The sequence below is a fragment of the Pseudocercospora fijiensis genome (assembly GCF_000340215.1).
Source record: "Pseudocercospora fijiensis CIRAD86 unplaced genomic scaffold MYCFIscaffold_3, whole genome shotgun sequence".
NCBI classification, from domain to species: domain Eukaryota; kingdom Fungi; phylum Ascomycota; class Dothideomycetes; order Mycosphaerellales; family Mycosphaerellaceae; genus Pseudocercospora; species Pseudocercospora fijiensis.
Genome location: NW_006921534.1, coordinates 4,457,215 through 4,528,476, shown reverse-complemented (window position 1 = coordinate 4,528,476; position 71,262 = coordinate 4,457,215). Strand labels below are relative to the sequence as shown.

The 71,262-nt window shown below is 44.6% G+C and overlaps 9 protein-coding genes across 9 annotated transcripts; 6 read left to right on the top strand and 3 right to left on the bottom strand.

The window, feature by feature from the left end:
- Positions 1 to 22,676: 22,676 nt before the first annotated feature.
- Positions 22,677 to 25,158, top strand: MYCFIDRAFT_57326 (uncharacterized protein; the record flags this gene model as incomplete). Its single annotated transcript, XM_007926112.1, has 2 exons — positions 22,677 to 22,871; positions 22,925 to 25,158. 2 exons carry the CDS (start codon positions 22,677 to 22,679, stop codon positions 24,278 to 24,280), a joined length of 1,551 nt encoding a protein of 516 aa, XP_007924303.1. The 3' UTR covers positions 24,281 to 25,158.
- A 333-nt stretch (positions 25,159 to 25,491) lies between these two features.
- MYCFIDRAFT_210951 (uncharacterized protein) lies at positions 25,492 to 26,802 on the top strand. Its single transcript, XM_007927135.1, has 2 exons — positions 25,492 to 26,202; positions 26,252 to 26,802. Exons 1-2 carry the CDS (start codon positions 25,756 to 25,758, stop codon positions 26,738 to 26,740), a joined length of 936 nt encoding a protein of 311 aa, XP_007925326.1. The 5' UTR covers positions 25,492 to 25,755; the 3' UTR covers positions 26,741 to 26,802.
- Positions 26,803 to 27,172: 370 nt separating this feature from the next.
- On the top strand, positions 27,173 to 29,863 carry MYCFIDRAFT_135140 (uncharacterized protein; the record flags this gene model as incomplete). Its single annotated transcript, XM_007927134.1, has 1 exon — positions 27,173 to 29,863. The coding sequence occupies one exon, from the start codon at positions 27,173 to 27,175 to the stop codon at positions 29,861 to 29,863; it is 2,691 nt and encodes an 896-aa protein (XP_007925325.1).
- Positions 29,864 to 32,597: 2,734 nt separating this feature from the next.
- Positions 32,598 to 33,668, top strand: MYCFIDRAFT_33704 (uncharacterized protein; the record flags this gene model as incomplete). Its single annotated transcript, XM_007926001.1, has 1 exon — positions 32,598 to 33,668. One exon carries the CDS (start codon positions 32,598 to 32,600, stop codon positions 33,666 to 33,668), a length of 1,071 nt encoding a protein of 356 aa, XP_007924192.1.
- A 178-nt stretch (positions 33,669 to 33,846) lies between these two features.
- On the bottom strand, positions 33,847 to 35,269 carry MYCFIDRAFT_173644 (uncharacterized protein; the record flags this gene model as incomplete). Its single annotated transcript, XM_007927133.1, has 7 exons — positions 33,847 to 33,923; positions 33,960 to 34,117; positions 34,146 to 34,250; positions 34,283 to 34,711; positions 34,747 to 34,865; positions 34,890 to 34,988; positions 35,012 to 35,269. 7 exons carry the CDS (start codon positions 35,267 to 35,269, stop codon positions 33,847 to 33,849), a joined length of 1,245 nt encoding a protein of 414 aa, XP_007925324.1.
- Positions 35,270 to 35,303: 34 nt separating this feature from the next.
- On the top strand, positions 35,304 to 39,756 carry MYCFIDRAFT_173643 (uncharacterized protein; the record flags this gene model as incomplete). The annotated part of the gene is made up of 14 exons (XM_007927132.1): positions 35,304 to 35,672; positions 35,711 to 35,869; positions 35,900 to 36,061; positions 36,090 to 36,131; positions 36,164 to 36,578; positions 36,612 to 36,674; positions 36,705 to 37,571; positions 37,640 to 37,774; positions 37,876 to 38,112; positions 38,141 to 39,287; positions 39,323 to 39,366; positions 39,398 to 39,484; positions 39,562 to 39,638; positions 39,673 to 39,756. The coding sequence occupies 14 exons, from the start codon at positions 35,304 to 35,306 to the stop codon at positions 39,754 to 39,756; spliced, it is 3,888 nt and encodes a 1,295-aa protein (XP_007925323.1).
- Positions 39,757 to 41,699: 1,943 nt separating this feature from the next.
- MYCFIDRAFT_152920 (uncharacterized protein) lies at positions 41,700 to 43,554 on the bottom strand. The gene has a single exon (XM_007927131.1). It carries the CDS (start codon positions 43,511 to 43,513, stop codon positions 41,738 to 41,740), a length of 1,776 nt encoding a protein of 591 aa, XP_007925322.1. The 5' UTR covers positions 43,514 to 43,554; the 3' UTR covers positions 41,700 to 41,737.
- An 11,137-nt stretch (positions 43,555 to 54,691) lies between these two features.
- Positions 54,692 to 55,955, top strand: MYCFIDRAFT_195684 (uncharacterized protein; the record flags this gene model as incomplete). Its single annotated transcript, XM_007927130.1, has 3 exons — positions 54,692 to 54,714; positions 55,094 to 55,154; positions 55,215 to 55,955. The coding sequence occupies 3 exons, from the start codon at positions 54,692 to 54,694 to the stop codon at positions 55,953 to 55,955; spliced, it is 825 nt and encodes a 274-aa protein (XP_007925321.1).
- Positions 55,956 to 56,482: 527 nt separating this feature from the next.
- Positions 56,483 to 59,414, bottom strand: MYCFIDRAFT_33335 (uncharacterized protein; the record flags this gene model as incomplete). The annotated part of the gene is made up of 5 exons (XM_007926000.1): positions 56,483 to 57,688; positions 57,753 to 57,865; positions 58,064 to 58,163; positions 58,275 to 59,165; positions 59,364 to 59,414. 5 exons carry the CDS (start codon positions 59,412 to 59,414, stop codon positions 56,483 to 56,485), a joined length of 2,361 nt encoding a protein of 786 aa, XP_007924191.1.
- Positions 59,415 to 71,262: the final 11,848 nt, after the last annotated feature.

Genomic DNA, 71,262 nt, shown 5'->3' with positions numbered 1-71,262 from the left:
TTCTATTATAATAGTACTTCCGATCTAAGTTTTCGGGCTAACTCTCTCTGAAAATGTAGAATAGATTCCTACAAGAATTGTTCCTATATAGGTATAAAGAGACATATTAAAAATGCGACAAATACATATTAGATTGAGTAACTATAGCTAGAAAGTATACTACGAATATAGGTGCTACCTATAGCTTGAAATATACGTAGAGGCTTCCCGTTCGCTTTCAATAGTAGTATAAAAGCAAATTCGTAATAGAAGGTTTGGATCTTTTCGAAGTCGGTATCTGCAATCGTATACTTACTACGAGATTGCAGATTAAGGCCTAATCTAGAGAAGTGATATCCGATATACTATACCTATAGAGCGCGGTACCGGGAGGGATAGACGGGTCGCTAATTCATGTCTTCGCCGAGGAGCGTTATATTATCTATAGAGGGTACGAAGAGCCTCGTAGTATAAATGCGTCGCTCGTACTATCGAGAATGTTCCGTAGGTGCATTAATTATAGCGACACTATCGCCCCTAGCCCGGTTATAGTACATCTTTTGCTTAGAGCGGTAAGCTTATATAGATGCAATTAATGCCCGAGCGGATGCCCGAGCGGCTGCGCCGAATAATAGTTAAGCGGACTAATGTCCGCCGATAGTAATACGATTACGGCTAGGAGCGATACGCAAGCTCGTTAGCACATCTAGTATATTGCCAATTATAGTAGATGTTCTATAAGCAGTTTAAAAGGGTTTTACTATAGGCTTTCGTATTAGCCTCCGCGGCGGAGGTTGTAGGACTCTAAAGATATAAGGGTTAGTTATAGACTGCTCTAAGTTTTTTATTAACGGAAGAATATAGGTAGCTCTATAGAGAGAGGAAGTATACGGGCCGCGATTATTCTCGTTATACGGCTAGGATAGGGATAACAGACTTACGTCGTAAAGCTAATCCTAGATAGCCCTATCCTATTTATGCTTCTTTATAGGAGGTGTCTACAATTCGCCCTAAATCTCTATATCGCGTTTCGTAGCTCGTGCCTTTGTATAAGAATACTGCTGCTTTAGGCGTAGAATGTAAGACTAGTTATCATTTCGAACTCTTATATTAGCTTAAAGTCTGCCGCTAACTTGCTCGGCGTTTATGTCGGCGATGCGTAGTCTCTAGAATAATAGGGGCGGCTGCAATTTTGGACTATCCCGCAAATCTAGGACGACTTCTAGTGCCGGTAATAGAGGAGGCTTTAGGTCCTTTGTCTAGCGACCTCGTAGTATTAGGGCGGTTACATCGGAACTAAGATATAACTCTATATTAGGTCGAGATAGAGAGACGGGCTCCGTATCGTCTAGCGATCGCTTCGGCTACTAACCGTAAGCAGATACTAGAGAAGATCCGTTACGAGGACTAGAGGTAAATAATAGGTGTCGAGGGATTTTATCTCGTACCCTAGATATTAGGAGGTAAGCAGCTAACGTACTGCCTTAACGAGTATTAAAGTCTAGAGCAGCATTAAAGCCTAGAAGAGCTAGCAAATCTTAACTAGCATCAAAGTCTTAACTAGTATTAAAGTCTAGAGGAGCATTAAAGTCTAGAGGAGCTAGCAAATCTTAACAAGCATTAAAGTCTTAACTAGTATTAAAGTCTAGAGGAGTATTAAAGTCTAGAGGAGCTAGCAAATCTTAACGAGCATTAAAGTCTTAACGAGCTGCTAAACGTCGAGGAGGCTACGAATATCGAGGAGCTAGCAAATCTTAACGAGCATTAAAGTCTTAACGAGCTGCTAAACGTCGAGGAGGCTGCTAATGTCGAGGAGCTAGTAAATCTTAACGAGCATCAAAGTCTTAACTAGCTACTAAACGTCGAGGAAGCTACGAATGTCGAGGAGCTAATAAGTCTTAAGGAGCAGTAACGTCTTAGGAGTGTTCTAAATTTTAGTAGCGCTTCGACTACTAGAGAGAAAGCTGCTCTTTTCTCGCCGGTCTTAGCGCCTACTCTGTTCTAGACAGTTTCGGCGCCTACTGTTTTGTCGACGGCCTCGGCTCCTACTCTTCCTCTTCCTCTTCTTCGGTATCGAAGCCGTACTATTCTAGGTATTCGTCTACTACCGTATTACTAACATTCTTATAAATAGGTGCGCTAAAGCTTGTACTCTGTAACTAGGTAGGCTAGGTAGGTTCTAACTCTTAAGCTCGTTGCTTTAGTTCGGTAGATAGAGGTAGCGTATTGCCCTATACGTCGATAGCAGGCCTAGTCTTCCGTATGTTAGTAAGCGGGTATACTAACTACTAAGTGCTACTAACCTTCTTTCCGCTAGTACGTATGCTTCCCGCCTGCGACGTACGTAACTTTATAGTAGCTTTCGAAAGTAACTGCTCTAAAGCCTTAATGTAACTATTAGTGTCTTTAAACTAACCGGCCTTATTTTAGTTATTTCGGTAACTTGCAACCTCGCGTTAGTTGCGTTCTAGGATTGGAACGTTAAGGTTAAACAACTGTTGCTCGAGGTTGTATACCTATTGCTTTAGGCGGTCGGCCTTTGCCCTTTTGCGCTCCTTTGTCCGTCGATTGAGTGCAGCTTAGTCTCCTACTATTACGAGCAGTCGTTAGGGGTAATGCGTAGGGTAGTATTGAAGATCTGCAATAGCTATAGATAGTAATGCTTAGCGTCTCTATTGTACGGGGTTAGTCGGCGGGTTATCCCGACTAGGAAATTTAATCCTAGGTAGCACGCATGCGCTTTACTATTCTTATCGCGCATTTGCGCGCTAATTATCTAGTTAGCACGCAACCCCTTTATATACAGTTTAGATTATACTATTTTAGAGCCTAGATATTAGTAGTAACCTCCTATTTTCTCTTAATTTAGGAGTTTTATAGCGATAGTAGTAATAAAGTTAATATTATAATATTTATAAGAATAAAATATACTTCTAGGCGGCTACGCGTACCTAGAAGTACGGGCGAAGCTTTCGCCTTATACTTAGCTAATTAGAAGCTATAGTCGTTATTATGCTAGTTACTTTTACTAGCGTACTTTCTATAGAAATAGGCTTAATTAACTAAATCTAAATAAAGGCTTTACTTATATCTCGTATCTCTACGTACGCCTTACTATCTACTATCTATACCTATATCGGCGTCGCTATTACTTTGCTCGAAACTAAACTAATTTAAAGGTACTTTATCTTTAGAACTCGATAACTATTATATATCTATATTATAAGGGTTAATTATTATTCTAAGTCTATCTATACTTAGAGAAGTATATACTATAGGAGCTTATAGTAGGAGCCCGACGCCTATGCCTATACTTGCCTTCGTAATAATAACCCTTTACTAGCTATCCCTACTACCTCCTTTACTAGATACTCCTAGATTTACTTATCTATCTCTATAATCTATCTGCTACTTTGCCTTAGACCGCCGCTCTTCTAATCTATAAAAGATCTACTAGTAATACGCTATTACGAAGGCAAGTATAGGCATAGTTCCCTAGGTTCCTACTATAAGCTCCTATAGCACACACTTCTCTAAGCGTAGATAGACTTAGAATAATTATTAACCTTTATAATATAGATATATAACAAAATAGTAGCTTCGCTTCGAGTACTAGCGTAAAAAGCGTACTAACCGTCTCTAAACAGACTATCCGAACTACGGTTTACTACTTCTCTCTCCTAAGGCGAAAGTCCTCCGCGCCGAGGGAGAAGCCTACTAAACTACTCTAATACTACTTTCCGTACTATTAAACGCCGTAGTCGAACTATAAAGAAAGAGATAGTACTTAGTATATAAAGTATCCGTAGACCCGCGGTGCAGGTCAGGATAGCCGAGCGAAGCCGGAGGCGAGCGGCGGATAACAATCTAGTAGAAGTCTTCTAGCCGTAACGCACGGTTAGCCTTAGCGTACGCTGTTTCCCTAGTTAACTCGCTAACTTCGCGATACTATAACTTTACAGATAAAGCGAGCATAAACTTGAAACTCAATATAGTAAAAGCCTATATAGTAAAGATAGTATATAATAAATATTATTTATAAGTAGTCTCTATATCTTATATAACATAGCTCTAAAGTTAGCAGAATTTAAAAAGTCTCTTATATCTTTAATAAATAGACCAAAATAGAGGATATTACAATAAAATTTAGATATAATATAGATTAAGTAATATATCCTAAAGAAATTTATTCAAAAAATATAATCTATATATAATTTCTATAGTAAAACCAATTTTAAGTATATTAATAATTTTACCTATAATTACTAATTATTCTAGTAGAAATAATATAAAGCATACTTAATATATCTTGTATATACTATTAAATACTATTAAAACTTTAATTTTTATTTATAAAGATATAGTAAGGAAGAAATATAGTTTTATCTTATTTTAAAATCTAGTATTATTTATTGTAGGATTCTAGTAAATAATATTAAGAAATTTAAGCTTATATAGCTTATTAGAACTTCATTAAATAGTAATATATAGTAGTAATAAGTGTTTCTCTAGATAGTTATTAAATAATTAGAGTTATATTAATTATTAAAATTTAGCTCAAATAACCATATTTCAGTATATATAAAGATAGAATTTACTATTACTAGTGTCTAATAGAGTAATATATATCTAAATATAGTATATATAAAGTTTTGAAGAAAAGTATAGTAGACTTATAGAGATATCTAGCTTTAAATTAAAATTAATAAAACTTATAAAATCTAGCTATTGTTTTATAACTACTAGTACTAGAATAATACTTTCTTTTATATTTTTCTACTTTATATGTTCCTATAAACTAATATTAAGTATAAATGAACAGCTATATTACTACCTATTAACTACTATCTTTAAGTAAGTAATATTTAGAAAATTTAGAAAATATCTATAATCTAGCTTAGATATTAATTTTATTTTTTATTTTTTTAATGTTTATTATTCTTTAGGGTTAAAACTTATACTATATAAATTTTGAAACTAATATAGTATAGCGTTGTAAAGTTATACGAAAATCAAAGCGGATAGAAAGCGTGCGCTAAGGCTGACCGTACGTTATAGCTGGAAGACTTCTATTTCGGGCCTGAGGTTGCGGTTACGTAGGGGGGACATCTTTTCTACTAATAAGAGGGCTGGAATGCTTTTGTATAGGCGCATCTTTAAATTCAACCCCTACGCTAGCAGACAGCAACACGCCTTCTACTGCGTAGAAGGCCACCTGCCTATACCCGACACGACAACACCTTGAACCTGCTAAGACTGATTGTTATCCGCCGCTCGCCTACTGTTTTTAGACCTCCGTTTCCGTGTCCTCGTCGCAAGCTCCTCGAACACTCTAACTTCGGCCTAAAAACATCCGGCTTCGCTCGGAAAATATACGAGATCTACTAGCCGAATTACTCCGAAAATCGACGATAGACCTAGCCTAGCGCCGTCGCGCGCCTTACGCTCCCTCTATTAATACCCTTACTCGCTAAGGGAAGGATCGCTACCTTTAGGTTAGTAAGAGCTAGTCGGCTAAGCCTCCTAACTTCGCTCCCTAATACTATAATAAGTAGAAGGTTCCAACTACTTATACGGTAGGCGCTACGCTCGTACCTATAGTAGATATCGTAACGGCTTAATAAATAAAAGCTCGATCGACGACCTAATAAGGGAGCCTATAGTATCGAAGGCCTAAGAATCTCCGAACGACCCGCCGCCTATAGCTTAGGAGGATTATACTCTTCCCGAATTAAAGGAAGATAGGTACTACTTAGTCTATATAGCCTATACGCTACTTGCTTTCTTAAAATTAAGATAGTACCTAAGTAAGTTATTTAAAGGAGATCTTAGATATAGAGTTATTACTATTATAGAGCAGTACGAAGACCTAGAAGAAGCTAAACCTCTACGCCGCCTAAGGTTATAGTCTCGTATTCTAGATACGAATAAAGAAGCAACTCCTAAGCCGCAAACGCGCGTAGAAATTATTAGTTCGTAGGTTAACGACAACTCCCTATCGCTTTCCGCTATACGATAAGTATATCGCCTAACTTCGTACTAGACAGCTAGCCCGCATTTCGTATAGTAGCTAGCGGAACACCTTAAGTCTACTAAAGAGGATTTAGCCGCTAGCGAGAATTAGCCGCGTCGCCGCAAGGCTTACATCCCTCTACAACTAGAGAAGTAGAGCGTTCGTCGCTTAATTAAAGAGGAGAATTTAGGTTAATTTAAGCCTAATAGACGTAGGGAACCGTTTAAAATCAATCTACTAATAGGTAACGTTTTTAAGAATTTCGGCTCTTTTCGTAAAGACGATCTACCTCCTAAACCTCGCGAGAGCTCCTTAGTATCTAGTAGCTCGATACTTAGCTTACTACCGGAGTCGTAGTAAGAAGACGATATATTAGGAAAGCAAGCTTCCGGATCCGCTATAGTAGCTAATAGTACTGCTAGCGCCGAATAGTAAGATAAACTTAGATAGATAAAGTCTTAGGTAGCTTAGTAGTTAGCTAATTAGCGTATAAAGGCCGACAACGATAGAGCCTTAGACCGTATACGCCTACGGTAGATACTTAAAGATTAGCGCGAGGCTTATAAGCTCGAGATATAGGCTTAAATCTAATAGGCGTTTAAGGAAGGCCGTAGAGAGGCTATAAGAGCTAAGAATAAGAATAGAGATAAGGGTACGGAAGGTAGTAGAGTACTACCTCTAATAGCCTTAGAATTACGCTATACTATCGATACGAGTACTATATCTAAATTGTTCCTTACCGACGAGCAACGTCGGAATAGGAGGAATAATAAGTCTACTATACGCCTAAATAACGGCGCTATAACTAATAATAATACTACTACTAATACTAGAAACAGCAATACCTTAGCTAGCGTCGATAACGGAAATGCTAATACTAGATACGATAAGCTAGAGGCATTAGTAGGAAAGCTAGTAGACGCTATATAGTCTAATAACGCTACCGCCCTACGATAGAATAATAACTATATAGAAGCGCCGGAATAGTAGCGATATAGAAATCCTCGCGCGATACGTAGTAGAACTAGTCTAGGCCTATCGAGAGCTAAATAGCTAGCTAATTAGAACCGGAATGCTCGAGCTAGTATCGCTCCTAAGATCGGCTTAGAGCGCTACGCCTACGGCGCTCTACCTACTCGAGATCGGGCTAGCTTTATAGACCTAAGGTCCGAGCCTACCGAGGCCTACGCTCCTCTATATACTCCGGTATATTCTAGTCCTCCTTATACTCTAGTTACTAACTTTAGTTAAGAGGTTGTACTATATAAATTCAAGCCTAAGTAAGTTAGGTATTTTAATAAAGACCTTCCGGAGAGTAAGGGCAAGGGCCCGGTAGTATATATTAGGAACACTACCTATTATCGCGATGTTTTTACATTTATTACGCGCCTCGATATAGCTATTTAAGTAGGCGAATGTCCCGTAGCAACCCTACGTCTATTACTCTATAGATGTCTTTAGGGCTCTACCTTAGCCTAGTACCTTTACGGCCTTACTAAGGATCGCTATACGCTCTTTTAGACTAGCCCGGGTATTAAGCGGTAGAAAGAAGCCTTACGTAAGCAGTTCCGATTAGACCCCTTAGTCGCGGCGCGCGAATTAGAATCGGAACAATATCGTATTAAGGAAGTCGCTACCCGTAAGAGCGTAAGCGAATTCGTTATTAACGTTATACGCCTAGCGTAGTAGAGCGGTATAGAATCGCTCGTAGGACAAATTAACTACGCGTTCCGAAAGATTACGCTAGAACTACGTAGCGATCTTAATACCCCTACGCTACTATAGACGTATTAGATACTTATATAACTTATCGATATAATATAAGCCTATTATACGATATAGGTAGAGTTATATCCTCTAGGTAGTACTACTACTAGCTACTATAATAGTAAGTCTAACTTCCGGCGTAGCGATTTAGTATAGGGTAGGTTCGTAGATCCTAGATTCGCGTCTAGGTCTCGTTTTAATACTAGACGCTCGTCCTTCCTTAGAAATAATAACCCCTATAATCGGTAGTAGCCTAACCTATACTAATAGCGTCGTTAGCCTAGATCTTAAGTCTATAGCCGCTAGAGACCCTAAGGAGTAAACGTAAGCGTAAACGAGAAGATAGCTAATGCCTATAGTCTCCTATAGTATCCGAATCCTTAGAAATAGTAGACGAGTTTCGGAAATATAAGAGGTTAAGGAATTCCTATAAATTCTTTAGCTACCGGTAAACCTACCTTCTTCTACGGTTCGGTAGACCTAGGGTAGGAAGCCGAATATTATAAAACCGAGTACGGCGACGTTAGCTAAATCGACGGTAGAGAGGAGACTAGGGATTAGTTTAAAGCTAGCGGAGATATTACCGAAGTCGATATAAAGGAAGAGTAAATTTTTCCTCCTACTAATCTATAGTCGACCCTAGTATACTACGCCTAGCTATAGGTTCGTAGACCTAAGATAACTACGTAGTCTTCCTATAACAAGACGCGGCTAGAGGGTTGTTAAACGCGTTATAATATATATAGAGAGGTTTTCCGATTAGCTAACGAATTCTTTAATACCTACCTCGATTATATGTATCCTAAAGATACTACTAGTAAGCGTACGAACGTTCTTTACGAACTAGCTTTAGGAAACCCCTCTAGCTAGAAGTAAAACTAGTTACTACTAGCTAGCCTAAGACCCTAAGTCTACCGGAAATCCTAGAATCCTTAACGATATTAGGAAGCTTCGAACGCCTAAAGTCGCTAGGTTGCTTACTACCGGATAAGTATATAATTCTAAGCCTAATAGTAGCGACTATAATAGAATAGCCTAGCTAAGTACCGATAGCCGTATAATTATCGCCCCTTCTATAGCCTAAAGCCTCGAGTCTATCGATAGTAACTTAGTCTAAAATGCCTAAGTTATTATCGATATTACGCGCGCCTACGGCAGACTATCCGTCTACGATAATAAACGCAGTTTTTTCTATAGAAGATTCTTCTACTAGAATCGCCTCGTAATAAACTATATATAACTCTATTCCTATATTAGATTTATTACTAGGTATCTTAGTAGACGTAGCGACTACTATCGGGAAGTCTCCGATTAATCTAGATATAACTACGATATAGTCTTAGGTCTATTATATTGCCTAAACGACTAAGCCTACGTTTAGGAAGCGCTCCTTCGATAGTATCGATAGCCTTAAGTTATAAGTCTATTATATACGAGAACGCTTATAGGAAACATTATAGATTATACCTTATATAGTAAAACTCCCTCCCGGAGATCTAGCTTACGCTTTTAGATATTACGATATCGTCGAAGCAAATTGCGCCCTCGCTCTAGAAGGAGAATTTAAGCGCGTCTATCTTAATACTAGTATAAAGGCATCTATAATAGACCGCGAGTAGCTTACTACTTAGCTTAGGTATAATAATATTTAGTATCTTAAACAACCTCTCGAATTCCGTAGTTTAGCTAGAAGTATATAGTGCGAGTAATAGATAAATTTGTCGATATACTTTCCTATCTTCGCTAGGCATTCCTAGTTACCCGCTCTAGCCCTTATTATATAGCTAGTAAGGGTAATGCCTAACTTACCCTATAATATAGTACTCCTCGGGATAGATATTATAACTCCCGTAGGATTTGTTATTTATATAGGGGCTAGATATATCGAAATAATAGGGAATAGCGGCGCGCTTATACTAATCGCCTACTTACTAAAATCTAATCGCTTCCTACGCGCTAGCGTTAAGTCTATAGATAGGCTAAGACTACTACCGCGTATAGCCGTTATAGCTAAAGTATAAATCGATAAAGCGGAGTCCCTACGAGACGTAAATAGGGACTTTCTCTTTGCGCTAGATCCGCTAGGTCTCTTAGGTACAGTAGTAGTATATACCTATATAGCTAGGCTAGATATACTAGCTGTATAAGTACGTAACCTTAGTTACGACGAAGACTTAATTATTTAACGATACCGAAGGACAGGCGAATTACGGGAGTTATAAATAGATAACGTTTACTAAATAGACGAGTTTAATACCGACCCGAGGTCTATAGAGCGTAAGATTAGCGGCTCGCCTCTTATAGAAGACCTACGGCTAATTAATAGACTCTACTATATCTTAAAACTATATAGAAATCTACCTACAAATCTCGATTAGACCGAAGCAAACCCGCAACCCTAGTAGATCCTTAAATCTTAACCTATACCTAGCGGACTTAGCGAAAGCGACGAGATAGACTTAATAGACCTAGATAGCCTAGCCGATCCTATAAAGATCTCGGTAGACATAGGGATAGCTACCGTAATAACCTCGGCGGGAGTAACGATCTACGTAGCAAATCTAGACGCTACTATAGCCTTACGTATTAAGTCTATAGTAGAAAAATTCCCTTAGCTATAGACGGATCGAGGCACTATAATTAAGCTTCCCGAGGACAAATAGCTAGAACTCCTACTAAAGTTAAGATAGGAAAATAAGAAATTTAGTAGTAAGGTCTACCGTATATCCGAAAAGGATAATACGGAGGTAAATAAGCAATTCGATAAGCTTTACGCTTAAGGCAAAATAGCGTATAGCGAAAAGCTATCGCCGCTAGCCTAGCTAGTCTTCGTAGTCTAGAGAACCTTATTTCGCGATAATAGTACTACGTATCGAAAGCCGCGCGTAGTTATCGATATTTAAGGCCTTAATAGTATATCTTAAAAAAACACCTACCTATTACTAATCTAGGACGATATTATCGTAAAATTACGCGGTTATAAGTATATTTCTATTATAGATATAAGGTCTATATTTTACTAGTTCGCCGTCGCTAAGAAAGATCGCTAGAAATTTACAGTTAATACTATACGAGGATAAGAATATCTAAAGGTCGCCGCTATAGGTTACTATAATAGCGTCTAATACATATAGAGACTACTTAATAATACTCTACGTAAATTCGGCGACGCGGTAAATAGGTACATTAACGATATAGTTCTAGGCTCGGTAGACCTAGAATCTTATTAGAAATTGCTCGATCGCGTATTTATAAAGATAGATAATATACGATTTAGCCTAAAGCTAGGAAAGGCGTTTTTAGGTTTCCCGTCTATATAAATACTAGGTAGAAAGGTAGATAGAAAAGGCTTCGCGACGTAAGCGGAACGACTCGTAGTATTACGGGAATTAGAGAAACCTACTAACGCCGAGTAGCTCGAGTACTACCTCGGATTAGTAGGCTACCTTAGGTCTACTATACCGTATTTCGGTAAGATTACCCTCCCGCTATAGTAAGCTAAAGTCGTAGCTATAAAGGACTACTAAGCTACCTAGACGAAAGTTAGAAAGCGACGCGCTTAGATATAGGGCGCGTAACTCTATTAGACTAGCGAAATAGACGCCGCTTAGGAAATTATATAGTTAATATAGTCGGAAGAGTACTAAGGGTTCCTCTAGCACTTCGACCCTAAGTCTACCCTCTATATAGACGTTAATATATCTAAGGAGTTCGGAATTAGGGTAATATACTACTAAGTTTACGGAAACCTAGATATCGAATATAAGGAGCCCGAACTAGTAACTCGTAAGAACGATACTATTTCGGATTTCGTAGATAGTACTACCTAGTTAAAACGATCTAAGCAATTTCCGCGTAATAGACTTAGGGTCTTAGGATTTACTAGCTATATACTTACGGGAGCCGAAGCCCGTTACTAGCCTACCGAACTCGAATTGTTCGGAGTAGTATAGGCAATTAAGAGGGCCTCTTATATAGTCGACTCGGCGTCGAAGACAATTATAGTTACCGACTATAGTATAGTTACCGCGATAGCTAAGAAGACGTAAATCGCGGCGATAGTATCTACTACCGGCCTTAACCGCCGAATTATTTAAGCTACGGTATATATTTTATAGTTCGCAAATCTCGATATTATTTATAGGCTAGGTAGGAATTATATAGCTCTAGACGTACTCTCCCGACTATAGGGCGTAATTTCTCTAAATCGAAATAACTTTAATATAAGTAGCCTCGACGAGATTCTAGCTATATTTACGAGAATACAAACGTAGGCGATAATAAGAATGCCCTCTAACCGTACGCCTATCGCTAAAAGCAAAAGTAATGTTAAAGGAGTATAGGCTATATACGGATCGGGGGGAGATATAGACGATATACTAAATCCCCTAGCGCTCGTAATAAACATTAAATCCTCTCGCCTAAATTATAAAACGAGATCTCTAGCCCTCCTAAATTTCTATCTAAGCGTTCCTTTCCTCCCTACTATAGCGCTAGTTAACGTTATATCCCTATCTAGGATCGACTATACTAAATGTTTTCTTTCGCGAGCTAACAGATAGGAATACTAAGTCTACGATAAAATTCCTACGTTTTTCTAGAGTATATAAGGGGAACCTAGCTACTACGTCGAAATAGTTATATCCCTATCCGATAAATTTAAAACGCGACTTAGGCAGGTATACTAGGAAGATAGACTATAGAGACGACTGCTTTTAGTCCTCTAGTCTATCGAAATAGCGTATAGGGAGGAATAATAACCTTAGCCCGAGAAGATATTAAACCGCTAAGTAAGGAGAAGATAAAAGCGTAAGCGTAATAAAGAGATTAAACGAAAGGCTATATACCTCGATATAACCTAGGACAAGGACGATAGTACGTAACTATAGGTCTATCTAGAAACGACGCCCGGCTATATCCTAAAGCCGCCTTCTCTCCGCCCTTCGAAGGATACAGCCGCCCGTAGCCTACAGAATGCGCTTAAAAAGCTAGACGACGTTCCTATAGACCTAAAGTCCCTATATAGTATTAGATTCTTTTAGGAAGACGGCCTTATTTACTACGTCGACCTAGCCTTACTCTACTTACGGCTTTATATTCCTTTTAGCCTTACTTACGAGATTTTCGAGACAGTATATAATCTTAGGCATTATACGGGATTCTAGCGCACTCTCGATCGAGTTAACGCTAGTTTCTACGTCCGAAACTGCCGCCGACATTTAGAATAGTATATCGACCAGTATAATATATACAATCTAAATTAATCCGCCTAGTATAAGCCTTATAGATAGCTTAACCTAATAGACCCGAAGTATAGACTTCCTATAGATGTCTAAATAGTAGTAGACTAGATCGTAGGACTCCTACCTACTAACGAAGGCTTCGATATACTCCTTATAGTTACCTGTAAGAAATCTAAACGAGTCTTGCTCCTTCCGGGCAAATGCTAGTAGACTATAGAAACCTAGGCAGCCTAATACCTTACGTCTATTTAAGAGCGATTATAGCGAGTCGTAAAGGTTTTTATCTACGACCGCGATCCTAAATAGCTATTTAAATTCTTTACTATAATAATAAAGCTACTAGGCGTATCGATCCTCGCCTCTATAGCTTACTATCTATAGATAGACGGCTAGTCCGAGCGTATAAATTAGATAGTAGAGATCGCGATACGGTATTTTATTATAGCTAATCTAGATGCCTAATCGATAGACGTCCTCCTCTCCCTTATATCCTATCTTAGAAGTGTTAAGAATACTAGTATAGGAGTGTCGCCTAATAAAATGCTATTTAGGTTCGATTTAAATACTAACGCCTTTATAAGACTTCGAAAACTATAGCTAAAAGATTACGCGACGCTACGATAGCAATTTTAAGACGTAGCCGAGGAATCTATAGCCTTTATAGTAGTAGATATAAAACACCGCTACAATAGTAAGTATCGGTATATATTCTTTAAGCCTAGAGACTACGCTATACTTAGGCTATATTACGGATATCGCGTATACGGTTAGACCTATCGCAAATATAGTAATTAAGCTATAGGCCCTTTTAAAATTAAGAGGAGAGTAGGTAGATTAGCCTACGAACTTAAGCTTCTATAATTAGTTAAGTTCTACCTAGTCGTATCGATAGCGTAGTTAGAGCTAGCTCTAAATCTAGCGAAAGATCCGTTCGTAAGACTATACGACCGTATTCCGGTACTAATAGACTTACGGTCTAAGCAACTAGTAATAACTCCTAAGCGCGTTTTAGAGAAGCGTAGCTTTAGAGGGAGAACGGAGTATCTAGTTAAGTAGAAGGACGAGTAGCCGATAATAAATAAATAGGTTCAGGTAGACGAACTTTAGGAGAGCAACGCTTACCTAATCGACTAGTTCGAGAACTCCTAAGTTATAAATAAACAGATTACTTAAATAAAACTATCGTTAACGTTACAGAGGCCTACGTAGGTCGCGCTAATAGTAAAACACCTTCGATCTATCGAAAATAGTAGCGAGGAAGAATAATAGTAATAGAATACGTAGCCTATATAGCGCTAGCTACTAAGGGGACTTAGGGGAGGTAGAAGGCCGAATTATGCCGAAGACGACGACCCTAAGTCTATCGAGGAAGTCGCCTATTCTACCGCTAGGTAGGCGAAGATAACTCGATCTACCCTAAATATAGACCCGAACTAGCTAAGTCCTATAATAAGCGAAGTTGCTACGCTAGGCGAATCGAGAAGCTCTAGTACGTATCGCTACCGCGATAGTACGAGCCGCGACGCCTAGAACTAGGCTAAGACCTTAGGTCTACCGACTGTATCTAACGATAGATCTCTAGAACTAAAGGCTAGGATATTAGTCCTAACAGTAAGGCGCCTTACTAAGGAGGAAATCTAGCGATAGAGGGATACTCTAGCTCTACTAAACACCTAAGTTAGAGCGTATCGTAAAATCCTCCGTAACGATACCTTACTATCCTTTTTTACTACGCTACGTTTCCCTCTTATTACCGCTAACCGGTATCTCGACCCTTAGCTATAGGTCTTTCCTCCGATAGGAGAGACCTAATAAGTCTTCTAGAGAAATTACCTTTATAGATTCCTACGATATTGTAGGCGTAGACATTAGGTCTACTAAATTATTCTCCTTCTCCCTCGCCCTTACTTTAGCTATTCTAGCGCCTTCTATTTCTTAAGCGCGCGATTAGGATAAGGTTTACGTATCTACGCGACCGTTATTATACGCGTAAAAGCTTTAACTATAGCGCCGAAGTAACATTTTAACTCTAGTTTTAAATAATAGTAATAATAATATATATAGTAATACTATATATAATAATATATATATAGCGACGCGGCGTACGACTGTAACTACGCCTACTACTAGTACTATTACCGCCGCCGGCATAGCTAACGAATCGAATCTTCGTTAGTAGAACGAGGCGCTCTTCCGCCTAACGTTAGTATAAACTCGGATATAGCGAGTAGTAGCGATATTCGGCCTAGAAGATATACCTCCGCCTAGCGGAACCCCTAAGATGCCTCCGTCCGGCTAGATAATAATATCGCTATAGCGCGACGAAAACCCTAAAGCGATAGAAGTAGATAAAGAAAATAAAAATAATAAGAGGCAGCCTATTCCTAGAAACGAGAATAAGAACGCTACGATAGATAGCGAAAATCCTAAAGATAGTTAGCCTGCTACTCTAGCTAATAGAAAAGAAGTAGTAGAGTAGCCTATATCTACCGATAGTAGAGAGTAAGGATAGGATAACGAAGAGGCTAACAAGGAGGCTAAGAAAGAGGCTTCCGATAGCGAAGGAAAGAGAGGATAAGGCTAAAAGGCTACTAAGAGACAGGCGCCTAAGATAAAGCGACCTACTATCGTACTACCTAAGCTAGGCGAAATCCTACGTATACTATACCTAGACAAGGTGCTAAGGTTCTCCGATATACTCTCGCATATCGATAGAGCTAGCTATAAGCCGAACGCCGTCTTAGATATACCGAGTATACTAGTACGCTCTATTAACGGTATAATTCGGCGCGAATATAAGCTCCTATATAGGATTGTAAGGAACGGTAGACTAGAAAAGTCTCTTATACCGTAGTTACCCGTAGCTCCTATCTATACGGAGCGATGTATAGCTTTTAGTACTTCTCGAATCGAATATACTACTACGCCTTAGATTTATAAGACAATCGGCGCTCTTAGAAATCGCTTATATTATACCTTAGAGACTAGGTATAACGCCGACGTACTATACTACTACGATACCTACGATTAATAGAGTCGCGAACGCCTCGACCTCTATAAATAAAAGCTATACGATAGCTTACTAACTAAGGCTAGACGCTAGGTCTATTATAAGGAGTTAAGAGAAGAAGGCCTTAGAAACGAATTAGACTATAACGCCCTATAGGTAGAATTAGAGACAGAGGGTAAGCGCGCTATACGCCTCGCTAATATTAATAAGGCCTTAAAGGCTAAGCTCGACTGCTATAAGAAAAAGTTTAAAAAAAAGGACGATAAGGACCGCGACATATATAGTAACTACCTATAGGCGGATCTCGCCTCCTTTAAGGATAACTAAGATTTCTACGCCGACGAGGAAAAGCCTACTAAAGTAAGGATAAAGGCTATCCTTAGCGCTTATATAGTACTATAAGTCGACTAGTTTCTTACTATACTACCTAATAGACTAGCGGGGTACCTCGTATCGGTCTAGCTATCGTATTTCGACCTTAAGATATATAAGATAGCGCTCGTCGACCTAGATACTATATACGGTTCCGAGAAATATGCTAATTAGTAGTACGCCCCCTCCCGGCGAGTAGCTTAAAGCGATTTAGAAGAGTACTAGCGAGATCTACCCTCCTAGATAGATAAAAAAAGGCCGAAGCGGACTAAATAACCCTTACTACGGCGCTAATATACGCTTACTCGAGTAGGCGACCGCTAGTAATAAACTACTTTACGATATTAACGCTAATAGTTTCTTTACGGACAACTCTATTATATACGCCCCTAAAATTCTAGAAAACTTTAATATACCGGAATACGCTATCCTAAAGTACGAGCGCGAAAGTTTCGCTTACGTAACGGCTTTTTATAAGATTTACGATAGCGAGATAACGCCTATCGCCGTCGCCTATAGCGCGCTAGTATATTAGAGTACCGAGGAAGCGTACTATCTTATAAGCTACCTAGATATAGCAGATTCCTTCGCTAGATTAATAACCGATATATTCTACGCCTATTAGGAAGATCTAAGATAGCGAATCGTCGACGACCTTAAGTCTATACTCGAAATCTTCCTATAACCTTTCTCGGCGCCTATACTTTAAGGCGAGTTACTAAAAATATAGCGATCTATATATATAGCTAATTGCGGCTCTTATAGACGATAAGAAGTAGCAATTCGAATATAGCGATACTATTAAGGATTTCGAGTGCGTTATACGCAACTTCTAGATATAGCTAGGCCGTTTCCCGCTAGGCCTACGAGTCCTACTTATAGACCTAATACTTAGCATTACGCCTACTACCTAAGGCATAATCCTTTAGGATATTCCTTCGACCTACTACGAGGAAAAGGCTAAGACGATAACGAAGGATAGGAACTAACGCCCGGCGACGCCGCTATATCCCGACTATATAAAGTAGAAGAAAGCTATCGATTAAAAAATGTCCGCAGTAGCCGAGAAACTTAAGGCTAAGCCCTAAGAATAGAAAGCGCGAGAATAGGCCGACGTAAAAGCTTAGAAAGTAGCCTAAAAGGCCGCGAAAGTATAGACCGCCGCCTCTACCTCGAAGGCTAGAAAGCGTAAGGAGGCGCCTACGCCGGACTAGACTACTACTAAAAAGGCTAAGTCTACTAAGACTAACGATAGCGAAAAGGCTAAATCTACTAAGACCCCGGCAAAGAAGAAGACTAAGCTTAACGCCCCGATAGCTATATAGGCTAAATCTACTAAGGCTTAGCTAACGGAATCTACTAAGTCTACCGAGACGCTAGAGAAACCGATAGCTAGATAGCCTAAGTCTACTAAGGCTCTATCCGCGAAATCGACTAAGTTAACGGAAGCCGGATAGCCTAAGTCTACTAAAGCTCTATCTATAAAATCTACTAAGGCGAAGAAAGTACCTAGTAAGGACAACTTAGACTCGAGTAAGACTACAACTTCCGAAGATCTATTATTAGGACTAAAGAGGCTATACGTAATTAGTATATAACTAGGCCGAGTAAAGCTAGGGTCTTAGTGCCTTAGGCAGGGCTTAGCGCTTAGCGTTAGGCTAACTAGCCTGCCTTCCTCCTTCTCCTCCTAGATCTCTATCGAATACTACCTATACCTACTACTACCCTATCTACCTGCTAATATAACCCTTCTTATATAGTATTCGATCTACCCTTTAAGGGTAGTAGCTAGATAGTCCTTATTTTAAGCTTTTAGCGGTATAGCTACGAAAACCGTCGATCTAACTATATTACGCCTAAAGAACGGGACCTATACGTACTATTCTATTAAACAACCGTACTAATTATTAAGCAAGGCCTTCTATACGGCCTATTATACTAAGTTAATCGTACTAGTCCGATACCTACTAATTCCGCTATATCCGCACTACTAGGGGCTATAATATATTATTAGTGCTACCCTTATTATAATAGCCGGCTTATTACAAACTAATAACAACCGTGCCGCCGCTAGCAGCGCTAGCAACGACAACGCTAGTAGCATAGTGCCTACTAAAGTGCCTACTAAAGCACCTACTAAAGGGCCTGCTACTAAAGAGCCTACTATTAGGCCTACCGAAGAACCTATAGTTCTAGGTAATAATCTAGAATTGCCTATTAACGACATTCTTAGCAATATTGTTAACCGTCTATATAGCTAACTAGCCTTTAGCCCCTAGCTAGTAGCGAGACTCTAAGAAGCTACCTAGAATAGGCTCGCTGCTCTACGCTAAGAATAATAGCTAAAGGATAATCTCCTCGAGATCCGCCGCCTATAGGAGTCCCTAGCGACTAATACTAAGCTAATAGTAGGGCCTTCCTTACTAGCTATTTAAAAGAAGGATGCAAAACTTAAGGACTATACCGTATTTAATAGCTCTAGTCGAAAGCAATATAACGACTATATTCGTAACTGTAAGCTTAACTAGCGAAATGTACCGAGGGCCCTTCCGGACGACTATTCGTTAGTCGTCTATACTATATAGTATATTAATAGAGACCTAAAGCGTACCTAGGACGACTATTTTAACTCCCTTACTAATTAGGCCGCTATTTAGTAGCAAACCTACAAAACTATTATACTAGACACCCTTAGAAACCCTATACTAGGGCAACAATACGCTTAGGACTAGTACCTTCGAGCTAAGCAAAAGACTAATTAGTTAGCTCGCTCCTTCGAGGCCTATTTAAAGACTCTCGAAGACGACCTTCCGGCTAAGACTAATTCTATATAGATCTCGGAGATACGCCTAAAGCTTAGATAGGAACTTATCCTCGAATTAGACCGCCGTCGTATAATATGTGCTTATAGGCGGCTCCGCGTGCCTATAAAGTGCGAGCGAAGCTTCCGCCTTATATACCCTTATAGGTCGCTAGTCGTTGCAGGTCGCTAGTCGTTGTAGGTCGCTAGTCGTTGCAGGTCGCTAGTCGTAGTCGTTACAGGTCGCAGGTCGCTAGTCGTTACAGGTCGCTAGTCGTTATAGGTCGCTAGTCGTTATAGGTCGCTAGTCGTAGTCGTTGCAGGTCGCTAGTCGTTATAGGTCGCTAGTTGTTGCGTATTAACGGTAGTGTTAGCGCATTGTTATTGTCGCGCTTTAAAGGAAGTAACGTAAAAGGAAGGCACGTAATATGCCCGGAAGCTAGGTTCCTCCGTCCTACTAGTTCGTATAGAATACAGCTAATTAGATCTTTAGCTTTGAAAATCCGGGGAATTACGTAGTAATTTCTTAGGCGATTTAGCTACTATAGTACCCTCGTTATTATAAGGCGAGCTTCGCTCGCAATTAGAATAGGCTAATCTAACGCGTATTTAGTTTATAGTCGAAGTAGAAATAGCTAAACGAGCTGTCTAGCTCTAGTAACGACTAGAAGCGAGGATCCGACTAGCTAGTACTAACCGTAGAAACCGTAGTGCCCGCGGAGGAAACTAAGGTTCCTACTAGAATAATAATACTAATAGTAGGAATAGTAATAACCGTAGAAAAGGCCGTAGCCGACGGCTATATAGAGGAGGCCGTAATAGGGGCCGTAGAAGGGGCTCGTATCCCTATAGTACTAACCGCTCGGCTAACAATAATAGCAATAGCTACGGTAATCTACTAACCGGGTTAAAGTACTTTAACTATAATAGTACTAGCTATCTACTAGGCTAATGCGACAAACCTAGGGACTAGGCCCGGATTAACCGTACTTCCGCCGAATATAAGAAACACCTCTTAGTAGCTAACGCTACCTCTATAGGCTAACCTTCGAAAAAAGAATAAGCGCCGTACTAACTATTAGCCTTGTACGGCGTAAGACTATCGATATTGTGCTAGCTATTATATATACCTGTCTCGTAGGGGATATATATAGGAACAATTATAAAACTAAGGTTACGCTAGACCTAGGAAATTGAGTTAGCGCCCTTATTAGCTATCTAATATTAAAGTCTCCTAGCTAGTTAAGTAGGACGGAATCCCCTTTAAATAAGTCTAGTATAATAACGTAGTACCTATTTACGGCGAATTAGTCGGCGATAAGTTAGGCGTTAAGGAATTTATAGCCGATAATATTAGTAAGAATAAGAATTGCGGTAGAGGATTTAGGGCTAACGATATAGGTTAAGACTTTTTGTTTTTGCATTATTAGATTAAGGTATTAAAGAGGGTATAGAGGGTTATACTATTACCGATAGTCTCGAGCTTTCCTTTCGCCTCGCCTTCGTGCTTAACGCTAATAGTATAGCATTTTCCTAGTAGGTTAGAAGACATATTAGGGAACTAGGAACTTCTAGTGTTATTATTATAAGGGGTAGAGTTTTAGAGGATATATAATAGAGAAAGGTGCTAATAGGACTAGAGCATCTCTAGACATTTAGCGCGTGTTTCGGTAGAACTAAACCTACGAGCCGCGTAGTATAACGAAAAGAAAAAAAATAAACCGTCTTCCCTATTAGCGTAGTATAAAAGGTAATAACTAAATTCCTATTAAGACCTCGAAATTGTTAATTAGGGCAAGTCGACACCGTCGTATTAGCCTCGTTCTAAAACCTATTCTAGGCTGTCTAAAACCGGAAATTTGTTAGCAGAATTCTTTAGAATCCTTCGATACTATAGACTATCGCTTTTCTAATTAGCGTCGTTATATCCTATTATAGATTTTTCTTCCCCCTAGGTTATTTACTAGACGTCGCTTATATTAGCTCGACTAAATAATGTTTGCATATATATCGCTATCGTCGATCCTGTCGCTACTATTAGTACTATTACTAAGAAGGGTAGTAGTAGGTAGGGCAAGTTTATAGTACGATAGTATAAACTATTACATATAGCGCAGTTAATTACTTACGTAATACTACATTGTTAGCGGTTTAATTAGCTTCGTTAACTTTATATACTAAGAAGTTATCTAACAGTTATATAACTAAGCTAATGCGTTATATAAACTCGGACTATAAGAGAGAGGTCGCCGATAGGCATAGCAATTTTACGTCGGCTCGCTAGAGATAGGCGTTAAGATAGCATTAGGTAGGTACGGTCCGTTCGAATGTTGTCTTTCTAGATACTATACTACTAAGCTTATTAGCCTCTTTACTATTTACATTAAGGCTACACTATCCTAAGAGCCGGCGGGCTCTATACTATCGCTACTATATAGCCTCTAGTTGCATCGGAATAAAAGCGCTTAATTCCTTAATCCTAGATTTTAGATAACTAAGCGCCGCGGACCGTAGATATACAATTCTACTCCGATATATAAAGACGCTATATAGGGACTAGGAGTAGGGGCTAAAAAGGCATTTAGGAATAGTCTAGCGACGACGAGGGCGTTAGATTCTGTCTATATAATAATTCTAGCCTATACTAACATTAGCCTAGTACTAAAGACCCGCCTTTATCTACCTAATATACCTCGTAGTCGCTACTAAAAAGAGGGCTAGTACTTAGTTACCTTACTATACTACCTATTAAGCTATTATAGTAAACCGCTATCTATCGTCTATCTATTCCGCCTAGGTATTACAAAAGTTAACAAATTACTTGCCCTTAACATATTCCTCTAAAACATTAACAAGTATCGTCCGATCCTCCTCTATATCGAAAACTTCTATATAATTATACCCCTTAAACTAAAGGACATTAATACCTTTGCCTTTCTAAGGCATATAGCGTCGTAGCGGAGTATCGTGCAACTGCATTTCTATCTAACTATCCCTATTCTCTACTACGACGGGATTCGGAATCTCTTTCTCCGTAAGATAGCTCGCCTCCGACGCTGACACGACCGCTTACCAAGACACCACCCTAGAGAACCGCAACATCCGATCCACATTATTGAACGGAGTCAGGATCCATCGCAAGCACAATGGGCAAGATTCGGATTGATCCTGATATGGCACAATACGACAACGAGAAGAAGGTTATAATCATCGTTGAAATAGGAGCTGACCCATGTCCACAGCTTGGATCGCAAAATGAATATTGCCGAATTTGAGTTCCGAGGGAAATTATTACTGCATGGTTCAGAGCTTAGGATCACCCGATCAGGATGTCTGATTGCGGTGGCAGCGGCAGCACACGAGAATCGAGATACTCCCACTGCGCCCCAACCCACCTTTGCCAGACACCCTGCTTTCATACACCAACGGCATCTGCAATCTTCTACTGCCACTCTGCTGCCGACTTCTCACCTTGTCGCACATCACCACAATATGCGGCCTCCTTCTCATCGAAGGGCCGTTAGTTCACAATGCGTCCTCGAAACGCAGTGTATCGCGGAGAAAGATGATTTACCAACCCCTCTACACAGGACTGACCGTCCGCTCTCAATCGGCAGGCTTCTCATCCTCACATGCGGGACTGGCGGTCTACAGATGTTCTGGTCCACCGTGATGGCAAATTTACCCGTGAGTAAATGTTCCCTTCGGCAATGGACACTTTTCAAGCTAAGGCTCAACAGCTATTCTTGCACGATCTGGGCATCTCCAAGTCTTTTGTTTCTATCATTCTGGTTTCTGGACCTTTGTCGGGATGTGTCGTTGCACCCATTGCAGGTATTGTGAGCGATCGATTGCGTTCTCGCTGGGGCCGAAGGAGGCCTTTCATCCTGATTGGCGCTGTTATCACCGCCATAGCGTTGCTGATGCTGGCGTGGCAACGGGTCTTGCTCCGAGCGATAGCGTGTTCCAGTGGCAGCTGTGGCGACAACGAGCTCCCAGTTCGGCACCTTATTCAAGCTGGAGCGATCTTGTGGACGATTATCATGACTGTCTCCGTGCAGCCATTGCAGTCTGGCGTCAGAAGCTTGATGATAGAACAAGCGCCGGCTCAGGAGCAAAACAGAGTGAGCGCATGGGCGAGTCGGGTTGCTGGACTGACAGGAATCGTCAGTCTCTGGGCCAGCTCGTTAAATCTGCCTACATTGCTCCACCTTGAGCAGGTTGCAACTCAGTTCCAGATCTTGGCTTTTCTCAACTCGATGGTCCTTGCAACAACATCAATTTTGATTTGTACTTGCATCCAAGAGCCAGACACACGACTTTCTATTCTTCCTGCGACCAACACAGATTCTGGAATCTCGGTCCTGCTCCTGCAATTTCGGGAAAGCCTACGGTCCTTACCTGAACGTATCAAAAGCATATGCCTGGTACAGTTCTGTGCCTGGTTTGCCTGGTTCTCTCTTTTGTACGGAACAACAACATATATTCAGGAGCTACAAAAGCCTCAACGTGCTAGAGCGAACGTGAATCCAGGAGATGGGGCGCAGGCCGGCTCGTTTGCCAGCATGTGCTTCGCCGTGATAGGGCTTGCGGCAAGTCTCGTGCTGCCAATGACGCTATCATGGCGACTCAACGTACAAAAGAAGGCCCATTCCAATCCTCAGGGTATTGTCGATCAGGAGTCAAACCTGCTTCATCAGTGTCTGACGTGGTCTCTCGGATGGATCGCATTTCTCTTGCTGGCCGCTCCAATGATGGGCTCGCAGCTTTCTGGCACTGTACTGGTTGCATTGTGTGGCGTTTCTTGGGCTGTAAGTCAGTGGGTGCCGTTTGCGATCATCGGACAGGATGTCAAGATTGACAGACCCGCTGCGGAACAAGACGAAGATAAAACGGAGGGCCTTTCAAAAGCAGGAACGACGGTTGGCGTTTACGGCATCGCTGTGTCGCTACCCCAAATCTTGGCCGGCTTGACAAACAGTGTCGTCTACGGCGTGGCAGAATCAATGGGGAGCTCAGCACCGACGAGCTGGATCCTCGCTTTGGGCGGATGTGCCGCACTGGGTGCTGTAGGTCTAGCCAAGAGACTTCTATGATTGTAGATTCCTGCGAACAGTGCAAGACACCTGGGCACTCGAAGTGAGTCAATTCCGGGCGCAACAGCGGAGAGCGACACATCATCTTCTACCATTCAAAAGGAATTTGAGAGCCGTCTTTGTGGAGCAACATTTACTTCACCCGGACTTTTACAAAGTTCCACGGATGAGCGGCGTGCGCGTAACCAGGGCGAGATGTCTTAAACCCAGCAGACGAAATCAGCGCTAGGAATTTGAGCACTACCAACCACGGAGGGATATCCTGATCGGGAAAACATCAGTTGAGGATCCTTGTGCGTACTGACACGCATGGCTGGATTGAGCAGAACCTGGGAATGAAATGGTGCTTCAACATCCGTAGTCAGGTCTGTGCTTCCATAACCAGACTTACTCCCGATTGATCACATCTCTTTGGAGACGATGGATGGTCAGCGTGGGCAGGCCGGCTAACATGTGAGAGAACCAACGCTTGATGTTTTGTGCCGGCGAGGCGAATAGTAAGCTGAAATCCGACACGGGATCGCCAGACGTTGACTTTCTCTTCACGCCTCGGGGACCTGGACTGGATCATATAGAGCTTTGCCTGTGATGTTCATCTTCACGCGAAGATCTTCGGCACTGGGACTGCTGACGAGATGGCGACTGTCTCTGCTGAACATGTAAATCAAGTTCATCGGCGTTTGAGAGCGGACTCTGTCGATGCCACAGAAAGAACCCATATGGCTCCCCAGGATCCGAATGGTTCGGCGTTTGCAGCAGCACCAGGCGACGAGATCAACCAAGTCTGGAAGCACGAATCGCTACGAAAAACGGGTCTTGGACCTGTTCTGGGTCTCGCCGAGCATGTACCATAATCTCCATTGCTTCAACTACATCCGAAAATCCCTTTCGCCAGAGCATTACGGAATCGACGAATTTTGGATGGTGTCAGATCTTGATAATGAACATCTCGCTGAACGCCAACGCTGATGAAGCAATTTCAGGGTTGAGGGCGACCGACGACCGACAGGATCACGGACCTCATTGAGTTCGAACTCGTAATGAGTCGAAGCACAAAACGCAAGACACATGTAGCACGTGTCGCGTCGTGTTACTCCTTACAGAGACTCTCGACATGCGACATGGGAATTCTGCCGAAGAGCTGATCGATATGTCAACCAGTATACAAAGCTCATGTCTCCTTGACCCTACCACGAACAACCAATAGGAGCTGTAGACCCAATGCCGTCTAGCAACACAGGAATGCTGTGCTGCACTTCAAGCATTAAATAGCTTTGTGTTGGCTCACTTGCTTACAGAGCGAACGGAGTTAAAGTGGCATGGCTTTGTCACCCAAGGACACGGGAAGGAGGACTTGTATCACCGTTCGCCTGTCTGGTGGTATGGCCAAATTAACATAAAACAATGGCTATGGCACCAGTTGTGAATGGTGAAGACACAGCGATCACGCATGCTCCTATGTACAACGAACCATCATGTCTGATGTGCTTCAAAACATCGCCTTCATTGGCGCGACTGGGAACTTGGGACGACACACTCTGAAGGCTCTGGTAGATCAAGCTAAGCAGAACATTACCTTAATATCCAGGTCCAAGCCAAAAGACATCCCGACATCAGACAATATCAAAATCCATGTCGGCCAATACGACGATGAAGTCTTTCTGCAACAAGCATTGGCTGGGCAGGATTTGCTCATCATCATGCTTGCGTTTACTGGCCTGGGAGTTCAGGACAAGCTCGTGGAAGTAGCTGCTCGTGCTGGAGTCAAATACATCATGCCTTCCACGTACGGCATGGATATGAGCAACCCAAAGCTTTACAACACCATGCCCTTGGCCAAGAAGTCTGCTGCTATGAATGACAAGATCAAACAGCTGGGAATGAAACCAATTGGGGTCGTTACGAATCTATGGATTGACTATGTAAGATTCCAACTCGTACTGAGATCCGGAATTGGCTGACAGACTCCAGTCTATCGAGTTCGGCTTGGCTGGCTTTGACGTCGAGAAGCGACAAGCTACGATATACTCGGACAGTGGTCACTTCTGTACCTCTTCGCTGGCCCAAGTCGGTCGAGGCATCGCGGCGATGCTAGCCTTGCCTAGAAGCACAATCGACGAGCGTTTCGCCGACAATGACCTCTACATCACGTCCTTCCGCATCACTCACCAAGAGTGGTTCGATGCCATCTTGAAGGCCACCAACACCACAGAGGCTGACTGGAACGTTGAGCGCAAGTCAACTGACGTGCTTCTCGAAGATGGCAATGCGATGCTCGCGAAGGGAGACCGTTCTGGCATGCTTGATCTGATTTACTATTGTACTTTCAAGAAGGATCTGGGAGGTGATTACGCTGGTCGCTTAGACAATGATTTTCTTGAACTTCCAGAAGAGGATATTGTGGAGGTGATTCGTACGCAGCTGGCGAAACCCGGGCAGGGGAAGCCGGACTTTGTGTGATCAAATCATAGGCCAAACGGTGTATGGAAATGACGCCCCGAAGCGTTCTTTTGTGGACTGTGATGCAGTATCATGGTGAGCGGAATGGCGATCGCATTTTATCGCCATGTTTGAGAGTTCAAACGTCTGTTATTGTTTTTTTTTTGGCTCTCAGCGGGCTTCCTCGTCCAGAATTCCTTGAGGAGATTCATAGCCGGTGATCTTGGCGTCGTGATGTCGATGTTGCTGGTACAAAGAGAGAGGGTAAGATTCCGTGCCACTTCTATGCATGACCAAATGCAGACGGTCTGTGCGCTCAACCTTGTCAGCGCACGGGAACTAGCGCCGGGAGAGGCTGAGCATGTGAAGCCGAAGCAAGTTCACCAACTGTCTTTCGCGATGCTGTAGAATTATGCGCAGATAGCAGGAGAATATAGCCAATGCCAATGCGGCATGTCAAGCTCGTCATCTGACAGACCAGCCAATGCGCCCGCCATAGCTTCCTCCAGCGGGACGTCGCCTCTCCACGGTGATGGCGATGCCTCCGAGAATGGACTCGAGCCCCACGATGAGGAGCTGCTGGCTGACGACCCTATGCACAACAATGGCGGGTTAGATGGAGGCATATCGTTCAAGCGCAAAGCAAAACCTACGAAGCCGTCTTTTGTGTCGCGCTTCTTCCTAACCTCGCCATTCCGAAGCAGCCAACCGACCACGCCTGACGCCAATACCGCATCTCCACCCCGCCGAAATGGTCGCGCTGGTATCGCGACGCCGAACACGATTCTCTCCTACCTCAATACAGCCGCAGATGCCGGCACGAGCCTCACCGAGCCAAAGGACCCCAGCACTTTGGACTGGTACGTCGAAGGACCGGGAAGAAGAGTAGGCTACGACAACCTCACGGCGATAGACTGGATCTTCGAGTATGGGAAAGAGCGCACGAGATTACGGCAATTGCACGCAAATAGCCCAGGTGTGCTGGGACAAATACGTATCTTGGCCGACTCTGCTCAGATATGGCTTATCTTGGTCGCGACCGGCATCGCGGTCGGCGGCATCGCAGCGGGCATAGATGTTGCAAGTGCTTGGCTCGGAGACATGAAAACTGGCATGTGCAGTAATGTGGAGAATGGAGGCGCATTCTACTTGAATAAGGTCTTCTGCTGCTGGGGCATTGAGAGCTATGCTCAATGTCCGGACTGGCGCCCCTGGAGTGCCATGATGGGCGTTATGAAAAAAGGCGGCAGCTATATCATTGAGTACATCATGTTTGTGTTGTTCTCGGTGCTCTTCGCAAGCATGGCCAGCTTGCTCGTCAACCGATACTCGGTATATGCGAAGCAAAGTGGCATACCAGAGATCAAGACTTTGCTAGGAGGCTTTGTCATTCGTCGCTTTCTCGGAGGCTGGACTCTGGTCGTCAAGACGCTCGGCTTGTGTGTAGCAGTCGCAAGTGGCATGTGGTTGGGTAAGGAAGGACCACTTGTACATGTGGCGTGCTGCTGTGCCAATGTCTTCATGAAGCTGTTCGACGGCATCAATGGCAATGAAGCACGAAAGAGAGAAACGCTGTCAGCGGCTGCGGCATCTGGCATCTCCGTTGCTTTTGGCGCGCCACTTGGTGGCGTGCTCTTCAGTCTGGAGTCGCTGAGCTACTACTTTCCGGACAAGACCATGTGGGCCTCTTTCGTCTGCGCTACGGTTGCAGCTTTCACATTACAGGCGTTCGATCCCTTCAGGACTGGGCAGCTCGTCTTGTATCAAGTCACCTATCACAGCGGCTGGCATGCTTTTGAACTGTTGCCGTTCGCAATAATCGGCATCATTGGCGGCCTCTATGGCGCTATGTTCATCAAGCTGAACATGAAAGTTGCTGAGTGGAGGACTTCCAAAAGCAATCCTCTCTTGAAGAAGCCGGTGGTCGAAGTGATTATGGTTGCGCTCGTCACAGCTCTGATCAGCTTTCCGGTCACATTCCTACGAGCACAAAGCAGCGAGCTGGTGGAACATCTCTTCGCTGAATGTAGAGATATTCAAGACGACTATCTCGGACTATGCAAGGATGGCGCTGCTAATACCGGCGTCATATTCATTCTGCTAGTCTCCAGTCTCATTGGATTCGTCCTGGCAACCATCACCTTCGGACTCCAGATACCAGCTGGTATTCTCCTTCCATCGATGACAGTCGGCGCCCTCTATGGCCGTGTCGTGGGACTCATCGTCGAAGTCTGGCAGAAGGATCACCCTGGCTTCATCGCCTTTGCAGCCTGCGAACCAGATATTCCATGCGTTACACCTGGCACATACGCCGTCGTCGGTGCCGCTTCAGCCCTTGCAGGCGCAACACGCATGACGGTTTCCATAGTGGTCATCATGTTCGAGCTGACAGGCGCACTCACCTACGTCTTGCCAATCATGGTCGCAGTCATGCTCTCGAAATGGGTTGGCGACGCCTTCGGCAAAAGAGGCATATACGAATCCTGGATCCACTTCCAAGGCTACCCATTTCTAGACAACAAAGACGACACACCAGTCCCAGACATTCCCGTCTCACAAATCATGACCAGATTCGACGATCTCGTCTGCATCACGGCCGCCGACCACACGATCGAGAGTCTCCGTGACCTTCTTCGAGACCACAGATTCCGAGGATTTCCTGTCGTGAACGATACCAGAGAAGCAATCCTCCTCGGCTACATTTCCCGAACAGAATTACAATACGCTCTGGACTCTGCCACAGCACCAGGCCGCGCCTTGTCTGTGAGCACAGAATGCTACTTCTCTCATCAACCGCTCGCTGATCCCACAGTCACCTTGGACTTGAGACCTTGGATGGACCAGACCCCAATTACGATGCGAAGCAATACTTCGCTCCAGCTGACGAACGAGATGTTCCAGAAGCTCGGCTTACGATATGTGATTTTTGTAGATCGCGGAGCTCTCGCCGGTTTGCTCACCAAGAAGGATCTTTATTATGTGCTCAATGCGGGCGAGGAAGCCAGATTGGGCAGTGGAGCAGGTGTGCTTCGTGAAGAAGATGAGAGGAGAGAGGACCAAGCTGGTCTGCTGGGACATAGTCGGAGCAGTAGCTGGAATACCGATGATGATGAATCGAATTGGCCTGGCAGACGAGATGGGTAGGTAGCTTGTATATATGCATATATCGTACTGCGCACACACATCCCCTCAACGTTTACTTCCCATGCCTCTTTGGTTACCGTACTTGAAGCTCTCATCATGATCTCTCTATTTACGAACAGGTGATGACAGGTGCAAGTAGGTATCTTACAAGACAGCCATGAATGACTCGAGCCAGACACGGAACGCAACATGAATTGTGTATTCAACGGAATCAGTCCAAGCCGTAACGTTAGCAATCAAAGCCAAAAAAGACACAAAAAAAAAACTTATCACTATCGATCGCCAACGAACATATGTACAGTTCAGGGAGTCGGCCAAGGTCTTATCTTCATCAACCCCGATCGATCATTGTAAAACCAATATAGCCATGGTCACTTATATAACGTAGTAAAGCCAAGCCATCGGATGCAGGCGATGCCCGGAAGTTGTGATGAGTGACGGTTGGCAAGAATATGATTGGATCGACCGTCTGTCAAGGCCTGGGCTGGACAGCAGGTTTGATGAACGGTCGTGATTTTTTGACGGTGTCAAATGCGTTGCATCATGACAATAATGTGTGCTCTTGTCATCGGAGCTTATAGTTGTCATTCTTTGACTTTCCGTACAGGTACAGCGGCAGACGAAGTATGTCAATCGCCTTATGTGGCACCGACCGACGTGTCATTATTAGATGCGGTGGGCTGGGAAAGCTATCGATTGGCGCGCTATGGAAGCCAGCTGTCAAGGTTGATGCACAAAGCTGATGGCAGCTCGACTCTTCTGTCAATAATGCCAAGTCGATCAGAAGGCCGTCATGGGCAAATCGCGCATGTCACAAAAGGCTGTCGATCCGAAGGCCGTCACCACGGTGAACGTGGCGCAAGCAGCATGGTGGCCAGTAATGCAGGCGATATGCGCCGCTATCCTGATGTCGAATTGCTTCCAGCCACGATCGATGCGGACGAGGTTCTGAACGGACTGCAAACTTGGATCACAAGGACAATTCCGATCAAGTGCTTCCCAGTCTGCATCTGTTGGTCGGTGGAGTGATTTGGCGCTCGCGATTGCGGGTGAGGGTATCCGAGGGACTTCTCAATATGCTCCTGGCCCGTGAATGTGTCAGTTACTCGCAAGTATGAGCTGGAAGGAAGATATCTTCAGGGAGGCGAGAACATCTTGTCAACCAGGAATGCTGCCATATTTCCCCGGCTGTCATCTCTGTCAGGACGCTCATCAAGTGGAGGCGTTGTTTCGAGTTCTCGTTCTGGTAAGTTGGCTTCGGCATTGGCAGAACGTCTATTGTACTTGTCATTTCCGAGACACAATGGCAAATGCGGCTGGGGTTGAACGTGGGTAATGCCTGCAACACACATGCACCCGTGTCATGCGGGTGAATGACTCTGACCTCTGGATTGGCATTGAACAAGCAGGCATATGCACGTTACAATATGGATCATCGCGGGTCTGGTTCCGCGGACCAAAATTGCTGCTACTTCCAAGGTCGGAGAGTCCGTTGAGCACATGGGTAGCGACAGGGAGCGATTCGTAGCACGTTCGAGGTTGGTGGAGGCAGTGCAGTCCTCGTGCTTGAAGGGGTACCGCTCAACAGGTGCGCATTGCCATGGAGCGAACGTAGTCATTGCGCCATTGCTACTTGGCAAGCAAGTGAACCGTTGGCCAGCGCCGGTGTCAAGCCTTGACGTTGGAGTGCTTTCGGCCAGTGCGTTGCTCTTCCAATATGTATTTGCATTTCACGAACCTTCGACATCAAGCACTACTGCCATTGTTGTCGTACTCGTGTCGAAACGCGATTCGTGCAGCAAGACGAAGGAGGATCATTGACCGCTTTGTGCGTGTCGAGTCGAAGTGCTGCTCATGGTGCTGCTCTCGGAAGTAGTCCCTTGAAGCGAAGGAGCGCGTCTGCAGGCAGAAAGCGATCGCCATTGCATAGGTAGCGCTGGCTGTATTTGGAGGCAGCAAGTGCCCATGTCATGTGGGTCAGAAGTGTCGACGAAGAACCAGAGCCAGAGCCATCAAGGAAGACCTGTTTGACGCCGGGGTTTGAGGATGATTGAAAGCATGTGGACGGTCGTGTCATGTATAGAGTGAAGAGAGGCGTTATTCTTAAGACAGGCGTCCGGTGTTTCCAAGTCGAAAATAGAGCGAGCAAGCCTAGCCCTGCCTAGCCTAGCGCCAAGGGCAAGGTTTCGGCAGCCGCGATCCGCGCGCTGTGGCTGAGCTCCGATTGTGGTGGCGCTTGAACTTTCAGTGCATCATGCCGACGCCGTTAACCCAACCTTGTCGACCTTTTCATTGCTGGCGCCAACGACATCTCATCATCAACAACATCTTCACACATTGTAAAGGGTGCTGGCGCCGTCGTTCGGGGAGACGTCACGTAGAGATCCAAGGCATTGCGAGGCCAATACAGCAGCATTCGAAAGCTGTTGCGTGGCATCTATCTTTAGTGTCTCGTCGCCGCTCGTGCTGACGACGTCTACGAAACAGAAGGCTCTGCACTGCCCGTGTGGTGAGTGGTGAAGTAACGAATTCGCGTCTCAAAGGAAGCCATTCTCGGGCTCTTTCATTCTTCACTTCCATCCCAGAAACAAACGTGAAATCTTTCTCTGTTCCATCTTTCCTGCCCCGTGTTTTGGTATCGATCGATCCGCTCGTTCCTGGAGATTTTCGTCGATTCCTGCTTGTGTAGAACCCAAACAGACTTCGCACGTCAGACCATACCCAGCAAGTCAACATGCGCTCGCAAGCATTGAGCGCCCTGTTCCTCGTCTCCGCAGCAATCCGAAGCGTTTCGGCTCAGAGCTCGACAGCGTGCAACAATAGCCCCGACCTTTGCTCCAGGCAGTACAACAACATTACCTATTTGGGTACTCATAATGCTCCGTTTCTTCGCGATGCCTCAACAGACTACTCGACATCTGGCAACCAGTTCTACAACACCTCTGCTCAGCTGTCTGCTGGTGTGCGACTGTTGACTGCCCAAGTCCAAACGCCGGACAACAGCACTTCACTTCATGTCTGCCATACAAGTTGTTCTCTGCTCGACGCAGGAACACTGAGCAGCTGGCTCTCCGAAGTCAAGACGTGGCTCGACTCCAACGCGAATGAGGTAGTAACAATCTTGCTGGTCAATGGCGCAAGTGCGAGTGCTTCAGATTTGGCAGCTGCATACACTTCAGCGGGCTTGGACTCGTACTCCTACACTCCGGCAGTCACCTCGGCGTCGAGCACATGGCCTACACTTGAATCTCTCATCAGCAATGGCACGAGAGCAATGAACTTCGTGGCGACCCTAGACGACAATTCAGCCGCGCCATATCTCATGAACGAGTTCACCTACATCGTCGAGAACAGCTACGAGAATACTGCACCAACAGACTATTCTTGTGACGTGGATCGGCCAAGTAGCCTTGCCAATCAGACCGCCTCAGCAATGAGCCAAGGCTACATGACTCTGATGAACCACTTCCTGTACGAACAGCAGATCTTCAACATCCAAAGTCCGAATGAATCGTATGCTCCCACCACCAACGCACCCAGCGGTGGTACTGGCAATCTCGGGGATTCTGCGGACGAATGCACGACTGCTTACGGCAAGGCCCCAAATTTCTTACTTGTGGACTTCTTCAATATGGGTCCGAGCATCTCAACCGCTGACAGGCTGAATGGACTGGGCAGCGCGACTGCTCGTCTAAGCCTGCCCGCCACTGCTCCTGACGAAAGCACTGCTTCCATCTCCATTCCAAGAACATCGACAGTGTATTTAGGCCTCAGTTCGGCCTTGGTTGCATTTTTCTCCTTATGAAACCGTGTGTATTGCAAAAGACCTTGCTAGATTAGATGACCATGGTAAGCTTTTGGTGACGACGAAACGAATCGCATGATGGAATACGATTAGCATGGCGCTGGAGTTTTGGATTTCGGGGATTGAGGAGTCGGTCAGCAAGGAGCTCTAGCCCAGAGCAAAGGTATAGATTGTAGTATCAGCGCACAAAATGAATGTACGCTCGCATCGCCCTGAGAGGAAAGGTGTTAATTGGATATGGTCTCGAGTGGTTCTCTCTCGCACAGACGCACAATTCTAGACCGCTACGACTGCCAGTCACCGTAAGTTCCGTCGAGGTCACACTGGCACGAGTTGGGTAAGCCTCATTATGTCTGCTGTTGTTTGGGATTGTTATCATGAGACATGGCGGAAGATGAAGATATGTCGGTTTCATCAATGCGCTTGGTATCCTGTCAGAATTTGTCGGGCTGTCGAATACTTGTCAGTGCGTGTTACCTTCGTAAAGGCACTCTATTGTGATACTCGTTTCGAGCTACGAAGCTATCCATTGGGCGTCCAATCTTTGACCATGCTGGCACAATCGAGCAATAATTATGCTTCCTGCATCACGCTTTGCTCTTTTGCGACACCACAACGTAACATTGCTTATGCTGGCCGACCGAACGTCTAGCATGACGAGGTGACAAGGCACGACGTATGACAGCGTCTGAAGCGGGTGGGAGCACAAGTTCTGCAAGGACGGGTCCACGAACTCCAGTACCGCGATGGTGGTAGCCGATGAGAAGTCGACGGATGGAACTCGCCTGGCTCCTGGGCTGACATGTGTGGGCTGACAAGTGATCTTGTGACAAGATGGAGTCCGTTTGAACCAAGATGACAGAATTCCGTGCGCTGCGAACCACGCACGCAGATGCATGTCGATTGCGTGCCGCCAGGCCGTAGGATAGATTAAGCCCATTTTCGTGGCACATATTCTCCACGTCGAGCGTGAGCGAAAGAAGAATGCGCACTTCTTTCCCGTTGAACTCGGGGCGCTTATCAAGGTAGATGCATCGTGATTGCTTCATCGTCAGTGCGTGTGCGTGCGTTCCATGACGCGGAAAGGCGCATGGAAGCTGTTGAGCAGCAGCAGGATGGTTGGTATTGCATAGCACACATGACGTTCAATATATGGCGTAGCATGTATAAATTGGCAGGCAGCAAAACAGATGTTGTCTTTTGCGCCACTTTTCACACAACATAATCGACGAGGTAGCATTTCTCGTTCCCAGGAACCTGGAAGACTAGTCCGCATTCAACATATCTCGCAGATGCTCGGCCGAGATCCTGTTGGATGCCCTGGTTGCGGAATGAAGCAGCACAGCGGCCAAGTTGGAATGATTCAGTGTCGAAGAAGAGTCGAAGAGATGTCGGGCGGGCCTCGTGACCTGGCAGAGGCGACAAGCTCCCAAGCAGGCGGGTGTTGGTGCATACCGCAGAAGAGCATAAACATCCGTTGCCACGTTGGACTCGGCCACGGGAGGGAGGGAGGCGGGCGGGCGGGCGGGTGGGCGAGGGAGGGCCCTGTAGTTTGGGAGGGAAGGCAAAGCAAGGGTAGCGCGCAAGTGCCAAGCAGCCATGGCTTTCGATCTTGATCTCAAGGCTCGGTGCAGCATGCTGGCCGTGGTCGCTGGCGAGCTGGTCCGTGGTGTTGGGAGTGCGACACTTGCGATCCCTGCTGGCAATCATGGGGTTCTACTGACGACAGGCTATGGTCACGCAGCGCGACACAAAGCTGCGCGTCTGAGATGGGCAGCAACAGGCGCAGGCGCAGGCGCGGCCCATGGAGCCTTCGCACAGCTCGATGCTTTTATTATGCGGGTTACACACACGCCCAATCATCTGGCCCCTTCACACACCTCCTCTGCCATTCCCGAGCTGTCAGGCACGCGCGGTGTCCTGTCAACAGCATTAGTGCCGGGCGAGCTCAGGACCGCGTCGCGCGACGGCGATGAGCGAAAGGGCTGCGAGCCATGTTGCCGGGTGGTAGGGGCAACAAGGGAAGAAGGTGTGGTGAAGAGGACGACTCAGAGGCCGCTGCAGAGGCAGGGCCAACGGAGACGGTGCGTGGTGCGTGGGCGGGCGGGGAGGGCGTAAGTGGAGACTTTGGGCACATGCACCGTGCAATGGCTCTGGGCCTCTTATTGCTGTTAGATGGATACCCATGCAGCGATGTCGTGGTGCAGGAGCCCTGCAATAATGTGTCAAAGTCCATCTCAGACTCCCCGGCGAGACGAGCAGCACATGTCACGGACGCCATCGTCAGCGTCGGCGTCGGCGTCGCCCAGCGCCATTATCATTGTCGTGTGCGGCAGGCCTCGAGGCCGGTGGTCGTGGTGGTCGTGGTGGTCGTGGTGGTGGTCGCGGCGGCGGTGGCGGTAGCAGTCCGTACAGGCACAGGCGCGGTACGATGATGGTGGATGCTGTTCGCACGCTTCTACAGTATGTGATTCTCGGGACATGTCTGGGTCGAGAATCGCGGTAATGGCGGGACAGGGCATTGTTGTGCATGCAATATCGCGTCTGCGTCTGCGTCTGCGCTTGCCATTTTGCGATGCACCAGCGTGCCGTGCACCTGGTTAGCCGACGCCGATCGGTGGTACGGCGCACTTCACTGGTCAATCTGCAACACGCTGCCTCATTGGCAGACGTTCATGCCTGGTCTAAATTGCACTATTATTGCACGCAGACGACTACCAAGCTTAATTGGAATCCACAGGCAGGGCAGGGCGGTGAGGGAGGGAGGGAGCGTCGCTGCTGCTGCGGCTCGTCTCTCGCTGCAGGACATCAGGAGGCAGAGGAAGGTCGAATCATGCATGCCTCGCTCGGCTGTCGTTTATGATGTGGCTCGCGAGTCAACGACGGCGGCGTCCTGCTGCCACTACTACTGTCCCGACCGAACTTGGCGGTAAACAGGGCCAGCAGCAGACGGCCAAGACCCAGGCAACAACGGCCTGCCGCGGCTGCAGCAGATGGATGCCACATGTAGGCTATGATCTCGACAATCCTAGCTAGGCTGGCCGCTGTCCCCAAACGAGCGCGCTCCAGCTGTCAGCAACATAAGGTTAGGCTCAGAGATTCGTCGGCCGTCTGCCATGATGCACCTCAGAATTCAGTTAGCATCGCGTGCGCCGTGCGCCAGACCGGGCACCGTAGCCTTCTGCCAGCGGGACAGACTCGCCGATCGACACACAACCCACTTCTTCTCCCACCCCGTCGATGCCCTGACTACGACTGACCGCCAGGCCACGCTACATCCGTCCATACCGCTCTGCGATGCGATGCGATGCGATGCTGCCAGGGATGCGGAGAGGCCCATGATTGCCACTGCCACTGCCGTTGCCATTGCAATGCATGGCACCAGCTTTTGCAATGGCCCAACTGGGCATGGTCCCAGCACGGCCGAGGCGTCGTCGACGCTCACGCCGCCCGAGCGTGTGTCAAAACGTTCACTTGTCTGGTTCGGGAAGCGGGCGGGCCGGCGCCGCTGGGAGGAGCTGGTAGCTGGGAGCGAGCTGCGAGCTGCGCTGGGTCTGTCCGGCTTCGAGGCTGCACGGGATCGCAGGCGCAGGCGCAGGCCCAGGCGCAGCGCAGTCCATCTCGGCATCCTGGGAACGCTGCACCCTTGCCTGCATTACTTGCGCAATGTTTCGTCGCTGCATAGTGCAACGAGGAAACTCCGTCAGACACATCCTGATCACTTGCAGCTCCCGCCCGCCCGCCTGCCTGCCTGCCCATGCACACGCACACGCCAATACATCGGGTCTTGGTCCACGTTCACTGCCCTTGACCATACGCGCCGCGCCCACTCTCGTCCCGCACGAGGTCAACAATCAATCCTCTCCGTCCTTGTCAATGACCCTGGCCAGCGTCCAGCACTGAGTCTTCTCGCCCATTCCTATTAAGACCCGGGGCAGCGCTCGCTGGACCACGATCGCAGCAACTCTAAGGCGAGAGGCTTCAGGCTAAGGGCGAACGACTCCTGATCCGTTCAAAAAGCTGCCACCACCACTACTACTACTCCTCCTTTGCCTGCCTGGCCGCGGAATTTGTCAAGAACGCCTCAGCTCACCTTCGCAACGTCGGTGGGCTCGAGGCTAATTCTTGTCCACCACTTTATTGTTGACTCTGTTGCCATCAACCACTGACTTCCATTCCGCCTTCGATCTTTCCCTCAACATGCCAGAGTCGGTGATTATGGAAAGTCTGTCATTGAGCGATGCTCAGCCTTATCATCGACACTCAGAGCACTACTACCACTCAAAGGATCGACGACATCGATCACCCCGCCTTCCCACGCCAGAGAACTCCAGGAGCAGCAACGAGGCTCTAGACAGCACAAGCCCGTATGAAGGCGGCCCAGCAGTTCGTGACTTGCTCTCCCGACCAGGCCCACCACGGACGATGTCCCTAGGTCTTCCTCGTGGCGCTACACACTTCCGTCGCGACAGTCGGAACACAGGTGCACCTCACTCTCCACCTTATGCATCTGGAGACATGCAGAAACCATCGCTTCCACCTCTCAAAACTGTTAGTAATCACCAAGCGCATCACTATACACCCGACTGACATTACTCAGGTCCTGGGGGACAGCATCTCCAGCCCGCCTCGGACGCCTAGCCCTCGTGCGAGTCCTATGCAACCAGGTCCCAGAGAGCCTTCATACACAACGTCAACATTCAAACCACCGGCGCTGTATCCCAACAAGAAGCAACGAACGGAACCGATCTTGAGATCTGCTCCTCCATACCCCGGAGCGGATAGGATCAACCCAACGTTTCCGCCTTCAACCACGTTGGAACGGCGGCCAGATGGATCCAGCGTACGAGGCAGCAGCCATTATCCGTCTTTGTCGGCGCAGATGGATCTCGACTCGAGGCGCCCTTCAATGCATACCTTGACAGCACCTCACGCAGCCATCAGTCCGCCATGGGGCTCACAGTACCATTCAGCGAAATCGTCCAGCTCTCGATCCAGCTTCGAGACACCAGCTAGCCATTACCAGACACCAGAACAGACCCCTACATCAGTAATTCTCGAGCCAGCACTCCCCAGAATGAGCACGATGCCGGGCCCGGTGCAAGACCCGTTCGCGCGGGAGATGCGCGATAGCTTCTCACACTCCAACGAAAGACCTACATCGCGAAGAGGCTCGACGAGCGGCTATCGCGCTTACCCTCCCGCGCCATACGATCGCGAGCCCTCGCGTCCCGGCCCTTACCAGCAAGGCAGTCGGTACTCAATCCCAGTAAGACACGCATATGCAGAACCTCGCGACAGTATGAGATATGCAGGACCAGAAGAGCAACAGCCTCGATCAATCAACGGATACCCACATCATTCTTACCAGAGCCATACCCCAGCCTTTTTCATGCCGAGCCATTACGAATATCAGCACGGAAAAGCACGCAAGCGGAGCAACCTACCGAAACAGTCTACTGAAATCATGAAGCAGTGGTTTGACCAGGTACGCAAATCGTCCGACTTGGCCTGTTTCCGGTCGTTAACATGCCAGCAGAACATCTCGAATCCTTATCCCAGCGAAGACCAGAAAGCCATTTTCTCCAATGTAAGTTCAGCCATGCCCTATTTCAAGATGTGTGGCTAACTTCAATCAAGGCCACTGGCATCAGCATGACGCAAGTCAGTAACTGGTTCATTAATCACCGTAGACGATGTCCAGAGCTACGCGACAAACGTGAGAAGAGCCGTGGTGGAGGCCGGGACTGCGACTCTTGAAACGAATTTTATTCTACGGCATGTATCTTTACCCCATACTTTCCACAACGACAAAAGTTTCAGACTCCCTTGGGGGGGGGGGGGGGGGGGCAATAAAGGCGCGGCCATGCAATAATGGATGGGAATGACACAGATAGAGACCACAACCATGATGATTACTACGGCACCGAGCATCTGCGCTTGGGCACTGCAGCAGGAATGAACATCCATGTGAAAAAGCCTCGGCGTGATTAATTGAAGCCAGGCTTTGGTCCATGTAGACGCCGACGGATCGACGTATAGAGATGAAATGTTAATAATTGATCCACATAACGCCGAGCCGACCTGACTTCGAAACTAACATGGCTACTACAGTCCGGGGACATCCACCAGTTACAGAAGCTTCGAGCGATTGACAGCGCCAAAACTGGTAGTGTGTCCGACTAGCTTCGGCGTGGTCGCCCTGCTCTGTCTGCTCTCCCTTGGAGTAGTTTCATCACGATGAACATGAACAATCCGGGACGGGACCATCATCATGAAGGCAGGAGCCCTACATACCCGATGACATTATTATTCTAACCTGAGACAACTCGAAAGGTGGCAGTAATCATAAAATTCCAGCCCGAGGCCAGGACGAGCCGGTCAACCGAGTTTCATCTCAGCTTCGTGGACCTTGTCTTGTTGATGATCTTTTTTTGTTTTTCGGAGTATATCGAGCAAGTTGTAAGTACCTAGTGTAGTCTAAGCCACGAACGACGTTTCTTCTTCTTCTTCTTCTTCTTCAGGGGAGGACTTCCTTTCTCATTATGTCTTTACATGCTCACTACTCACGCGACTACTACTACTGCTACTACTACTACTACTACTACTACTACTACTAGCAACAAGTGCGGCCAGTTGAGTTAGTTGTAACCCGGATCGTCGTACCCGTATGCCTCCTGTCAAATCAATCTCGGCGCTAGTCGACCATGCAACTCTAGAAGCTTATTGCGTGGGAGCATTACAGTAAAGCTGATTCCCGACCCGAGTGTTGCTGTGCCGCACCAGCAGCTCCATCGAGTACAGTAGTACAGTACAGAATTCGATTGTCTCATCCGTTCCGCACCGCTCGAGCGCAAAAGCCGAACGCTAGTCTCAGTCGTGACAACCGGGCCTCAAGTTGCAGTAGAATACCAGGTTATGGTTGCAAACACGAATCACGTAGTCAAGAACTTTCTACCCACCCTCGTGTGATTCGTGTCTTTGCCTTTTGGTGATGATGATCTTTCTTTGTTGTTGTTGTTGTTGTTGTTGTTGTTTTTCTTCCAAATCATGTAAGGATAGGGCCAGGTATGCTAGTATAGGGTTCTGTCTAGAACTGAGATAAGGTAAAAAGCGAAAAAACCTTTGGAATCGTGTTTGTTGTTTCCCCCCTGTCACAGAGGCTGCAAGTCATCAACCTGGTCATTGCTATGATGATATGACAGGCGCATGATGAGACATGTGGTTATTTCCATTTGGATTCGGGGGAGTTTCGGGAAGCTGTAGGTACTGTATTTTGGGAGCAAGGTCATCATCATCACAACTTTCGCATCGAATTCGGCATTTCTGGATCAAAACTGGGCCGGCCGGGCGTCTAAAAGTATCCTCTCTGCTGGAGCAACTTGTGAGCACATGTCTCATATTGATTTCGCAGGCCGCGGTTGCATCGAGGAGCGGTTGTGGCTGAGATCATGTCTGGCATGACGAATTACATTTCGAAACTCCTGCGGCGAGATCCTCGTTGTTTTCGTTCGCTCCAAACTACGACACCGAGACACACGCCACGCTCCATGCACGCGTTGTTCGCCTCCTCTCATGCAAAGGAGGCCGTTGGTCATAACCGTTGGCGCGGACGACGTCAATGGAGAAATCCCGAGCTGAGAGGGCCAAGGCCTCGGTGAAATTGAGGCTCCAACTTCACACCTTATCAAGTGGCAGGTCTATTTCAAACAAGCTGTATACGAGCAGATCATTTCACCCCGGCTATCTCGCTCTTCTGAGCCTGCCAATCGAATCATGCTCGACGAGAGAAGAGTAAGAAGCATGTAAGGTAGCGCTTGAAGCAAAGCAGGCACGACGAAGTACTAACTACTACACCTTCCAGACTGTGAGGAAGATCGAATTTGAATTGTGTGAATACATTGAGACTGTTGACGGGAATTAGGGATCAATGTCGAAATTTGCATCGAATTACTGCCTTCTGCGGCACCATTCTAGCCTGGTTGCTGAGCTGGGTATCATGTCATGCCTACATGTATGTACAATCGTTATGCTCATAAAATGCTTTTCTTACTACCATACCGCCATCATCAAACCGAGTCTTCCGCCTTCTTGGGCGTCGAGGATGGACTGTCGTTCCTTTCCTCCGCAGAAGGGCCCTGTTCGCCCTTTACACTTCGCCATTCAAGGGCGAAAGATCCGAAACAAGAGAGGCATGCCAGGATCACGCCTACGATGAAGACTTGTCTCAATGCGTGGTTGTACACGACCAAGGTTTGAGGTAGATCTTGCTCAGGTACTAGCTTCCGAATGTCCGTGGCTCCAGTGTTCACGATCGTCACCGGATCCAACTCTGGGACTTGGCGGACCAGGCCGCTGATTAACGAGGACTGGAAAACATTTTGGCCGACGGAGACGAAAATGGCACCTCCAAGCTGCTGCATAAGGAACATCAAAGACACTCCGGTAGGCACGTCCTTTCTGGACAGTACGGTCTGAGCAGCCATTGCACCTTGCTGCATACCCACTCCGACGCCAAGACCCATGAGAACTTGATATCCGATCCATGCGCCACTGTCGGAGCTGGTTTTCCAGGTTGTAATCAGACCAGCACCAATGGGCATGACGACCGATGCCGCCATCGCGAATGGAGTGTAGTAGCCAATGCGACCAACCATGACTCCAGCAAATATGCTACCGACCACCAAAGCCAGGATCATAGGGATCGTATCAATCCCAGACTTGACAGCGCTGGTGCCTTTGACCGCTTGGAACCAGGTCGGGATGTAGAAAACGAACACCATCATCGTCGAAGCTAAGCAGATGACGAACCACATTCCGGCGAGGATGCTGCGATTCTTGGCGATTCTGCCGGGAATTGTAGCCACACTCTGCATCAGACACTGCTGAATTACGAAAGCCACGAGCGCAACTCCAAAGAAGACGAAGAGGACGATTATTCGCCAATTGGACCAGGCATAAGTTGCACCTCCCCACTGTAAAGCTATTAGAAGGCAGATAATGCATGGAAGCAGAAACAATTCGCCGAGGAGATCCAGTTGAGCAAGCTGCTGTCGAAGCGTAAGTCCCGGCATTGCCGGCACTGTTGGCTTGAGGATGAACGCAATCACAAGCATCGCGACTCCGCCAATTGGCAAATTGATATAAAAGCACCATCTCCACGAGACATCTGTTGTGAAAGCACCTCCGAGTAGGGGACCAATTACCGAAGAGACTCCAAAAACAGCTCCAAAGAATCCTTGGTACGCAGGACGCTTGGCGAGAGGCACGACAGACACCATGAGGATGATGGCGCCAGACATGATGCCTGCAGAGCCGAGTCCAGCAATAGCACGGCCAATTATGAACGCGACGCTGTTCGGAGCCGCACCGCAAATCGCAGAGCCAATTTCGAAGATGGTGATGTTGATGAGAAATACCCATTTCGGCGAGTGAAAGGTATAGATTCGGCCGATGAGAAGCTGGAAGCTCGCAGCACAAAGCATGAAAGCTGAACCATACCATCCAATGTCGTCGAGGGAATGGAATTCGTCGGTGATTCTAGGAACGGCTGTAGTGATGATCGTCCGGTCCAGTGCCATGAGAAATACTGCGAGCAGAATCGCTGACATCACGATGATTGTCTCTTTTGTTCCAGGGTACTCGCATTCCGATGGAGCTTCTGATGGTTTTCGAGCCAGGGCATCGCCGCTGTCTTCAGGACTCGGACATTCCTCGACATGTTCTCTTCGCTTCTCAAAATCCTCGTGCTCACGTGAAGATATGCTCTCTGCAGACTCTGGTCCTCTGGATGTCGTCTTCTCCTCTGGCGTAACTTGGGGATCAGCTGCTGGCATCGTGGCCATGGTGATCAGCCTGGTTCGTGCCGGGCTTGTCGTGAATGGTACAGGTACGTTTGCGCTGCTTGCAACAGCTTGGCAACAAGAAAGGCCTGGATTATATATGAACCCATTTTTCAGGCTTCGAGGCGCTTGGAAACGGACAGTAGAACGGCCTGTATGTACTGTATTTCTTTCCACATCGGCCGACGTTTTAAACGTCTGACATGATTGGACAAGATGACTGTCCAGGTTCTTCTTTCACTCACTTTTTGCCAAGACCCGAGCTGCGAGCGAATCATTTCAGCTGTTTGCTTCACGACGATCGGCGTCTCGGCGCTGGCCAATGCCCGGCCACGAGAACGGCACTTTGGAACCTCACCGTTTATTGGGTCATGCGGTCAGTTCTTGCCGTTCTTGCATAGACGATAGTGACATGGTGATCGAGCTTTGTGAGCTGTCGAAGTTGAGAATGACTATGTCTGCCTAATGGGATCGGGCAAATACGACTGTGCTTTGCCCCTACGCTGTGTAATCAAAGACCTCGTATTTTCTAAGACGCATGAAATGAAAATGGGTCCGTAACTGGTTGTTATCTATTTGGTACCCGGTTGTTAGTATCTCATATGCGAATGCGATTTGCTTGTAAGCGTGCTGCGTGCAGCGTCTGCGGTCAATGTACCACTCTATATAGGGTTCGTGCTTAGACTTGATTAGGTGCCGTATACGAGTCTTTAATATAGTCTCGAATGCTAGAAATCAACGTTTGCAAAATTGTAGTGCTCTAAAGTCTACTTAAAGGATAGCGAATAGGGAGGATTTTGATATAGAGGAGGGCAAAATACTCCAGCACCCCCATTAACAAGTCAGCGCTGTTTGTGCGCCTCGTGCGAAGCCGTCGACCTTATCTATCGATATCCTCCCACTCCTTGTTCCAACTAAAATCTCCCTCGAACAGCTCTTCCATTAAGGAACTCCGCTGTTGTTCCTCTAGCTTTCGTGCTGCATCCTGCTTTGAACTTTGAAGCCTGGAATCTAAGCTTCTCGGCGGATTCCTCGAGTGCTTTGCCTTGCTTGGGTTGAGCCTGTCGCGGCTCGCAAGAGAGCCTATTCTTGTGCTCAATAAGTGTCGCTGTCGCCATGACTTGCTGATTCAGCCGAGCTACCTCGTTACCTTCGAAAATCTTTTACAAGATGAAAATAGCAACTGCCGATAGCTGGCTGCATGAGAGTACCTTGAAACTGTCATCACAAAATCGTGATGGCACGAGTCTTAAGACTATTTCTATCGAGCGCCGAATATCTGCTTGTAGCCCAACAATTGCGTTGCTGTGTTCGTCAGAATTTCGCGTTTGCTGTAGCAGGTAAATCCTCGAGCCCCAAAGATATTTTGATTATATCTCAAGAAGCTGTAGAAGCATCCGGAACCGGATCCATCAGGCCAGATATATCTGTACAAAAAGCAATGTAAGGACAGAGCTTGTAAGCTCGGCCAGCACGTTGGATAGAGATGGCAAGATGCTGACCACAGGGTGTTCTGGCAGATGTCGATTGGTCGTCAATTCTCGGTGCTGCCCCACTTTAGCAAGCCTTACTCGAGAGAGCCGTATGGCGTCTTGAAATCCCGTTAGCTGGCACTACATTTCTATGGATTAAAAGATCAAGACAGTCAAACATACCGAGCTGGGCATATATCCTTATTGGCGCTGCCTAAGCGGTCCTCAAGTTACGGCAACGGCGTCGCGAAGTGGTCCTGCATTGCGCTTCGCCTCAAAGTCATTCTTGCGTGAATCTGAGGCAAATTACAAGAGCAAGCCATCTGCTTATCTCTTGACTGCTATCACGAGCACCACCCATTCGGAAGATTGTGCAAAAATTGGCCTAGCAAGTTATCTGATGTCGAATCAGACAGAGACGCGCTTAAGCCGTCTACGAGGAGAAGCTCCAGGCGAGTACGGAAAGCCGCATGGCACATCCCCATATGAGCACCATGTTCTGTGCGCTGGGCGTTGATGTCCAACGTTGGGGCTGTAGGAGATCCAAGACTGCCTCACAGAGCTCTTGCTTCAGGCCTCTCGAAGGACGTCAAGACCATCTCAGAAGCCGCCATGGAAAGTGGCAGCCGTATCGCGCTTTTCCGAGACTAGACCAACATGTTTCCAGAACTCCAAATTAAGCGCATGTATTGAGGCCTGCTCGATCCCGAGTGTTCAGGGCCGAATTCTTGTTTCGCCCTAGCAACTGCCAAGACTGACAGAAGACGTCTTCACTGTGGCGTCTTCCAATGATCCGAAAGGTTCCGCGATGAAGTTACGACACTTTCTGTAAAGATAATCGCATACCCAAGCTCTTTATGTGGCTGCCTCGAATCATATCGCGATCAAGTCCTCCAAGGGCTTAGCCATCTGATTTAACGCAGATCCAACGCGTCTATCAGCCACCTTGCCGTCCCGTACAGCATTGGTCCAATATGGTCAGTATCGTAGCATGTACTGTAATCAGCTTGTGCGTGCTTTCGGTGGTGGCAATTGAGGGTATGTACTGTACGTTGCACACGGACAGAGGAATTTGATGGCATGGCTCCAAATTTAAATAGACTTTTGGGTACTATGTGCTGAGTCCAACTTGTCAGTACGGTCCGCAGAGCCGCCTCCTCTCTTAAGCCGTATAGGGGTAGGCAATAGGGGCACTTTTACGTGGTTTTTATCGTGTTTCTTCCTAATTGTCGTCGTCGAGTAGAGGATAATCGTATGTTCGAGCCCTATACGCGTATTCTAACTGTTTCTAAGTACTATACTATAATAATAATACCAATAAGAGCGACTTATATAACTACCGGCGTACCTCTAGCGCGATTAAACGACGAATTAATTGTCTCTACGCTAAAGAAGGTAATCTATACTCTTAAGAAGGCTATTAGTCTACCGCTAATTAGACGGAATACTAATACGGCTTAGTAGGCAAAGGGTAGCTTAAAGAGTAAGTCTTCCGGCGATAAGAAGGGTAAAGCGACTACTATAGAAGAGCCTAACCTAATCGTTAATCCCTCGGGTCTACTAAATAAGGAGACTATAGCACTACCGGTAGAGGATAATAGCGGTATAGCGCTACTAAGAACAGCTATTTCTTCCTTCGCTATAATCTCTATATCCTCCTCTTTTAATACTACGTAGGAGGCCGCTACTACTACTAGTAGCTAGGCTACGCTTGCCGCCGGCAACGTTCCTATTACTTAACCTAGCTCTTTCTTAGACGAGACCTTCTATTATAAAGGATAGTAGACTATATTTAATATAACGAAGAAGGGCGCAGCGCGGACGATAGCAACGAAGCTAGTAAAGTTTTTGTCGGCTAACAAATAAGAAGCTTAGAACGGATACGTATAAGTAGCAAAGATAGCGAAGTTATATAGCTTAGCGGCATTTACTCGTATCGTTATCCGTACTAGAGCGGATAGTTAGAAGACGGCGTTTACTAGCGATTAGTATTAAGCTAGAGATAATATTAATAGCGACGAGGTCTATAGTAAAGCTCTAGATACTAGCAAAGGATTAGCGCTTGCCTCGCGTAAGAATGTCTTTATTAATATTAACTTCTTTACGAAGCCTAAAGCGATAGTAGCAGCTAGATCTTTAGGCGGTAAGAAGTTAGTTAAACCGGCTTCTAATCTAACCTTAATTTAGCTTACTAACGCTAGCGTTATAATAGCTAAACTCGAGACTTAGAAGCGGTACGACTATTAGATTATCCGTAACTTTCTATATACGACAAAGGACTATAATAACTTCTAGAAGGCTAGTAAGCATACGTGCTAGCGTAACCGGAAGCTAAAGGATTATAGCGAGAATTACTTTCTATTCTTCGAAGCCGCTATAATCGATAGCTATAAGGCTATAGCTTCCGGAGAGTAGAAAGTTAACGAGCAAACTAGCGCTCTCGAAGATAGGTTGCCGGTAAGGTTAGAGATTAAGTTAATTAAGAGAAAGGTCGAGAATAATATATAGAAGACTACTGTCTAGAAGATAAGAGGTCGCCGTAGTAGTAAGTCTAACTCCCCTCGGAAGCCTAGAAGTGCTAGAATTTAGCCGATTATCCTTAACAACTTTAGTAACGATCTCGGCCGCATTATCGATAATAAATTGCAAGGTAGCGGTATTATTCTAGGCACGCCTTCTCGTACGCCTAGACGAGCGCTTATTAAGACTAGATTACGTAATATTATACTACCGCGTAATATCGTCTAGTACGAATAGCTAACAGTAGAATTCTTCGACTAGGTATCTCTTTACCGCGATTTCTAGGACTACGACTATCTACGGCCCTATATCGCCTATTTCGTTAGTATAGGCTAGACGCTAGAGACTATCTGCAACTTAATAAAGGACGACTAGCCGGCGGCACTTAATAAAGTAGATAGAATAAGGTTAAGATTAAAGAAAGCTATCGTCGAGTTTATAAGGAAGAAATAGGATAAGATTATAGCGGCGGAAGTAGCCGCCGCTAAGGAGGGAGAGGATTTCTAAGAATTCTTAGCTTCGTTTAGGCTGCAATCTTTATATATCTATAACACATATAAACTTGTAATAAGCGGGAGATTCTTACGGTAATAGCACTCATTTAGCCTATATATAATTAATTAGAGTCTATATATTGTTATAGATAAAGGGATAAATAAAAAATAGCAGCGAACAATCAGAGACGAAGGGAAGACAGTTAAGAAGGAAGGGAGGACGAATAGAAAGTACTATATACTAGGGCAGAGGAGGTACTAAAGGCAGAAGATAGAAGAACCCCTAAGAGGGCATATAGGATAATAATCTTAGAACTCCTTAGAGGACTGAAAGCAATCTACAACTAGGCGAGCTACGTAATCACAAAGGTAGCTAATACAGTCGTAGCAAAGATTACGAAGAAACAATAGGAGACAAGCCTAAACTACTACACCTAGGCAGCAGTAGCTAGTTAGGAGGCGCTAAAACCCCCGAGGATAGTAGTTAGAGTCTATATTACGGACCTATAGGAGCAAAAGGAAATCTAAGGACTTATAGGGAAAGAGATTGTAGAAAGAATTACAGTTAAAGAGGTAATTAGGGCTAGGAACGAAGGTAAAGGGGTAATTAAGCTATTTATAGCATAAGAGCAGGACAAAAAGAAGCTAGAAACACAAAAAGAATAGACAACTAAGATAGGGAAAACAGCAAAGGTCTCCTAATAGCAATTTATAATTATAGCCTATAATATAATAAGAAGCTTTAAGGAAGAATAGGATATTGAGAGCCTATAGAGACAAAACCAAGCTATATACCTAGGCCTAAAGATTATAAAAGTAGTATAGATTAAAAGGAAAATCGAAGAGACTAAGAAGCAGTCTTCCCTAATTATCTAGATAGGGAGTGTAGAGCAAGCTAATATAGTACTAGACTAGGGGTTGTTCTAGGACTTTAAAAGACTAGAAACAGAGATATATAGAAGCAACTATAGGATAATATAGTGCTTTAAATATTAATACTATAGACACTTAGTAGCTAAGTGTATAAAGACAACCAATACCTACTCCTATTATATAGGGGATTACTAGGTCAAAGAATGCAAAGCACACAAGGGAGAAGCAAGATATATATACTATACTAAAAGATACCCCTCTTAGGCGAAGGAATGCCTAGTAAGAATATAGGCAGCTAGGAAGGCAAAGGAAGCTAGAATCAATACACTAAAAAGATATATAACAAGCTAGGGTAGCTAGGTATAGAAGCAACCTAGCTAAGTGCTATAAAAGAGGTCTAGACAAGATAATGGGTTTATATTTAGGGCCTTACTAGCACAAGAGAGTTACTAGCAACTAGGGAGACTAAGATACCTTAATATTATAGGAAAGGAAGCAGGGTAGACAAAGCTTAGTTAAATGTTAGTCTAAAGTAAGGGAAGACTAAAGGAAAACTTATAGGGAAATGATATAGATAAAACCTAATAAACATTACAACATTACTAAATATTATATAGTACAATGTTAACAAGAGCAAAGACAAGGTACAGAGGAGCTTCCTTTAAGCACTAAACCTAAAAGAATATTATATTATTGCAATCTAAGAGCCCTAGCTCAACCTATATATAAAGAGACTAGCAACAGTCAAAGACCTAAGATACTACCTAATTATCTATAACTAGGGAGCCCTAAGGACATACATCTACATTAGTAAGGAGATAGATATAGAAACCTAGCAGGCTATACTATAGGAGGATAGGGACCTAATATTAGTTTAAGTAGAGACATCCTAAGGTACACTCTAAGTCTACTATATATACAACCTACTACTAGACTTAAGAAGCAGTACCTAACTAAAAACACTAGAAAGACTACTAAGAGTTATCTAGGGGAACACCTACTAAATCCTACTTAGGGATTTCAACCTCTACTACCCCCTCTAGGGCTTAGACTTTACCCTAGCTTACTACTTCTTAGTAGGAAGACTGATTAATATGTTAGAGAGGGAAGGAATAGAAATTGTTACCCTAAAGGGACTAATTACTTAGGAAGCAAGAGGAAGCAGTAGCACACTAGACCTATACTTTGCATTATATTAGATTAGGAATAGGATTATAAGATACAGGGTCAACTAGGAACTAGAAGAATTATCAGACTACTTCCCGGTATAGATTAAACTAAATGTCTAAGCTAATTAGGAAAGGGAACTAGAAGAGAAGCTTAACTAGAAAGGTACCTAATAGGGCAGGATTAGGGAGGAACTAGAAAGGGACCTAAAACTAGAGGAACTCTTAACAAAGTACCTACTAAGGCTAGAGGACATTAATAAGGCAGTAGAAGAACTAATAGGAACCCTAAAACAGGTAGCTAGAAAGCATACCCTAGCAAAGAAATATTCACTATACTAGCAACTATACTAGACTAGTAAGTATATAAGGAAGGTTAAAGCAGTAAGGAAGGCTAGGAGGTAGTAGATATAAACCTATACCTAGGAAGTATAGGACAACTATAACAAAGCCTACTAGGAAAAGAAGATCTAGATTAAGAAAGACAAGATACAAGAATAGAGATCTATAATAGGAATAATTATAAAGAAACTAGAAGAGATATAGAGGATAGCTAAATAGGCAAAGAGACCTAAATAGGACAAGGACATACTACTACAATTCCCGGACATTATAGACCAATAAGGACAAATGCAGACTATAATAGAAGGGAAAGCAAGAGCCTTAGGCTAACACTTCTTCTATAGAAAAGTACAAGCAGACCTATTAGATATAAAGGAGAAAGAACAAGAGACTCTACTACTAGGCATACTAAGAGACACCTAGGTTAAACCCGAAACCATTAAAAGGATCCTAAAGAAAATTCTAGGCAATAAGGCACTAGGAGAAGACAAGATCTATAACAAACTTCTAAAAGTATATAGGAAGGAGCTAGCCCTAGTACTAGCTAATATCTTTTTACAAAGCCTAGCACTAGGACACTACCTAAGACTATTTAGGAAGTCCCTAACAGTAGTGCTAAGGAAGCCCTAGAAGGAAGACTATATACAGCTTAAGGCCTATAGACTAATAGCCCTACTTAATACAATAGGCAAGGTACTAGAAAAAATTGTCGCTAAAAGGCTAACAACCTTTACCGAGGAAAGGAATATCCTTCCTAAAGGCTAGATAGGAGGAAGAAAGAAGAGGTTAATACTAATAGCTATAGAACTAATTATAGAACAGATTAAGCATATCTAGCACTATAGTTAAAACTAGGTAGCAACCCTCCTCTCCCTTAACATCTTAGGAGCCTTTAACAATATCTCCTATAAAAGGCTCCTATATATACTTAAACAGAAAGCTATACTAAACTAGATAGTCTAATTCATCTAGTCCTTCCTATAGGAAAGATCAATACAGCTTATTCTAGGCAAATTCAAATCAGACCTAATACTAACTAAAAAGGGAATCCCTTAAGGATTAATACTCTCCCTAATCCTCTTCCTTCTCTTTATAGTAGACCTACTCCTACTCCTAGAATCAAAAAACACATTAGCATTAGGGTTTATAGATAATACAAACATCCTAGCCTAGTTTAAGACAACAGAAACTAACTACAAGATCCTAGAAGAGAAGTATTAGGAGTATAAAAAATAGGCAAGGAGGTATAGAGCAAAATTCGCCCTAGAAAAGTACTAGCTTATCCACTTTAGCAAGGCTAAATCAACCTATAATATAAAGCAATTAATCACTATCTAAGGCTTTGAAACCTAACTATTAGTAGAGCTTAGGGTACTAGGGATCTAGCTAGATCCAAAACTGAATTAGAGACTATAAGTAAAGAAGGCAAAGTAGAGGGCAGATGCTAATATATAATCCATTAATAGGCTTATAGCCTCTATATAGGGGGCTATATTCGAGAAAGCTAAAGTTATATACAAAGCAATTGTTAAGCTAGCAATGCTATATAGAGCACAGATATAGACAGCCTAGGAGAAAACACTAAAGAGGATTAAGCAACTAGTTAGCAGGTCCCAAACCTAAAGCCTAAAGAAAATCCTAGGAGCATACAAAACTATACTAACAAGGGTAGTAGAAATGGAATTAGGGATCCTACTAGTTAAACAATACTTTAAGAGACTAAGACACTAATATATAGTAAAGACAATAGAATACCTAGCCTAACAGACTATCTAAAAGGCACTAGACAAGATAAAAGCCTAGTATATTAGGACTAGGAGGCGAGACAGACTATAAATAACTCCCTAGAAAGTTAAAGACCTAGAGCAATATAGAGTCTTAACAAGAGAAATACTAGAGAAAGAGCTTTAGGGACCAAATATAAGGCTAAAGGAAGACAAGCTAAAGAGAGAGAAACAAAGCCTAGCAGAATCAATTGCTAGATACCTATAGGAGCAGGAATAGAACAAAACACAAGTTAGACTAGGAACCCTAAAGGCACTAATCAAATTTAGTTAATACAACTACTAGCTCTATAAGGACCTAAATAGGGCCGAGGCAAGCCTAGCTATCTAAATCAGATCTAAACATATTAGACTTAGATCTTACCTGTTTAGAAGAAACGTCCTAGGAATTGAAAGCAGAGCTTACTAATATAGCTACTAATCTTAGAACCCTAAGCATATGCTACTAGTCTACCCTTAATAGTTAGAAGGTAGAAGTAATTAGAGACTAAAAGCAATAGAAAGGGAATACGATAAGCTAATCTAGAGCAAAGAAGACCTAAAGAGGATAGTAAAGTAGATTATTAAACAGGGATTTGTATAACAATTCGTACTAGTAAGGGAAACTAAGGAGTAGATAAGAAGGAGGGAAGAAGAGGGGGAAAGAAGGGCAGGGCAGTAGGCAAGGTAGTTAGAGGGTAACAACTATAACACTAGTATACCCTAAAGGAAGGAAAACAAGGAAACGAGGAAGAACAACACTTATAAATAGGACAGGAGGGAGGTTTTTACCAACTAAGTTGGTTTCCTACCTAAAACAATACATAGAAACAGACCTACATAGGCCGAAAGGCACTACAATAGGCAAATGAAATATCTATCTATCTATCTATCTATATAATTAATTAATATACTGCGTTAGTTGTAGAATACTAAGCGCGATAGGTAAAGCTAGCGTTCGAATATATTTATTCGAATCTCTACCTACGGCGCTTGCCGCGCGCTAGTCGCTACTAGTTATATTACTCGAAGTCGTTAAAATCTACCTCTTATTCCTTATCTTCCTTATTATCTTCTTTATATAATATATATAGCTCTTCTATATTATCTAGCACTAACGGCTTATTGTTCTAAGCCTATTATATCTATTAGGACTCTTCCGGGTCGAGTGCTATTATATTCTAAGCGTTACTAGCGGTCGACTCGAATTGCGAAGCGTCGTACGGCAAATCTACCCCTTCGATATTATATCTAGTATAAGCGAAGAGTTTACGCGTATAGCGGCCTCGATATAGGTATAGACAATATAGTAAGTAATCTTAAAAGCTAAAGAACTTCGGCAGCTAACTTCTATGTCTTTTAATAGTCTTCTTTAGTAGATTGAAACTGCCCTCGATAGGGTTCAAATCCGGACTATATAGCGGCAAGTACTCGAGTCGATATCTAGTATCGAGAATCGCCTACTTAATCCTTAATCTATAGTAAATACTAGTATTATCTATTATAAAGATTATTAGCGGACCTTCTTCGAGATATAGAAGCACCTATTTAGTAATCTAAGTATAGAAACGGTTAGCATTAATCGATCCTTAGTATACGTAGGTATATAGTAAGTAGCTATAAACCGTAAAGGCCGGTAGTACACTCTACCGTACTTCTCGCTTCGCATACTAGAGATCTACGTATATAATACCCTTTAGACTCTAGCTATACTTCTACTAACCTATCTTCTAATTGCTAGTAGTCTCGTCGATAAATACTAGTCGATCTACTAGCTATTTAGCGTACCTAATCGTCTATAGAGCCCTTAAGAACGGGTTACGTTCCTTCGCCGCCCGCTTTACCTCCTTTCGAGTATACCTATACCTTTTTAATACTATACCGATTAGAGACGGCCGAAGCTCTACTATACCCTTTCTACTCTTATTTACTAGCCGTAGCCGTATAAATTCGTCTTAAAGAGCTTAGATTATCTCTATAAAGTATGCGTCCGGTCGATCGTCGAGATACCCGAGTATAAACTCCTCTTCTATAGCGAGAAGTTAGAGGTTCTTATAGCTACGCTAAGTGCTAGTATTCTTTAGATATAATACTCTAGTTATGCGATATCTCTCTTAATAGCGATACACTAATCTAACTAATATTGGAAGCTTTGCAAAGGCATATATCTGCTTAGTAGTAAAGCCCTTCTTAAAGAGATTAATTAGTTAGCCTTACTAGTCGTCGTTAATACGCGCTTTCTTTACTATAGCGGACGATAACAATACCTCGGAAGGGTCTATACTACTAGAAAACCGTCGACACGATATCTACTATATATTAGAGGACTATAGGCCTCAGAAGGAGAACAAATAATTCAAAAACCACCAAAATAGCGGTATGGTTCCTCTCTCGGAGGTGCAGGGTTCTCCCCGCACCGGCACTAACAAGTTGGACTCAGCACATAGTATCGGCAAGCTCCGCTGGACAGCTTCTGAGCTTCAAGATGTGATCTCCTTAAAGAGCAGTTTGTGTTGCAGTGATCACATGCCGTTATCCGAACCTCCACAGAATGCACATGCAAGTGATCGGCAAGTATGGAGCAGTACCGCTTCTCGGCTCTCAGCCGGCCAGCATATCGCACCAAAATAGTAGTGGAATCCTTCTGCGAGTTTCATCTGGAGTGCACAGCCTCAGATAGGCGTTGCGATAACTATACAATGTCCTGCTATCTTGACATAAAGCTGCTAGACTCCGGCATCGTAATAAGAATGCTGTAGGAGCAAAGCATACATCAACCTTCTTTCAAGGTTCTCATTCCTAAGTGCGAGTACCGAGTACCCAACAGATACGCTGCAATGGGAGAACGCCCTCGCCTGGAACTGTTCGCAGGATTAGCTTCGCTTTATCGTTCGAGAGACTTTTCGGATTTGGTCCTGGTCGGAAGAGAAGGATCAAGACATTCTGTTCACAGGGCAGTGTGTTGTCCGAGGTCGCAATATCTCTACAATGCCGTGCGAGAAGGGAAATGGAAGGTGAGTCGTTCCAGGTCACTGCCTATGATTTTGATGTCGAAGCTGAGATCTAAATTACAGGATGGGATAGAAGGACAGATAGGCCTTGGCGAAGATGATGAGCTCGTTCGACTGATTGTTGAATACTTCTACTTGCTGGACTACGACCCAGTCATCACATTTCCAGAAAGTGACAGCTCGCTTCACAGCCCACGCCATGACAGCCGAGATGGTAGTGACACCATGAGTGTACGGACGGACGCAGGACAATACGGCCATGTTTATGGAACATCTGCAGTCAGCGCCTTTGGTGGTCCGGTGCATGGCCAGCACTCGCCTTTCTCTGCAGTGTTCCGACCTCGTAATGATTCCTCGTTAACGGTGCATGCTGTGCCAACATCGGCCACAGGCTTCGGCGAATTCCCTCCACGAAGACGGAAGACAGACAGAGGCATGGTAACGAATGCGCCTGAACCTTCTCCGCTCGCGACAAAGCAACCTCATCTAGTTCTGAATGCAAGGCTGTACGCTGCTGCAGACAAGTATGGCATTGACGGGCTGAAAGCTCTTGCTCTTGATAAGTTCAAGATCCAGCTGACGAGACATTGGGACTCGTCTGAATTATCGGAAGCTATTCATGTTGTGTATTCATCAACACCTGCGATGAACAAGGATATGAGGGAAGCCGTGGCAGATACGCTCGGCTGGCACGGGCGGCTACTCGACAAGCCGGAGATTGAGGTGTCCATCATGGAAATCAATGGCCTTGCATATGAGCTCCTGAAACGAAGCAGAAGGGCGGAGCCAGAGTACATGGAGTGACAGCATGGAACAGATTTGCAGACTTAGCTGGGTCCATCAAGAATGCTAAGAAGCTTACGAGCTCAGATCAATTGCCTTGTCATTCAGAGCAGGAGCAGGTTCGAAGAGGCACTGAGGAGACAAAGCAATCCACTTTTGAGCGCCTGCTCCGGCGATGCCATAGGGTCAAAAGTTTGGTGTATCCCACTGGTTATCAAGCGCGAGAGTGCGCATTTGACACAAACCTTGCTGCATGACGACGAGCTTGGGTCGGACAGCTCGAAGTTGCCGCAAGAGGCGAGGAAGCATGTGAAAGTTGCATGCAAGCTCGTCCACATCTGACGATGACGGACGCGAATGGACTCGATCAAGATCAGTGCGTGAATTGTGCCCAACGGCCGAAGAAGGAATTTGGTTTACATTTATAGGGCTCCATAGCGTAATGCCATGTCATCATGCCGCCTTTCTTTTGATATCCGCGCTATGCTTGCAATACAACTATATAATGCGAGACCAAGGCCAAGGAAGACCTCAAGCTGGAGGGCTGCTCAGCGTAGCTCATCTCGGATCTCCTGGATGAGCTCCTTCACAGCTTGCTGTTGAGCTGCTGGCTTCATGGCAGCAAACTGCAACGAGCCAGCAATGCCGCCCTTCAGCGAGTCTCGGAAGCTGCCACCAATGGACAGCAGTGTGCCAAGTGCTGCAAGCGTTCTGGAGAAGCCGTCCGGATCGGCAGCATGAGGACTCTCACACTCGAGAAGCATGGCGATCTCGGTAATGAGCGTCCTTGCCCTCGCTTCACGCATAGCACCTTCGTTCCCAGTGCCGCTCGAGAGCAAGACGGCGTAGTTGAGATAGAGCGATGCAAGTGCCTTGACCTGAGCTACAGACTCAGGCCGGCTTTGGAAAGGCTTCACGAGCCCAATGACGGTGTCGAAGCTGCCGTCTGCGATGAGGCGTCCAGCATCGCTCTTGAAGAGATTCACCAGCAGTCGGATGGCGTGAACGACATTATTGGCGGTTTGCTGTCCTGGTGCTAAAAGGCCGGCAGAGTTGAGAGTTTCAACAATTGTACCATTGCCAGCACTTGTGGCACTGACGAAGGATGGAGACACAGCGAGGAGAGCGAGCACTCCGACTGCGGGAACACGGCTCTTCTGCGGCCACAGCGACGCAACTTTGAGCAGTGCAGTGATCTGCGGCTCAGTGGGGCGTGGATCCTGTTTGTTTTGCAGCTGCGTGGGTAATGCTTTCAAAGCCGCGACTTCCTCAGGCCGCAGTGCTTGCTCCACTGTCAACTCGCCAGACTTGCTGAGCTCATCTGTCTTCTGTGCAATGATGTTGATGGCGTTGGCTGGATTGCCCTCGACAATTTCGATGAATGTCTTTTGTGGAATTTTCCGTTGACCGGAAACGGAGGAACCAGCGTCGCCCGGCCGATATCTTCGCTCAGTCCCCCAAGGGTCCTGCGATTGATTTGTTGGTCGACTGCTAGCCGCAGAGTCTTGCCCAATTCTCGCGCCTTTTGTGTTGTCTGAGATCCAATTGGCAACTTGCTCATAGTACGACATTGGCAGCTCGTTCTTCTCCAAAAACTTTCGCGCCGCATCCCACGCGCTTTCAGTCAGGTTGTATGGCAGCTTGAGAGGCGGCTTACCCTCTTCAATATCAATATCGAAGACGAAGTCATACTCCTGGCCATTATGTACTTTCTTGGAGGACCCAGTGCCTTGGCCTTCAACAACAGTGCCAATCTAAGTGAGCGATATGTTAGCAAGCAGCGCAGTGAAGTTGGCCCAGGGCAATTGGAAGACATACCAGGTTCCATTGGCTTGTAGATGCTGACCACAAGTGGGCAGTCACACTTCCGTCATTCTCGCGAATGAAGAGCTGTTGGCCGTCACGTTCGCCGACCTGCGTCTGGAGTGCGCCTGTTAAAACGTCGGTTAGCCCACGTTCATCCTATAAGCGATCCTTCCGGAAGCCGACGCGCCTTCCGCAGCTCCAGAGCCTTCGTCGTGCAGCATCTCTCTGGTAAATGTCTGGTGACGAGTGTGGGGGCTGCGCATGAAGGTGTGGGGAGGACTTTGGCCCATGAGTGCCACATTGGTAATGCGAGATAGACTTACCAGGGCCAGGCAGATTTTCCTTGTTGAACGGCTGTCCCTGACTTGCAGTTTCGGCAGGTATGGCATACATGCGGTTGCTCTCCTGGAAGGAGCTTAACGTCTGTGAAGCAACCCATTAGCTCAGTCCGATTCGCCAAAAGCTGTGGGAAGTCCTAGGAGAAGGTCCAGGCGAACTTCCTTCACAGCGAAGTCCGCCACTAATGATACATACCTCAGGGTCTGCTTGCCTCTCAGGATCTCGGGAGAATATGCGAATGATTTTGTCGCTCGCTCCACTGACAATGTCACCAGTCTCCGGACAAGCCGCCACAGTCCAAATGCTGATCGCAGGATGAGTTATGGTCTGGATGCATTGGCCATCCCTCCATATCCGCACTGTACGATCTTCTGACGAACTCACAAGATCGCCGTTCGGAAGACTAGCGAGGCTGTAGATGTATGCCGTGTGGCCTGAAAGCTCTCCAATCTGCTTGCCATCCAGAGTCCATAATCTGATCACCTCATCGTTTCCAGCAGAAGCAACAGCCGCGCCTGACCAGTGCCCTGGCGGAAGCTTCGCAAAGCATCGCACCACATCTGTATGACCCTTGATCTCCTGCAGCGGCTTCCCATTCAGATCGTACAACCGAATGCTCTTGTCGGCGCATGCTGTCAAGACGAACTTGTTGTCGTAGATCATCACACCCCATACTGGACCGCCGTGACCTTGCAACTCCGCTGTCACACTGCCGCTCTCTACATCCCACACGAAGACCTGACTGTCCCAACCACCGCTTACTACCTTACTGCCGTCGTCGCTGAAAGCCAAGCAAGTAATGTTCCCCGCATGTCCAATGAGCAGTCGATGAGGGTCTTCATCTACTGGCCGGCCAAGCTGCTTCACAAACACGAATGTCTCCCGGCCTCCAGCAGCAAGGACGCCCTTCGGGTGCTCCTGAGAAGGCGGGGCGTAGGCAAGCCCATTGAACCAGTGACTGCCTTGTAAAGCAATAGTGTCGTCGTAAGTCGGCGGCTTGGACGATGTCAGGCTCCATTGCCGGACCGTGTTATCGCGTGATGCTGAGAGGAGGAGGTCGTGGGAGGGAAAGACGATTGCGCGGACCTGTTGGTTGCGCGGTCAGCTACTCCAAGCAAGAATCAAAGCTTGTGACGGCTTGAGTAAGCATAAGGTGCGAAGCCAGCGTCATAGGAGAAAGCGAGGGGAGCAGTATTGGAAGCTTGACGGCTTGACGGAGTGGAGTGGAGGAAGGCTTCGTGGGCGGGTATTCTATGTCAGCAAGCAAACAGCAATCTCTCTTACATCTTCTTCGTGGCCACGCAGTGTGGAGCTCAGCTTGAAATCGCTGGCCATGCTGCCGGCGTGCACTGTTACTGTGTACCGTACGCTTGCTGGCGAAGTCAAGTGTTTCGGCACAGCTCTCCAGATAGCAGATAGCTATGCGCGGCTTGGCGTCAGGCACCGTGCGAGTTCTGCCTGACGGAAATGTCCAGCATTGGACTTTCTTCGGCCTACAGGGAAAGGAGGGAAGCAAAGGCAAGCTCCATATGCTGCATTACGGCAGACGCTGTCCAATCCTGAATCCCTCGGGTATGAGCTTTTTCATGTTGTATTACGTTCAGAAGCCAATGAGGCAATAACAGACTTAAGTGTTCCGAACGACTTTGAGATAAGTTTCCGATGCACAAGCTCTTCACATTGTGCAACCCCATCGCTGTGGAGAGCTAGTATGCGCTTAGGAGACCTAAAACAGGTCGGCTGCAAGTTACTAGTACTATTAGTTGTCTACTAGTGTATAAGGAATAGCTCGTATATATTACTTTCTACGCCTAATAGTACTCGAAACGCTTCGCCGAGAGGGCTGCCCTATAATACTAAGGACAGTTAAGATACTAAGTAAGACGGCTACCGACAATCGACTAAATCTATACTATATATAGACTAATACTATATAAAACTGTTAAACTTCTATTTCGGGGAATATAAATAATCTATAGTATACCGTATAGTATCCTTACTACTATACTTTCTTTATAGTTTAAGTAGACTTACTATATTAGGGCTAAAGAGGCTATACGTAATTAGTATATAACTAGGCTGAGTGAAGCTAGGGTCTTAATGCCTTAGGCAGGGCTTAGCGCTTAGTAATAGGCTAACTCTTCTACCTTCCTCCCTTTTCTTCTAGATTCTTATTAAATACTACTTATACCTACTACTACCCTATCTACCTACTAACGTACCCTTCTTATATAGTATTCGATCTACCCTTTAAGGGTAGTAGCTAGATAGTCCTTATTTTAAGCTTTTAGCGGTATAGCTACGAAAATCGTTAATCTAACTATATTACGCCCGAAGAACGGGACCTATATATACTATTCTATTAGAACAACCGTACTAATTATTAAGCAAGGCCTTCTATACAGTCTATTATACTAAGTTAATCGTACTAAGCCGATACCTACTAATTCCGCTATATCCGTACTATAGGGGCCTATAATATATTATTAGTATTACCCTTTATTATAATAGCCGGTTTATTACGAAGCAATAACAACAACCGCGGCGCTGCTAGTAGCGCTAGCAATAACAACGCTAGTAGCACAGTTCCTACTAAAGTACCTACTAAAGAGCCTACCGGAGGGCCTACTAAAGAACCTATAATCGAAAAGAATAACCTATCGTTACCCGTTAACGATATTCTTAGCAATATTATTAATGTTAGAGCTAATGTTAGGGCTAAAGAGGCTATACGTAATTAGTATGTAACTAGGCTAAGTAAAGCTAGGGTCTTAGTGCCTTAGGTAGGGCTTAGCGCTTAGCAATAGGTTAACTTGCCTACCTTCCTCCCTCTTCTCCTAGCTCCTTATCGAATACTACTCGTACCTACTACTACCCTATCTACCTGCTAATATAACCCTTCTTATATAGTATTCGATCTACCCTTTAAGGATAGTAGCTAGATAGTCCTTATTTCAAGCTTTTAGCGGTATAGCTACGAAAACCGATTAACTATATTGCGCCCGAAGAACGGGACCTATACGTACTACTCTATTAAAAATAACCGTACCAATTATTAAGCAAGGCCTTCTATACGGCCTATTACACTAAATTAATCGTACTAAGCCGATATCTACTAATTCCGCTATATCCGCATCTTAGGGGCCTATAATATATTATCGGTGCTACCCCTTATTATAATAGCCGGCTTATTACGAAGCAACAACAACCGCGGCGCCGCTAGTAGCGCTAGCAACGACAACGCTAGTAGTACAGTGCCTGCTAAAGTGCCTACTAAAGTGCCTCCTACTAAGGTGCCTACTAAAGAGCCTACTACTAAGCCTGCCGAAGAACCTATAGTTCTAGGTAACGACCTAGAGTTGCCTATTAACGACATACTTAACAACATTGTTAATCGACGATATAGCTAACTAGCCTTTAGCCCCTAGCTAGTAGCGAGACTTTAAGAAGCTACCTAAAACAGGCTCGCTACTCTACGTTAAGAATAATAGCTAAAGGACAACCTCCTCGAAATTCGCCGCCTTTAGGAGGCCCTAATAACTAACACTAAGCCGATAGCAGGGCCTTCCTTACTATTAGTCCTAGTCTAGAAGAAGGATGCTAAACTTAAGGACTGTACCGTGTTTAATAGCTCTAGTCGGAAGCAATACAATAACTATATTCGTAACTACAAGCTTAACTAGCGCAATGTACCGAGAGCGCTACTAGATAACTATTCCTTAGTTGTCTATGCTATGCAGTACATTAATAGCGACCTAAAGCGTACGTAGGATAACTATTTCGACTCCCTTAACGATTAGACCGCTATTTAGTAGAAAACCTATAAGACTATTATACTAGACACCCTTAGAAACCCTATACTAAGGCAATAATACGCCTAAGACTAATACCTACGTACTAAACAAAAGGCCGACTAAACCTCTCGATCCTTCGAGGCTTATCTAAAGACCCTCGAGGACGATTTGCTACCTAAAACCGACTCTATCTAGATATCTAAGATACGACCTAAACTAAGATAGGAACTAGTCCTTAAATTAGACCGCCGCCGTATATTCGAATAGGCTAATCTTATACGCATTCAATTTATAGTCGAAGTAGAGACAGCTAAGCGAGCTGTTTAGCTCTAATAACGGTTAGAATCTAAGATACGCCTAGCTACCTATCGTAGCTGCGGAGGAAACTAAGGTTCCTACTAGAACAATAATACTAACAATAGGAACAGTAACAACGACCGTAGAAGGGGCCGTAGCCGACGGCTATATAGAGGAGGCCGCGATAGAGGCCGTAGAAGGGGCTCGTATCCCTATAGTACTAATCGTTTAACTAACAATAGTAGCAATAGCGGCTATAGCAACCCCCTAACTAGATTGAAGTGCTTTAATTGTAATAGCACTAGCTATCTACTAGGCTAATGCGACAAACCTAAGGACTAGGCCCGAATCGACCGTACTACCGCTAAGCACCGTAAGCACCTTTTAGCCGCTAACGCTACCCCTATAGGCTAACCTTCGAAAAAAGAGTAAGCGCCGCACTAACTATTAGCCTCGTGCGGCGTAAGACTATCGACATTGTACTAGCTATAATACGCTCCTGCCTTATATAGGATACGAAGAGCACTAGCTATTAAACTAAGGTTATACTAGATCTAGGAAATTTAGTTAGTGCCCTTATTAGCTATCGCCTAGCTAAGCAATTAGACCTTCGACAACTGCCGAGGACTAACCTGCCAACCCTTGCTTAGTTTAATAACGCTCGGTACTTAACCTATAGGGCCTACTATATTCCTATAGCTCTAAAGGACGACCTCGGAAATAAACGCCTACTAGACTTTACTGCCTACGTAGTAGATATAGACTACCTATATAGGGGAGCTACTATTATTATTAGCAACCCTATTCTTAAGCACTATGCTATAGTTATAGACTTAGGCAGTTAACAATAGCGATTTAGAATCGCTAGGAGAGAGGATATTAAACATATCGATATTAGCGAGTGTCCTAATAATATTAGGGTCCTGTTTATTAGCAATCTAATACCTGCCTTAGCTAATCCGATAGCTAATCTTCTCGGTAGAGATAACGATAAACCTATGCCCCCTAATAGCATAGACCCTAATTAGCTTGCTCGTATACTAGAGCCTATTTGAGAGACCTATATTAATGTATTTAAACACTACTTAGCATCGACATTGCCTATATTTAAAGAGACGGATTATAAGATTAATATTATAGAGGGCAAGGAGGTTCCCTTTAGTCCCCTCTATAACCTTAGTAAACGAGAGCTTACTATATTACGTAAGTATCTAGAGGAGAACCTAGCTAATAGCCGGATACGGTATAGTAACAGCCCTGCTAGCGCCCCTATCCTATTCGTACTAAAGAAGGATAGTAGCCTACGCCTATATGTCGACTATCGTAGGCTTAACGCTGTTACTATTAAAGACCGCTGTCTACTCCCGCTTATTAATAAGACCCTTAACCGCCTTTCTAGTGCCTACTACTACACTACATTAGACATTAAGGACGCCTATTACTATATCTGTATTCGCAAGGGCGATAAATAGAAGACAGCCTTTCGCACTCGTTATAGCTATTTTAAGTACTTAGTTATACTATTTAGGCTAGCTAATGCCCCCGCTATATTCTAGTCCTATATTAATCGGGCCCTATTAGGCCTATTAGATTACCTCTATATAGTTTACCTAGATAACATCCTAGTTTATATATACTTACCTAACATTGCGGAGCACTAGGCTATAGTCCGTAAAGTGCTCGATCGTCTAAGAACCTATAGCTTATATTACAAGCCTTCTAAATGCACCTTTGCTACTAAAGAGGTGTTATTCCTCGGCTTCCTTATATTAACTAAGGGTATTAAGGCTGATCCTAATCGGATTAAAACCATTACTAAATAGCCTGTCCCTACGTTAATTAAGGAGCTATAGTCGTTCCTCGGCTTCGCTAATTTCTATCGTCGCTTTATTAAGGGCTACTTACGGCATGTAATGCCCCTAACTAAGCTTACTAAAACTAAGGCCAACCTAACTAGAGAGTTTAAATGGACTAACAGAGCATAAGCTGCTTTTAACGGTTTAAAGCAGCGCTTTACTAAAGTCCCCTTATTATACTACTTCGTACTAAGCAAACTAATCCGCATTAAGACTAACGCTTTACAGTTCGCTATATTAGCTATAATGTCTTAGCAGTTAGACAGTAACTACTACTAGCACCTAATTGCCTTCTTTTTATAGAAGATAATCGATATAGAACGCCGGTACGAGACCTACGAGTAAGAGCTCTTAGCAATCGTAGAAGCCTTTAAATACTAGCGCTACTATCTCGACGGTGCTTAGCACCCTATTTAGGTCTATACGGACTATAACAACCTTCGTAGCATTACTAAAGTTACTAGGGTTATAGGTCGACAGGCTAGATAGGCCGTCTACCTCGCTAGGTTTGATTTTAATATATTATATCGGCTAGGTATAAGTAACCCTGCTAATAGCCTATCGAGGCGACCTAATTACGATAGCGAAACCTAATCTATTAATTCACTGTTTCTAACCCTATAGCACAAGATTACTATAGACCTCGTAGTAAGGCAAGCGTAGGATAAGCGGCTTACCGGACTCCGCGACGGCTTGAAGTATGTTAATGCTCTTACTATATTAATAGTGCGTATTAAGCTTAATAACACTAATAGGAAGGGTTACGATAACTCCCTAGTCGATATCGCTATATATAGTAATAGCGATTAAAGTACTACTATAGTTGATCCGGCTGCTAGTGCTACTAGATATATATAGTGCGTGCTATGTACGATAGCGAGGGTGCTGTTAAGCGAACTTGTATAAGGAGATAGTTAAGCCTTTATAAACGAACTATTACGCGCTTAGTAAAGGGACGCTTTTGCTACTACTCGTATAGATTAGCTTAGAAGTAGCCGCAAGACCAGATCTAGCAAGAATTAGTCGATTAATACCGATAGCCATTTGCGCTATAAGGGCAGATTGTATGTCTCTACCGAGTATTCGATACGACAAGAGCTTCTTAAGCGACACTATAATAGTAAGCTTGCCGGTTACTATAGTATAGAGAGGTCGCACGAGTTACTATCGCGCATATACTACTAGCTAAATAGTAAGCGGGATATAAAGGACTACGTAAACACGTGTGCCGTATGTTAACGAGTCAAAGCACTAAAGCACTTACTATTTAGCGAGTTGTCTTTACTCCCTATTCTAAAGAAGCTATTTGCTAAGCTTATAATAGATTTTATTACAGGCCTCCCGCCTACTAAGCGTAGGGGTAGCAAGGATGTATATAATGCTATCCTAGTTGTCGTAGACCGGTTTACTAAGGGTGCTCGTTACATTCCTACCCGAAAGGATTAGACGGCTATTAACCTAGCTAAGTCGCTATAGAACAACATCTTCTACAGCTATTAGGGGACCCCTAAGGGGATAGTCTCCGATTGAGGCTCGATATTTATATCTTACTATTAGAGTGAGATTTGCCTGTAGCTAAGACTTAAGCATCGCCTGTCTATAGCATTCTATCTGCAAACAGATAGTTAGACCGAAAGGTAGAATGCTACGCTATAGCAATACCTACGTAGCTACATTAACGAGAATCCTAACGACTAGGTAAACCTCCTATAACTAGCTAAATTCGTATATAATAACAGTGTCTACTTATTAACTAAGGTGTTACTATATATAGCTATAATAGGCTAGAACGCTGCGATGCTATAAGACCCCCTATCGCTCGAGGCCGAGCGTAAGGAAAGGGAAGCGCGTTAAGTACTAACACCTAAGACACTAGTAGCTATTAAGAGGGTTTAAAAGATGCGAGAGATTTACGCTAAGATAGCTAACAAACTAGCAAAGGCCTAGGCCTATTAGAAGGCCTATTATAATAAACACTATATACCGATAACCTTTAAGTAAGGCGACATAGTTATACTTAGTACGAAGAACCTCCGCATCCGCAAACACCTATCGCCTAATAGCAAAACACGCCCTAAACTAGCACTACGGTTTATTAGCCTATTCCGAATCCGAGAACCGAAGGGCAATAGCTAGGCCTATTAGTTATAGCTCCTACTACACTATACTATCTATAACACCTTCTATATCTCCCTCCTTAAACTATACTACTACCGCGGAGGCCCTAAAGAAGCCCCTACTAAATATAAAGAGATACTAGCCGACGGTAAAGAGCTGTAGTCTATAGAGCGTATACTAAAGCATCGGACTAGACAAGGCAAGAAGGAGTACCTCCTAAGATAGTAAGGCTATTTACCTAAATAGGACTCGTAGGAGGCTAAAGACTCTTTTAAGGATATAACTAAGTTGTTAGACGAGTATTAGACTAGCGTAAAGGACAAGAAGAAGGCTAAGAGGCTATAATGTTACTATTAAGGCCTAGGGTTAATAGCACCCCCGGGGTATTATTAGCTAACTAATTAGAGGCCGGCAAACTAGGACAATAAGACTACACTACTATAGTAAACGCGCACCGAGTGTTAACAAGCGTACTATAACGCGTTAACTAATCGCCTGCTCTTTTAAGGATTCTACCTCTTTACTAACGCGCCCTATAGGTCCCCCTCTTGTTCCTTTATTCTATCGAGGCCTCGAGGCCTAGGCAATCGGCGAGGGCGGCGCGGCCGGCGCGGCTATATTAGTAACGGTATTGCGGAGTGTGTTGTTAGTTAAAGAAGAAGATTAGAAGCGAGGTAAAGTTAGCGCTAAGACGACTAGCGCTGCTACTATTAACATTACCTACTATTGTCGCTATACTTGCGAAGACAACCTTACCTATACTACGGCCTAAGGCCGGAAGCGCGCTATACTAATCAAGTTAAAAGAATAGCTATATTAAAGGTTTAATTAAAACTTTAAGGCTAAGTTAAAACTTTAAGCCGCTTAAAAGATTAAGCGACTAATAGACTAACTAAGGGCAAAAAATATAGAGCTAAGCTAGCCGGGGTCGATCTTGCGGATAATAGGTTACTCCTCGATCTATCTAACCCTTTAAGCGAGGCGAACCTCTACTACTGCACTTATAATAGCCTTTATCTATAGAAACTAGACGAGCTGTGTTTTTTGAAAGATAAGATAAGATTAACAATTAAAGGCTACTAAACCTAACTAATTAGGACTAGCGAAACTACGAACAATAATAGCCCTCGTAATAATAAGAACAAACCCTCGGAAGCGGACAACCCTCGGAAGCGGATATAGCTAGGTCTTTTAAGAGTAGACGCAAAGAACTTAGTACGACATTACTTAGAGCGGAGGTAGTACTATAATACCCCGTATACCTACCTATTATAGTAGGGAAGGTGCGCTCGTATTGTAATTAGTCGATAGTCCTTAATTCTTGTAGCCTTATATCCCTTTACTTTATTGTATGCAAGGATAGCGCAGTTAGAGTTAGACATTGTATTGTATTAGAGGTAAGGTTTAATATAGTTATATAATTAGGTAGTTAAGTGTTTAATTTAGCGCGGGCTAAGCAGCTTATTAGACTTGCTAAGTTAGCGGCGATAGAGGTCGTAGAACATAGACAGGCTACGAGGGCGCGGCCTTTAGAAGGGAAGCGTATATTAGGGCTAAAGAGGCTATACGTAATTGGTATATAACTAGGCTAAGTAAAGCTAGGGTCTTAGTGCCTTAGGCAGGGCTTAGCGCTTAGCAATAGGTTAACTTGCCTGCTTTCCTCCCTCTCCTCCTAGCTTCTTATCGAATACTACTCGTACCTACTACTACCCTATCTACCTGCTAACATAACCCTTCTTACAGCTAAAGAGGCTATACGTAATTAGTATGTAATTAGGCCGAGTAAAGCTAGGGTCTTAGTGCCTTAGGTAGGACTTAGCGCTTAGCGTTAGGCTAACTAGCCTACCTTCCTCCTTCTCCTCCTAGTTCTCTATCGAATACTACCTATACCTACTACTACCCTATCTACCTGCTAATATAACCCCTATTATATAGTATTCGATCTATCCTTTAAGGGCAGTAGCTAGATAGTTCTTATTTTAAGCTTTTAGCGGTATAGCTACGAAAACTAGCGATTTAACTATATTGCGCCCGAAAAACGGGACCTATACGTACTATTCTATTAAAACAACCGTACTAATTATTAAGTAAGGCCTTCTATACGGCCTATTATACTAAGTTAATTGCACTAAGTCGATATCTACTAATTCCGCTATATTTGTATCTTAGGGGCCGACAATATATTATTAGTATTACCCTCTATTACAATAGCCGGCTTATTACGAAGCAATAACAACCGTAGCGCCGCTAGTAGCGCTAGCAACGACAACGCTAGTAGTATAGTACCTACTAAAGTGCCTCCTACTAAGGTGCCTACTAAAGAGCCTACTACTAGGCCTACCGAAGAACCTATAGTTCTAGGTAACGACCTAGAGTTGCCTATTAACGATATACTTAATAATATTGTTAATCGACGATATAGCTAACTAGCCTTTAGCCCCTAGCTAGTAGCGAGACTTTAAGAAGCTACCTAAAACAGGCTCGCTACTCTACGTTAAGAATAATAGCTAAAGGACAACCTCCTCGAAATTCGCCGCCTTTAGGAGGCCCTAACAACTAATACTAAGCTAATAGTAGGGCCTTCCTTACTATTAGTCCTAGTCTAGAAGAAGGATACTAAACTTAAGGACTATACTATATTTAATAGCTCTAGTCGGAAGCAATATAACGACTATATTCGTAACTATAAGCTTAACTAGCGAAACGTACCGAGGGCCCTTCTAGACGACTATTCGTTAGTCGTCTATACTATATAGTACATTAACGGTAACCCTAAGCGTATATAGGATAACTATTTTAATTCCCTTTACGACTAGACCGCTGTTTAATAGTATAATTACAAGACTATTATACTAAACACCCTTAGCAACCCTATATTACGCTAGTAGTACGCCTAAGACTAATATCTACGTACTAAACAAAAGGCCGACTAAACCTCTCGATCCTTCGAGGCCTATCTAAAGACCCTTAAGGACGACTTGCTACCTAAGACCGACTCTATCTAGATATCTAAGATACGACCTAAACTAAGACAGGAACTAGTCCTTAAATTGGACCGCCGCCGTGTATTCGAATAGGCTAATCTTATACGCATTCAATTTATAGTTAAAGTAGAGATAGCTAAACGAGCTATTTAGCTCTAATAACGGTTAGAATCTAAGATACGCCTAGCTACCTACCGTAGCCGCGGAGGAAACTAAGGTTCCTACTAGAATAACAATGCTAACAATAGGAACAGTAACAACGACTATAGAAGGGGCCGTAGCCGACGGCTATATAGAGGAGGCCGTAATAGGGGCCGTAGAAGGGGCTCGTATCCCTACAATACTAATCGCTTAACTAACAATAGTAGCAATAGTAGCTATAGCAATGTTCTAACCGGATTGAAGTGCTTTAATTGTAATAGTACTAGCTATCTACTAGGCTAATACGACAAACCTAAGGACTAGGCCCGAATCGACCGTACTACTGCTAAGTACCGAAAGCACCTTTTAGTAGCTAACGCTACCCTTATAGGCTAACCTTCTTATTAGTCGAAAAAAGAATAAGCGCCGTACTAACTATTAACCTTATATAGCGTAAGACTATCGACATTGTGCTAGCTATAATACGCTCCTACCTTATATAGGATACGAAGGGTACTAACTATTAAACTAAGGTTATACTAGATCTAGGAAATTCAGTTAGTGCCCTTATTAGCTATCGCCTAGCTAAGTAATTAGACCTTCGATAACTGCCTAGGACTAACCTACTAACCCTTGCTTAGTTTAATAACGCTCGGCACTTAACCTATAGAGCCTACTATATTTATATAGTTCTAAGAGATAACCTCGGCAACGAGCGCCTACTAGACTTTACCGCCTACGTAGTAGATATAGACAACCTATATAGGGGAGCTACTATTGTTATTAGCAACCCTGTCCTTAAGCACTATACTATCGCTATAGACTTAGGCAGTTAATAATAGCGATTTAGAATCGCTAGGAAAGAGGACATTAAACATATTAATGTTAGCGAGTGCCCTAATAATATTAGGGTCCTATTTATTAGCAACCTAACCCTAGCTAACCTAATAGTCGACCTATTAGGGGATAACAATAAACCTATACCCCCTAATAGTATAGACCCTAATTAACTCGCTCGCATCCTATAGCCTATTCGAGAGACCTATATTAATATATTTAAACACTACCTAGCATCGACATTGCCTATATTTAAGGAGACAGACTATAAGATCGATATTATATAGAGCAAGGAGGTTCCTTTTAGGCCCCTCTATAACCTTAGTAAACGAGAGCTTGCTATGCTACGTAAGTACCTAGATAAGAACCTAGCTAATAGTCGAATTTAGTATAGCAACAGCCCTGCTAGTATACCTATCCTGTTCGTACTAAAGAAGGATAGCGGCCTACGTTTATATATTAATTATAGAGGGCTTAACGCTGTTACTATTAAAGACCGCTATCTACTTCCGCTTATTAATAAGACCCTCGATCGCCTTTCTAGCGCCTACTTCTATACTATATTAGATATTAAGGACGCCTATTACCGCATTCGTATTCGCAAGGGCGATAAATAGAAGACAGCCTTCCGTACTCGCTATAGCTATTTTAAGTACTTAGTTATGCTATTTAGCCTAGCTAATGCCCCTACAACATTCTAGTCCTATATTAATCGGGCCCTATTAGGCCTATTAGACTACCTCTACGTAGTCTATCTAGACGATATCCTAGTCTATACACACTTACCTAACATTGCGGAATATTAGGCCGCTATACGCAAGGTACTCGACCGCCTACAGGCCTATAGCTTATACTATAAACCCTCTAAATGCACCTTCGCTACTAAAGAGGTACCCTTCCTTAGCTTCCTCGTATTAACCGAGGGTGTTAAGGCTAATCCTAATCGGATTAAAACTATTACTAAATAGCCTATTCCTACGTCTATTAAAGAGCTTCAATTATTCCTCGGTTTTGCTAACTTCTACCGCCGGTTTATTAAAGGCTATTCGAGGCATGTAATACTATTAACTAAGCTTACTAAAACGAAGGCCAACCTATCTAGGGAGTTTAAATAGACTAATAGAGCACAAGCCGCTTTTAACGGCTTAAAGAGGCG

Excerpts from the sequence above, each read along its gene's own strand:
- MYCFIDRAFT_210951 (XM_007927135.1), top strand. The coding sequence starts at position 25,756 with ATGTCTGATGTGCTTCAAAACATCGCCTTCATTGGCGCGACTGGGAAC. Across the intron at positions 26,203-26,251 it reads CGAATCTATGGATTGACTAT|TCTATCGAGTTCGGCTTGGC; the intron begins GTAAGATTCCAA and ends GACAGACTCCAG.
- MYCFIDRAFT_152920 (XM_007927131.1), bottom strand. The coding sequence starts at position 43,513 with ATGGCCACGATGCCAGCAGCTGATCCCCAAGTTACGCCAGAGGAGAAG.